This window comes from Zea mays, chromosome 5 (genome assembly GCF_902167145.1).
Source record: "Zea mays cultivar B73 chromosome 5, Zm-B73-REFERENCE-NAM-5.0, whole genome shotgun sequence".
NCBI lineage: Eukaryota > Viridiplantae > Streptophyta > Magnoliopsida > Poales > Poaceae > Zea > Zea mays.
The window spans coordinates 21609290-21681378 of record NC_050100.1 but is presented as its reverse complement, the minus strand read 5'-3'; the positions used below and the strand labels follow the sequence as shown (position 1 = coordinate 21681378).

The following is a 72089-nucleotide window of genomic DNA, read 5'->3' as shown; positions in this document are numbered from 1 at the left end:
CAATTGATGCCGAGGCACCCCAATTGGTCCCGTAGACTTGCGTGCCGTTAGCCTGGTGCGTGGCGACATCTTTCTAAGGGGGAAAATGTTATTAGTATAGTGCTTAGCATGATGCATGTATAATTACAGAATCAACCTTAGTCGATTCAACCTTCTATACATTGCACTCTTCCTATCTGGTCTTTATGATAGACTCTTCAGAATACTTAGGTAAGAAGAGAAAAGAATTTCTAGGTAAGACTTTTGAAAATCCTTTTGAAGATGCCTCATAATATCTGCAAAGAAGGGCTACGCTCCGATACCAGCTGTGACGGAACCTCCCAAGTAATTAGGCCCACCTACAGTTGTCCTTGTCCAACGGACATCAGACACCCTATAGATGTTCCTAAGTCACTTGACAAGTTCGGTATCTTTCCTTACCTTACCAGGAACGTTTCACCCGTCTTGCAGACATTACAGAACATCGGAGATAAAGAAATGCGGAAGCGAATTACATAAACTTACATTTATTTCAAAAGCAAGCTTGAGTTATTTTATTACAGACCAGACTAAAAGTGAGTGCAGAGTAGTAATATTATACAAACCAAGGGAGGCACAGACTTCTCCCGATAAGTTATAAGCAAAAGATCCTAAGTGGAGGACCGAGTCCTCCCGCACTTCAGTCTTGTTTTTCTTCTTTGGGAACCACCTTGGCACAGAAGCAGCAAAAGTCTGCTACTTCCTCACCTAAAAACAACGAAGGGATAAACCCTGAGTATGGAATTACTCAGCAAGTCTTACCCGACTAAAGAAAAGACTCTCAAGGGTATGCTGGTTATATGGGAGTCAAGGTAAGGCTTTTCAATAATCAAAGACTCTGTTTTGCAGAAAGGCTTACTAAAGTGGATCCTTAAAAATCCAGTTTTATTTGTCAAGTAAAATTACCTGCACTAGAGTTCTTTCTACCCTAGTTCAATCACTGGTCCTGTACTAGCCAATTTCTCAACAAAAACCCCTTTATCTTTAGTGGAATGCTACGTGTAAGTCAGTGGCCAAGTCTCCATAACCGCGGAGGTACGGCGATCCGAATCGATTATACTCAGCTGAGGATCTCCAATCACACGACATATATAGCACTTAACCCTTGCATATGTCAACCCGCCACCGGGGTTCTTAAGACCGGATCAGGTTCATGCAAACCGAGAGCACAGATACACCACCGTCCAGCCTCTTGCCATGGAGGGTACACGCTACTCTCGCCACCGCTCCACGCCCATTTCGTGTTATCTTATTCCGGCCTTAGTCTACCCGAGGCAAGGCTTACCCATGACGAGGCATGTGACCAGTTAAAGGGTCCTCGGTCAGCAGGCCTACATCGACAAGGTCCTTAATCGACTCAGACGGAGACACTACACCGAGACTCTCTTCTCGTGCAAGTCACCCGCCCGGTCTCAACTTAATTATTTCAAACCCAAAGTTTGGTACCTGGCAGAGGTACATCTTTTCCGATGTTGAACCCATCAAGGCCTTGATGGATCCACCATCAAATTTTATTTTCAAAAACATCCCACCCACTTTTGCCACATCATATTTTGTAAAAACAAAACCTTTTGTTTTTCTAAAGCAAAGCTAAGCATCAAAAAGCTTTTGTAAAACAGGTGATCAAGGAAGGTAACCAAATTCAAGGAAGGCAATGCAGGAATGGTTTTATCAAGCAACTCCTATCACCTAATGCAGCAATCAAGTGAGAAAGATTTTAAAATAGCAAGGAAGGTGGCAAATGCACCGGGGCTTGCCTTCGTTTACAGGTGATTCGGGTTCGGATCCACAGATATCGAAGTAGAAACTATTCTTGGCCTGAGATTCCGAAGGTGGTGGTGTCCTGTCTTCGGTGACTTCTACCTCTTCTTCACGTTCTAATCATAACCATACATAGGTATAAGAATGGATGCCATGGGATGCTCATGAGGATGCAAAGATAGCATAAACTTATTATTTATGTCTTGAATACAACTTTCCTTCACGGAGTTCCGGGAACTTAGGGTTTCCGGAGTCGGTAAAGGAGTTCATAGGGCAGGGGGGGTGTTTTGGGCTTTGGTGATCAAACAAGGTCCAAATCAATTCAAATCCTACCCAAGGCTTCTAAATATTATGAGGAACTCATATAAAAATTTTGAGCATTTTTGAAATTACCATTTGTTTTCTAAAAATCCATAACCAACTTTTTTAACCACTTTAAATACCCTAAAATTTCTTACTTCCACTAAAAATCACAAAACTATTTTTACTAAATTCTATGGAAAATTTTAGCATTTTTCTACATTTTTCTACATATTTCTAAAGCTCTGCTGGAAAAAGAAAAAGAAAAGGATTAAATAGAACTGGGCCGGTTTCAGCCCAGCGGCCCAGTCCAGAGAGGAAAGGCGCCCGCGCGCGCCCGCGCTGGCGACTTTGCACGAAGGCCCTCACGGTTTTGGCTAACTCAAATCAGGTTCGTTTACTGTTTCACTGGGTCACTGACTGTTTGCACAAGAGTCCTTCCTCTTCTACCTATTCTGCGTTTAAAGTCCCCGACGCCGTTCAAGCGCGGCCGTGCTCCGGCGAGCCAGCAAACCGGCCGAACGGGACCGTGACCGGTGCTTAGCTTTGGCGTAAACTGAATTCACTACCTGAAGAACGTTTCCCCTAAGTTAATTTGAAGAATGGTGCCCTAATTTGCCCTGACCACGGCAACCGTGAGTATTGCGGCTAGGTGGTCGCGTTCCCGGCGACCAGAGGATTTCTAATTCAATTGCATGCGTCGGTGAGTTTGAGGGAAGCTTAAGGATGCTAAAACGAGATTGGGGAGGGCGTGATCGGACCTGAGGAGGGCTGGCCATGGCGAGCTGAAGTTCACGGTGTTCTTCAACTGATTTGGGGAAAGTTTAAAATTGGAGCTTGCTGGTGATTGACTGGGAGCAATACTGGGTGGCTTGGTGCTAGATGACCTAGCGGAGCTGGTGGAGGGCTCAATTTATAGGGAGGGGAAACGGTGGCTCTCAATTTGACCGCGATGTGCTGGCGGCCGGAGACGGGGAAGAAGCCTGGCGCGCGCAGTTACGTGGCCAACGGCGTGGCAAGCTCACCGGCGACGATAGGACAGCCTTAAGGTGTCACGGTGGAAAGGCTAAGCCACGCGGCACACGGCCGGGAGGCGGCGGTCACCGGCGAGGTAATCCGCTTAGCCGCAAAGAGGGAGAGAGAGCCACGGGGATCACCGGAGTGATCGCCAGCGCACGGGCGGTGAAGATCTTTTACCCCGCAAGGTTATCCATTAGCTATGAGCGCGAATCCGGACGGCGGCAGCACGAATCACGGCGGAGGGAGCCGTCGGCGATGAGGACAGCCGCGCTGGCGGTCTGATCCCTATTGAGCACTGTACCATGGCAGTCACCAATTCAGAGCGACTGACAGAGCACATTGGAGCATCATTTTCTCTGATTTTCAGATGGCAACACACCCAGTGATCTATAGCAAAGTTGTAGTGCTATAATCCATCTATATCTTTGCTATAATGTGTACTCACAAAAGGTCACTGGATCCCCTTCAAAATCGAGCTCAAAGTTCATGTCATAACACTGTTAATCTGTATTTCAGACTTCAGGCAGCCTGACAGTCCATCTTTGATTGGGTTTTTCTCCAAATTTCACATAAGACCATGGCTTGAACCCTTAAACAAAGTTGTTCTACTATGATTGGTCTTCAACTTTGATGTGGTGACCTAGGGCAAAAACCCTATGTTTTGCAAGTTACAAAGCCCCCAAAGTGGAGCCTTCAACACTGAATTTCAGACTTAGTATAGAACTCAAATGAGGTCCATTTTGCATTTAAGTCCAAAACTTAGGGTTTGGCTTTCAAGTCCACATATTTGTGAACCAATTGACTTAAAATACTTATTTGGCTTGGTTTTTGCACTTTAGCCCAAAAGTGGACTAGTTTTGCACATAAGCCCCTAGGGTTTGGTTTTAGGGTTTTCCAGGGTTCCAATTAGGGTTTCGAGTATCCCAGGGGTATAAAGGTGATTCAAGTTTATTCTTGGGGTCATTTTATGACTTTTACCCTAAAGCTTTTAGGTTTTCTCAACTTGGGTTAAGTTTTACCCCTTTAACCACTATTTAGGGTTAAGTCCTTTAACCAGGGTTCTATTTGCAAACATTAAAACAATACAACTTGTTTGAAATTTTTGCCTAGTGAATGCACTCTAGGTGTATCAAACATATGCAATGCCAATGCTTATGATGCCATGCTCAAGTTTTAGTTATAGTAACACCAGGGGTGTTACAACAGTGAGTTCACAACTCAAACGGAGCTCAAATCACTATCACAATCGATCAAATGCATGGAGGCGGAGTCTAGGAGTCTTAGAATGCTTAGATAATGTTTGGTGTGCTCCTCCATGCGCCTAGGGGTCCCTTTTATAGCCCCAAGGCAGCTAAGAGCCGTTGGACATCAATTTGGCAGGCAATCCTTGCCTTGTGTCGAGTGGTGCACCGGACAGTCCGGTGCACCACCGGACAGCCACTGTAGCGGTCCGGTGCGCGATCTCCTTCCATATCTGGCGTTGCCGACCGTTGAGCCTTGGGACCGCTTGGCGCACCAGACACTGTCCGGTGCACACCGGACAGTCCGGTGTGCCCAACCGACCGTTGGCGCGACCACGTGTCGCGCGTTGATCGCGCGGCCGACCGTTGGCCACTGGCGCCTTTGGCTCACCGGACAGTCCGGTGCACCACCGAACAATCCGGTGATTTATAGCCACGTCGCCTTCTCTTTTCCCGAGAGCAGCCAGTTGACGCCGAGCCAGCCTGGGGCACCGGACACTGTCCGGTGCACCACCGGACAGTCCGGTGTGCCAGGCCAGAGCTGGTTTTGGCTGAACTTTGCCAACACTTCTCCAATTCAAATCTTCTTTTCTTGGCACTGTTTCTAGCACTTAGATAACCATGTTAGTATACAAAAACAATTCACTAAGTCTAGAAACATACCTTGCTCTTGATTTCACACTCTTTACTCATTTGGCACATACGAACTCACTCAATATGTGTTGGACATCTAATCACCAAAATACTTATAGAAATGGCCCAAGGGCACATTTCCCTTTCAATCTCCCCCTTTTTGGTGATTTATGACAACACATCAAAAAGCAATAAAAGAAGTGTACCATCAACACAAATGAAGACCAATTCCCTTTTTACTTAAGATTTGGCATATTTGGATCACTCTTTGCCACCACTTGATTTGTTTTTGCAAATCAAATTCCTTTTCCTATCTCTAAGTCAAACACACTTGTTTGGGCAAATCGAGAGATATTCCAAGAGAGTAAAATTGATCAAGTGCCAAAACTCCCTCTTTTTCCCATAATCAAAATTCTCCCCCATAAGAGACCAAATTTAGCAATAAGAGTATTTTGACAAAAACAAATTCTAACTCCTCTATTTTTCAAAATTCACAAGTGGTTGGCTGATCCATTTTGCTTTGGCCTTAATTTCTCCCCCTTTGGCATTAAGCACCAAAACGGGATCATTTGTGGCCCTCTAACCCCATTGCCTCACCAAAATGTCAAAAGGAGCAAAAAGGCAATGAGTGCACAAGTATGAACTTGGAATTAAATACACTAATACTGGAGTGCAGTGGAAGTCTTTTAGTCGTCCAAGTTCACTTTCCCTTTCAATGTACCTTTGAGACTACATCAAGTGTACTCAACCAAACACGTTAGTCTCAAAAGGGTCAAGTTGTAGAACATCTCCCCTAAATATGTGCATCATTTGCATACGGACTTGTGAGGTCCGGGGATGACTTGTACAACTTGAGCACCATAAATTTACAACAAATGATGTAAATGCGCAAAGTAATATGATCAAAGGCATAGACTACATGTATGTTATAGATCAATCCAAGTTACGCAACCTGCAAAATGTTTTCTCAACCAACGGCTTGGTGAAGATATCGGCTAGCTGGTTCTCGGTGCTAATATGATAAATATCGATATCTCCCTTTTGCTGGTGGTCCCTCAGGAAGTGATGTCGGATGTCTATGTGCTTAGTGCGGCTGTGTTCAACAGGATTATCCACCAAGCGGATTGCACTCTCATTGTCACATAGAAGTGGGACTTTGCTCAAATTGTAGCCAAAGTCTCGGAGGGTTTGCCTCATCCAAAGTAGTTGCGTGCAACACTGTCCTACGACAACGTACTCGGCCTCAGCGGTGGATAGGGCAACAGATGTCTGTTTCTTGGAACTCCAGGACACCAGGGACCTTCCTAGAAATTGGCACGTCCCTGATGTGCTCTTCCTATCAACCTTGCACCCAGCATAATCGGAGTCTGCGTATCCAATCAAGTCAAAGTTAGACCCCTTTGGATACCAGATCTCGAAGCACGTCGTAGAAACTAAATACCTAAGAATTCGCTTAACGGCCATAAGGTGACATTCCTTGGGGTCGAATTGAAATCTAGCACACATGCATACACTAAGCATAATGTCCGGTCTACTAGCACAATGACAAAGTAATGAACCTATCATGGACCGGTATGCCTTTTGATCAACGGACTTACCTCCTATGTTGAGGTCAAGATGCCCATCAGTTCCCATAGGTGTCTTCGCGGGCTTGGCGTCCTTCATCCCAAACTTCTTGAGAAGATCTTGAGTGTACTTTGTTTGGGAGATGAAAGTGCCATCCTTGAGTTGCTTCTCTTGGAATCCAAGAAAGTAAGTCAACTCGCCCATCATGGACATCTCGAACTTTTGCATCATCACCCTTCAAAACTCCTCACAAGACTTTTGGTTAGTAGAACCAAATATTATGTCATCGACATAAATTTGGCAAACAAAAAGGTCATCATCACAAGTCTTTGTAAAGAGAGTGGGATCAGCTTTCCCAACCTTGAAAGCATTAGCAATTAAGAAATCTCTAAGGCATTCATACCATGCTCTTGGGGCTTGCTTAAGTCCATAGAGTGCCTTAGAGAATTTATATACATGGTCGGGATACCTGTCATCCTCAAAGCCAGGGGGTTGTTCCACGTATACCTCCTCCTTGATTGGCCCATTGAGGAAAGCGCTCTTCACGTCCATTTGAAACAGCCTAAAGAAGTGGTGAGCAGCATAGGCTAATAAAATTTGAATTGACTCTAGCCTAGCCACAGGAGCAAAAGTCTCCTCGAAATCCAAACCTGCGACTTGGGCATAACCTTTTGCCACAAGTCGAGCCATGTTTCTTGTCACCACTCCGTGCTCGTCTTGCTTGTTGCGGAACACCCACTTGGTTCCCACAACGTTTTGCTTTGGACGTGGCACCAGGCTCCAGACTTCATTCCTTCTGAAGTTGTTGAGCTCTTCCTGCATGGCCAACACCCAGTCCGGATCCTGCAAGGCCTCTTCTACCCTGAAAGGCTCAATAGAAGAGACAAACGAGTAATGCTCATAAAAAGTAGCTAATCGTGAGCGAGTGGTTACTCCCTTGCTGATGTCACCCAAAATCTGATCGACGGGGTGATGTCTTTGGATCATCGCTCGGAGTTGAGTTGGAGGGACCCGTGGTGCTTCTTCCTCCATAACCTGTTCTTCCTGTGCTCCCCCTTGATCGCGCTCCTCTTCTTGAGGTACCTGTCCATCATCTTGAGTTGGGGGATGCACTAGTGTCGAGGAAGAAGGCTGATCTTGTTCCTGTAGTTCCTGTGGTCGCACATCACCTATCAACATCGTGCGCATTGCGACCGTTGGAACTTCTTCTTCATCTATGTCATCAAGATCAACTTGCTCTTTTGGAGAGCCATTAGTCTAATCAACTACAACATCGCTAGAGACTTTAACTAATCTCGATGATTTGTTGAAGACCCTATACGCCTTTGTATTTGAGTCATATCCTAGTAAAATCCCTTCTACAGCCTTGGGAGCAAATTTAGAATGTCTACCTTTCTTCACTAGAATGTAGCATTTGCTTCCAAATACACGAAAGTAAGAGACATTGGGTTTGTTACCGGTAAGAAGTTCATAGGAGGTCTTCTTGAGGAGGCGATGCAGATAGAGCCAGTTTATGGCGTGGCAGGCTGTGTTCACAGCTTCCAACCAAAACTGCTCGGGCGTCTTGAACTCTCCAAGCATCGTTCTCTCCACGTCGATTAGCGTCCTGTTCTTTCTCTCTACCACACCGTTTTGCTGTGGTGTGTAGGGAGCGGAGAACTTGTGCTTGATGCCTTCCTCCTCAAGAAATTCTTCAACTTGTAGATTCTTGAACTCGGACCCATTGTCGCTTCTTATTTTCTTCACCTTAAGCTCAAACTCATTTTGAGCTCTCTTCAAGAAGCGCTTTAGGGTCCCTTGGGTTTCTGACTTATCATGTAAAAATAACACCCAAGTGAAGCGGGAAAAATCATCAACAATTACAACACCATACTTACTTCCCCCGATGCTTAGATAGGCAACGGGTCCGAAGAGATCCATGTGAAGGAGCTCCAGTGGTCTTGATGTTGTCATCACATTCTTGCTGTGATGAGTGCTTCCCACCTGTTTCCCTGCCTGACATGCTGCACAAGGTCTGTCTTTCTCAAAACAGACATTGGTTAGTCCTAACACATGATCTCCCTTTAGAATCTTATGAAGGTTCTTCATCCCAACATGTGCTAGACGACGATGCCACAGCCAGCCCATGTTAGTCTTAGCTATTAAGCATGCATCTAGATCAACATTCTCTTTCGAAAAATCAACTAAGTAGAGCTTGCCAACTAGTACACCCTTAAAAGCTAGTGAACCATCACTTCTTCTAAAAACAGATACATCTACATTTGTGAATAAACAATTATAACCCATGTTACATAATTGACTCACAGATAACAAATTATATCCGAGCGATTCAACTAAAAACACATTTGAGATAGAATGCTCGGATGTGATGGCTATCTTTCCCAATCCTTTGACCTTGCCTAAGTTCCCATCTCCAAAGATGATCGAATCCTGGGAATCCTTGTTTTTGACGTAGGAGGTGAACATCTTCTTCTCCCCCGTCATGTGGTTTGTGCATCCGCTGTCGATAATCCAGCTTGAGCCACCGGATGCATAAACCTGCAAGGCAATTTTAAGCTTGGGTTTTAGGTACTCAACTCTTCTTGGGTCCTACAAGGTTAGTCACAATAACTTTTGGAACCCAAATACAAGTCTTGTCTCCCTTGCATTTGGATCCCAATTTTCTAGCAACTACTTTTGCATTCTTACATGAAAGTACAAAGGCAGTATTGCAAGTATGGTAAACAGTAGTAGGACTATTGCAAACTCTCCTAGGCGCATGAGACACATCATGATTCCGCCTAGGCCTATTTCTACCATACTCATAAGTAGAGCTAGAAGCAACCATAGCATGAGAAGTATGATAACCAGGTAAAACAACATGATCATAGCATCTATCATTATGAGCATGCCTAGTAAATTTCCTATCATACATATAAGCATGATTCTTTTGAGAACTACTAACCATAGGGGTCTTCCCTTTTTACTTGTTGAGAACGGGAGCCTTTTGGCTTGTTAAGTTCTTGGTTTCCTTTCGAAAACCAAGTCCATCCTTAATTGAGGGGTGTCTACCAATGGTGTAGGCATCCCTAGCAAATTTTAATTTCTCAAAGTCATCTTTGCAAGTCTTAAGTTGAGCATTAAGACTTGCAACCTCACTGTTCAATTTAGCAATAGTGATAGCATGTTCATCAAAATTAACATCTTTACACCTATTGCAAATAACTACATGTTCTACACATGAACTAGTTGCATTTGCTTTCTCTAGTTTAGCATTTAATTCATCATTTAAGTCCTTTAGACTAGAGACAGATTTATGACAATTAGAAAACTCATAGGATAGCATTTCATTTCTTTTAATTTCTAGAGCAAGAGATTTTTGAACACTAACAAATTTATCATGTTCCTCATACAAGATATCTTGTTGCTTCTCTAGCAGTCTATCCTTTTCATTAAGGGCATCAATTAATTCATTTATTTTGTCTATTTTATTTCTATCTAATCCTTTAAACAAATCAGTATAATCTATTTCATCATCAGATGACTCTTCATCACTAGAAGAAGTATACTTGGGAGAGTCCTGAGTACGTACCTTTATCTCTTTAGCCATAAGGCAAGTATGTCGTTCGTTGGGGAAGAGCGAGGATTTGCTGAAGGCCGAGACAGCTAGTCCTTCATCCTCAGAGTCGGAGGAGGAGCAGTTGGAGTCCCATTCCTTCCCAATATGCGCCTCGCCCTTTGCCTTCGTGTAGTTCTTCTTCTTCTCCCTCTTCCCGTGCTTTTTTTGTCCCAGGTCATTATCATTATCGGGGCACTATGCTATGAAATGACCAGTCTTACCACATTTGAAGCAGGAGCGCTTTCTCCTTGTTTTATTCTTGTTGGGGTATTCCTTGCGTCCTTTCAAGGCGGTTTTGAATCGCTTGATGATGAGCGCCATTTCGTCCTCATTGAGCCCGGCTGCCTCCACTTGTGCTACCTTGCTTGGTAGTGCCTCCCTGCTGCTCGTTGCTTTGAGAGCAACGAGCTGCGGCTCGTAGACGAGTAGTGGACCATTTAGCGCATCATCCATGTATCGCGCCTCCTTCACCATCATGCGCCCGCTCACAAATTTTCCAAGGATCTCCTTGGGCGTCATCTTGGTGTATCTGGGGTTCTCACGAATAAGGTTGACAAGATGGGGGTCAATAACGGTAAATGACCTGAGCATGAGTCGGACGACGTCATGATCCATCCATCTTGTGCTCCCGTAGCTTCGGATCTTGTTGACCAGGGTCTTGAGCCTGTTGTAGGTTTGTGTTGGCTCCTCTCCTCTGATCATCGCGGACCTCCCCAGCTCGCCTTCCACCAGTTCCATTTTGGTAATCATGGTGGCATCATTTCCCACATGAGATATCTTGAGGGTGTCCCATATTTGTTTGGCGTTGTCCAGGCCGCTCACCTTATTGTATTCATCCCTGCAAAGAGATGCTAACAAAACAGTAGTGGCTTGGGCATTTTTATGAATTTGTTCATTGATAAGCACATGATTGTCAGTACTATCAAAATGCATTCCATTTTCCACAATTTCCCAAATACTAGGATGGAGAGAAAATAGGTGACTACGCATTTTATGACTCCAAAATGAGTAATCTTCTCCGTCGAAGTGTGGGGTTTTCCAAGAGGAATAGAAAGTAAATGGGCATTTGAATTGTACGGAATGCGGGAATAATCAAAGGAATAGTTTTGATTAACCGTCTTTCTTTTGGACGAGTCGTCATCGTCATCGTCCTCCCTTGGTGAAGAAGAGGAGGCGTCGCTATCATAGTATATGATCTTCGTGATGCGCCTCTTTTTCTTCCCGTCCCTCTTCTTGTGACTCGAGCCTGAGTCAATGGGCTTGTCGTCTCTTGGCTCGTTAAAGATGGACTCATTTTTCTTGTCATTGACCACCATCCCCTTTCTCTTAGGATCCATCTCTTTGGGCGGTTAGTCCCTTAGATAAAGAGTATAGCTCTGATACCAATTGAGAGCACCTAGAGGGGGGGTGAATAGGTGATCCTGTAAAATCAAACACTAAATAGCCACAAACTTGATTATTAAAGCGTTAGTGTAACCAGCAGCTATGAAGCGAGTTCTTGTGAACAAAACAATCACAGAAAAGCAATACAAGAGACACACGATTTTTATCTCGTGGTTCGGCCAAGTAACACTTGCCTACTTCCACGTTGTGGCACCCCAATGGACGAGGGTTGCACTCAACCCCTTTCAAGTGATCCAATGATTGACTTGAATACCACAATCTTTTATCTTTTGAGTATCCTTCCTGTTTGCAAGGAATCTCCACAAGTTGGAGCCTCTCGCCTTTACAGTATTGATCACAAAGAAAGCACAAGAGTAAGGATGGGAGAACAACACACGCAAGACTCAAATCAGCAGCACACACACGCACACAAGCCAAGACTTGAGCTCGAAACGTAGCACAGTGAGTTCACAACTCAAACGGAGCTCAAATCATTAACACAATCGATCAAATGCGTGGAGACGGAGTCTGGGAGTCATAGAATGCTTAGAGAATGCTTGGTGTTCAATAACGGGTTTTCTGTTTTTATACAAATGGGCTAACAAGTTAACATGTTCAATAACAGGTTCAATCATTTTCAATTTAACAGGCTAAATAGGATTTGATTTAAATAAGTTGTATACCATATTACTCAAGAGAACATGTAGGTTTTATCATATTTTTCCACTTTCTTAGTTTTTTTTATTTGGAACAAAATTTAAAAATAAATTGGTGGGGAACCATTCCGTGGATCGGCGGTTTCGAGAAACCACCCAAAAAACACGGTTTTGAAACTGCTTTGTTAACTCTACTCTCCACGTGAGCTGTAGCTTAACCGGTTAAGCTTGTTAGTCGTAGCTTCTAACTTTCGTCCTCAACCAACTCACATCATATATACGCAACAATTATTAGTTTAAGCTGAGTCGGCATCTAGAGGCAGACCTAGAGGACATTCTAAGTAGACCTTCAAGGCTTCAACTACCCCAAAAATTGATCTAAAAACAAAATATTTATTATCATTTAGGCATAACAAATTTATGTATCTTACAACCTAATTTGATAAATTAAATGTATTATGGAATAATAAAATTATATATGTGTGGTACCAAATTATACACTTTATTATATGCCAAAAAAGTTTATACTCGGCTGCCCTAAGTCTAATCATTTTTTCTATATAAGATTAGTCGTTTATTACATATGCCATTTATTATTTGGCTTGGGGTTTATTTGATTTAATTAAAATAAATCTAAGACAAAACTATTAAATCCAATCGCTATAGACGGTTGTGTAAGAAGTAGCACATCTCAGGCTATCTCCAGTAGCTTTCTCATCTCCATCCCCATATTCAAATTTCATTATGCGAACAACACAGTCTATAATGCAAAACAATGCTTTGGGTGACCATATGAGTGAACTGATGGATGGTCTCACTGCATCCCACAGTCACATTCACTAGTTAACAAAAGGAAGCAAAATTACAGAAAGAAAATGTATAATACCAGTGATCGATAGAATATAATGCAAGTCACCAACAATCATATAGTACATCAGCAAATGCAAAGGGATCGAAGCCCTAGTGCCCCAGTGAACGTATGTGGCACAATCGACCTCCGCATCATTGGCATCCAATTGTCACCTTTGCTTTACCGCAACAACAACCACTTGGGGGACTCATCTCCTCTGTGAAGCTGAAGCTGAAGCTGAAGCTGAAGCTGAAGCCCCCAAACGATGAAGACGCGCGACATAACATAATCCAAAATTTCAAGGCCTATTACAATAAGAAAATAACAATATTCTTCATTGGCTCATAAACTTCAAACATATGCACTTAACACTTGCCTAAAGTTCTAAGTAGTCTTGTGAGTGTTGGAGGACTTTTATTGAGTTGTTATAGGTCCTTTGAACAACTTTTGTGGCATTGTAGTAGAAGGAATATATTTAAGCTAAATATGGCCTCCAACTATTTCACATTGTGGCCTATCAAGTGCTTGTTACCTCTATTTATTGTAAAACCTATTATTGTAATGCTCATGAATGTGTATGTATGACTGTTGACAAACTAATTTAATGTTTCAATGAATGCAAATGTATGATCATCATGTTGATAAATTGTGGCAGTTGCTTCAGTAGGCCTTGTGGAACTGTTTTAACTATGGTGGTTGATTGAGTGAGCTATCATATGACAATTATGAAAGCATTTAGTAGTAGGTTTTGTTGATTACCGATGACATAAGATTATTATGACCTAAGTGTGTTTTGTAGATACATCTGAGTTAGGTCACGATAATTATGATTATTTTAGCAACCAATGGTTTTCATGCCACTAATGATGGAATTCATTTATGTTTTCAAAGGACAGACGACAAGGTTAAGGATGGACTAGTTCTAAGTATCAATTGAAGTTGTGTGATACTTAGAGTAGTTTAATACTTTTTTCTTCTGATTGTACTATAAAAAAGGTATGAACTAGTAGATTGGCCTATGTGACACTAGTACACAGAAGCTCTATAGTGGCGGTTCTAAACCTATTTACACTGGCGTTTTTCAGTACCGCCAGTGCTAGGGGTCAGTGGAAATCAGCATTTCCACTGGCGGTTATTTTGGAACCGCCAGTGAAAAGTGCATTTTCACTGGCGGTTTTCTTAAGGAACCGCCAGTGAAAAGTGCATTTTCACTGGCGGCTGAATAAAGAAAACCACCAGTGAAAATGCATTTCCACTGGCGGTTTTATAAAGCAAACCGCCAGTGGAAATGCACTTTTCACTGGCGGTTTTCTTTATTTAGCCGCCAGTGGAAGTTTTCCCGCCTTTTTTCAAAATTTCAAACAATACTGAATTATATATATTTATTTACACACACACACAAACATATATATATATCTATATTGATATTGAAAGCAACATGAAATTAAATTCTATCATACATTTATATACATCAAAGTATTCTGTTTACAACCATATATCCTTCATGCATTCTATACATCATAAGTTTTCACCTAAGCTCTAATAACTATCTCGGCTAAGAGATAATCTACTAATTTCTGTTAGTATTCTAAACTCTGGCAAAGCTAATGTTCCGGAAGCATCGTGATATTTTCCTTCTGCGGGAATGACCTCTTTCAATATGAATGTGCAGAGGTCCTCGACTATGCCATACAATGCAGCTTCGGTCAAGTTCTCCGGGTTTCCTCGTTGAAATTGCTGTAAAGGAATTTTATAAACATCATCTATTTATACTCAATAATAACACATTTGCATCTTTAATGACATAAATACATACTTGACTATTACTAATAATACCTTGTCAGGGTTCGTGATGTATCGTCCGTTCACTCTCATGAACTCGCACGCATAGAATCCACATAGGACCGATCCTTGTGGTTGCTTGTGGCACTACATAACGGGAGATTGGTTATTTAGTTGCAACATTGTGTATGATATGTATTCATAAAATCACATACTTACCGGCCAGTGATGATGGATGTCTAGTGGCACGAGTTTTTTCGACAGGTCGTACTTTCCACCTCTCATCTTATAGAATCTATAAGCCCTGTGATCTCAAATAGAATCACCATGTTATTCTCAAATTTTAATCGATAAAAGTATGCATGCATAGAAAAGGCTTACAACTCTAAGATGCTGAGGAATGTTGCATATGTCGAAGGGTCGAAGTTCAAGGAGTCGAGCACCAGCACCTTTCCAACCTTAGGATAAATGAGGAAGCATATCCAGTGGTCCCTGTACGAATCAAATTTGTGATGCATGTGTATTGAAATTATTAATTTTATTTATGCAAAATCACACTTACTTAAAGTTGTACGGGGCCATTATGGCTTCCCTGTCTTGAAATTGAAGCATTGCATGTCCTATGTAGGTGGCATATCGAGCTTCAAAATCCTTCTTCATATCCTTTATACGCTTCTCAACTTCTTCGTCCGTCTTTCCCCGTATTTCATCGTTGTCTTTCCCGATTCTAAAAGTGTGGCTTTCCTCGGATATAAGTATTGGGTTGAGATACCCAACCCTTTTACTGGCACTAGCATTGGGCTTGGTACCGTAAAGAATCTCCTGCTGATCATGTTGCATTCTGCAAGTCACACGTGCATGTCAGATATTGAAATTTTATACAGCTCACTAATAATAACACACATATGTGGAAGTATGAGCGACACTTACAATGCAAACATCGTTACAAGTTGCACGTCGAGTCTCTGAAGGTTCATCATTAACCACATGTCCTCGAATGTAACAACGGCCTTTTGGTCCGAACCAATAAAAGCATGGTCTGGTATATGCACACTGATGGTGTCGATGCCAACCGATGATGCCCGCATGTACCAGTCATGCAACCTTTTAACACCAGCCGGGACCTTTCTTAGTTTCTCAAGAGGTAGCAGAGGTCTGCCCGGCACATATTTTTTAGGCACGTTTTTGTAATCTGCCTTAGTTGGCTTCTTTATCTTTGCGGCCATTGCCTCAGCCTTTTTTGCAGACTCCTCGTGCTTGGCCAAATCAACAGTTTGTGACGTGAGGCTCCGTCCAATCCCTTTCAAAAACCGAGCTGTGCCAACAGTAGTAGCTTTACTCTTCTTTTTCTGATACGGGGACACCAATTTTGGTATAGGAAGTTTAGATTTCTTTGATGGCCTTGGATCCTTTGATGGTTGTGGAGAAGGTGGATCCCTTGATGGTGGCGTAGACAGTGGGTCACCAAGAGGATGGGGAGGAGAAGGTGGTGGAGCCCTGAATGGTGATGCTTGTGGCGGAGACGGTGGGTCAGAAAAAGGATGAGGAGCAGCATGTGAAGTTTGAGGAGGTGATGATGGATGTACAATAGGAACAGCAATTTGAGAAGGCGGAGACGGTTGGGCCTGCGACGCCTGCGACGAATTCGACCAATCAAGCAATTCGACATCCCTTCGAGGCCAAAGGATAAAATTCTTGATAGCTTGTCCAAGTTTCTCGATACCTTCGGGCCCAGGGATGTCTAGCATGTCGTCCTCGGATCCTTGGACGACCGTCGTCACTTCTACTTTGCAATAATCATCTGGAATATCGTTTCCATGGAACTTGCGTCCTGGGATCGCAAGGCCTGTGGCTACTTTCTTTGTACGTTTATTGTTAATACCATATCTTATAACCAGTGTGCACGCCACAGGCCTTGTGATGTCATCAACTGGATAACGGTCCTTATTTCCCGTTGAAGCAACAGAGCTTGGTAATGTCGTGGAACCGCCGGTAGAAATGGCTTCTATAGTCTGTGGAAGCCATTTCTACTGGCGGTTCTCTATGACAACCGCCAGTAGAAATTGTTTTTTATTATTATTTAACATAGTTTTTTATATATTGTTTTACTTCACTTTTTATATATTATATTAAGTATACTTTTATATATTGTTTAGTATACTTTTACCTCTCTCCATCCCCTCTCTCTCTCCTCTCTCTCCATCCTCTCTCTCCCTCTACCTCTCCTCTCTTTCCTCTCCACTCTCTCTCCCCTCTCCCTCTCCATCCTCTCTCTCCTCTCCACTCTCTCTCCCCTCTCCCTCTCCATCCTCTCTCTCCTCTCCACTCTCTCTCCCCTCTCCCTCTCCATCCTCTCTCTCCATCCCCTCTCTCTCTCCTCTCTCTCCATCCTCTCCTCTCTTTCCATCCTCTCTCTCCTCTCCACTCTCTCTCCCCTCTCCCTCTCCATCCTCTCTCTCCTCTCCTCTCTCTCCTCTCTCTCTCCCTCTCCTCTCTCTCTATAAAGTCAATAGAAAGTCATGTAAAATTGTAAATGGTAGCCACGAAAATTGAATGAAGACAATTACATGCTTCGGTTTGTCGCTAACAATAATCAATTACATGACAAGTCCTAACAATAATCAATTACATGACAAGTATATAATCTAGGAAGCTATTGTTCTGCCTTGTCCATCGTGGCGTACCCAGGGCAACGAATTGCGTGGGATGCTTCGCTCAACGTTCCTTATCTTGGTTGGATGGTCTATGAAAAGAGACATGTCGTTGAACTGGTTAAAATTCTCTAAATCAGATACACCATCAACTCCTATAGCTTGTTGTTTTCCAGGAAAAACTACATGCTTCGGTTTGTCGGTGCTTTTCTTCTCATTGTTAGAAATGATCTGTTCAGCATAGAAGACCTGTGCAGCACGATTAGCAAGGATCCATGGGTCATCTTTGTAACCTACCTTACTTAGATCAAGAACTCTGACCCCATAGTTGTCTACCGTGACATGTTTGTCTTCAACCCATTGACATCGGAAAACCGAGATCTGAAATGTACCATAGTCTAGTTCCCATATGTCCTCAATAAAGCCAAAATATGTAATAATCTCACCAGTTTCATCATCTATGGCCTCGCATCGAACACCACTGTTTTGTGACATGCTCTTTTTGTCCTTGGACTTGGTACAAAATGTGAATCCACTAATGTCATAGGTTTGCCATGTTGTGACCTGGCGTGATGGTCCAGATGCCAAGCCCTTGATGGTTTGTTCTTCTATTGTTTCTCCACGTGGAATGTCCTTCACCATTAGCCATGTGTTGAACCGCTGCTTATGTTGCTTCATTACCCAATCATCCGTATGCCCAGGATTTTGCTCGTGAAGCTCATTGATGTGTTGTTGGATAAATGGCTCCATTATCGTTAGCTGATGTAGGATGCTCTGATGTGCCTCAAGTACTATATCGTAATCCGGTGGGATGAAAGATTTCCGTCCCATCCTCCCGCTTCCATACAGTCTACCCTCGTGTCGTGACGGAGGCAGACCTATTGCAACCTGGTCTTTTAGGATACTATTGCAGAATGGACCTCCGGACTCAATGGCCTCTTCGGTACAGTACCCCTCTATCATGGATGCCTCGGGACGAGCACGGGTTGATACATAGCCATTCAGTATTGACATGAAACGCTCATACGTCCACATTTCATGCAAGTACATAGGACCCAATGCCTCTATTTGTGGCACCAAGTGCACCACAAGGTGCACCATAATATCAAAGAACGATGGAGGGAAACACATCTCAAACTGTGATATTGTCTCCACTGCGAATTCCTGAAGAGATGCCAACTCATCACGGCCAATTACCTTTTGTGAAATCCTGTTAAAAAAGTAGCACAACCGTGTGATTGCCATCTTTAAAAACAAAGGATTTATAGCCCTGATGGCAATAGGTAGGAATATAGTCAGCATGACATGGCAATCATGTGAGTTGTAGTTGGTGATTGTCAGGTCTTTCATTGACACAATACTCCGTATGCTAGAGCAGAATCCGGATGGGACTTTCAAATTCTTGAGCCAAACACACATCGCATGTTTCTCATCTACATTGAGATTGTAGCTTGCTGCTGGGAGATGGTACTTCCCATTTTCTTGAAGAACGGGATGTAGTTCTTTTTTTATGCCTAAATCTACCAAGTCCATGCGTGAATTGAGCCCTTCTTTTGTTTTGCCCTTTATGTCTAGCAAGGTGCCCATTATGCTTTCAAACACATTCTTCTGAACGTGCATACCATCGATCGCATGCCGCACATCTAACTCTTTCCAGTAAGGCAAGTACTCGAAGAAAATAGACTTCTTCTTGAATATAGCCCCCGAAGCTGGTTTGACATCCTTCCTTGTTTTTCCGTCTTTTGTCTTCTTCCCGAAAACAAACTTGATATTCCTGACTATTTCAAAAACTCTATGACCTCTATTGTTACCCGATGGAGCGGTAGAATGTAGTTCACCATTATTGTCGAAGTACTTATCCATCTTTCGCATGCGGTACCTGTGTCCTTCCAATAAAAAGCGTTTGTGCCTCATGTAAACTATCTTCCTAGATGCAGCAAGGGATACGTAAACAGTTCCATCAATGCATACTGTGCAACCAACCTTTCCCTTAAACTGGCCTGATAATGTGAAGAGAGCAGGGTAATCGTTGATCGTAACAAAAAGAATTGCTCTCAGCGTGAATGAACCTTTACGATACTCATCCAACATTTGAACACCTGTTTCCCACAATATTTTCATATCCTCCATTAAGGGCTCCAAAAATACATCCATGTCAACTCCAGGTTGTGTAGGTCCAGAAATAAGGATGGTTAGCAAAATGTACTTCCGTTTCTGCATCAACCATGGAGGAAGGTTGTATATGGTGAGGATCACCGGCCATGTGCTATGCTTGCTGCTCCTCTCAGCAAATGGGTTCATTCCATCAGTACTCAGTGCGAACCTAACATTTCTCGGTTCATCGGCAAAGTCTCGGTGGTTGTCATTGAAATCTTGCCACTGCTTCCCATCGGCTGGATGTCGAAGCTTCCCATCGTTTTTGTGCTCATCAGAAGCATGCCAGCTCATAAGTCTGGCATCCTCAGGATTAGCGAACAAACACCTCAATCGATCGACGACGGGGAGGTACCACATCACCAAAGCAGGAATCTTTTTAAGCGCATAATAGTCTACTTCTTTTTCTTTGCTCGTGGATTTTGAAGTCTTTTTTTGGGCTTTCTTTCGCTTCTTCCCTTTAGACACGGATGCAACACACTCTTCGTCCTCTCGATAGTCTTTATTCGTCTTGTACCTACTTGCACCGCACTTTGGGCAGCTCTCCAAGTCTTTATAATCATCACCTCGATAAAGGATACAGTGATTTCTACACGCGTGGATCTTCTCCACACCCATAGTGAGCGGACTGATTAGTTTCTTTGCATAGTACGTGTTAGCAGGCACATTGTTCTCCTTTGGAAGCATGTCTGCGATAATACTCAAGAACGCATCGAAGCCAGCATCAGACACACCATATTTAGCTTTTAACATCAACAGCTTTAGCACAGACCGGAGCGTCGTGAACTCTTTGGTACAACCCTTAGACTCGTCGTACAAAGGCTCTTCTGCTGCCTTCTTCAGGGACTCCATACCTTTCATTAAGAACATCGATTGATCTGTATGACGACGCAACATTGCCTCTAGCAACTCTGCATCTTCCTCATCCATAACACTTGGCAGAACATGAGGTCTATCATGTTCATTTCCTCCAGCATAACCATGATCAGTAACATTTTGCACTACATGTTCGCTCTGTGGAAGAGGTTGGTGTGTCTCGTGAACGAACTGAAATCTGTCGTCGATGTTCTCAGGGTTTCCAGTCGTATAAGGCGAAGAGCTACCCTCTCCATGCTTTGTCCAAATTGTGTAATCCTTCATAAATCCTCGGCATACCAGATGAGATATGATTTGTTCTGTGTCATTAAATACAGCAACATTTTTGCAGTCCATGCATGGACAATATATGTGTTTTGTCTTTGTTCTCCAAGCATGGTTCGTAGCGACATCAATAAACCTATGGACCTCGGATATGTATGATGGATCTAGCCTTGATAAGTTATACATCCAGGATGTCCTCTCCATCACCACCTGTAAATAAGTAACATAAACACACAAGAACCAACCTTTCTTAGCAACCTTCTTCCAAAAAATAAAGATAAACCCCCCCCCCCCTTGTATTTTGTGAAATCTGGCCCTCTAATGGAAGTTGGGCTGCGAGCTATAGTTCTTGTCGGGAAGGATGAAGGGGTGAAACCCTATATCCAAAATGTGGCTAAATTTAAGGAAAATGAACAAAAATTGGCAAGAGGAACATAAAACTAAACTTTCCTAGCCATACTCTTCTCTCTAACACATGGTGAAGGCCTAGTTCCAAAATTGAGCAAAGATGAACAATAATTGGCAATTAAAACATAATTAAACCAACTTTCATAGCAACTAATAAAAACAATCTTAATTACCAAACCTATCTTCTTCTCTCTCCACACAACACATGAACCATTCATTAAACAACTTAATATGTCATGGATAAACTGATTTGAGAACTAAACATGAAAAAGGAGAGAGGATAGACAAAATCTAACCATATTAAACAACTTTATTTGAGCGAATAGAGCAAAAATGTGGCTAAAATTGAGAGAGGATACACTCTCTCTCCAATGGTGAAACCCTAGATCCAAAATGTGGCTAAAATTGAGCAAAAATGAATAAAAATTGACATTAGCAACATAAACCAACCTTTCTTAGCAATCTTCTTCCAAAAAATGAAGATCAAAACCTCTCCCCATGTATTTTGTGAATTCTGGACCTCCAAAATCGCCTCCAATGGAAGTTGGCTGCGAGCATACAGTTCACTGTCGGGGGAAGAAGAGGGGTATTTATAACAGACACTTCACTGGCGGTTGTCTTTAAAAACCGCCAGTGAAAATTGATTTCCACTGGCGGTTGTCTTTAAAAACCACCAGTGGAAATAGGATGTTTCCACTGGCGGTTAAGTTAAGATAACCGCCAGTGGAAATCAATTTTCACTGGCGGTTTGTGTTACACAACCGCCAGTGGAAACATCCTATTTCCACTGGCGGTTGTGTTAAGATAACCGCCAGTGGAAATAGGTTTCCACTGGCGGTTTTTAAAGCCGGGCCCACCTGTTTCTTTCACTGACGTTTGATAACGGAAACCGCCAGTGAAAAGTTGAACGTGCCGCAGGCTTTGAGCTTATTTGTACTAGTGTGAGTCTAATGTGTTAGATGTGGCGCACACTCGTCAAACATAGCACTAGGTAGATTAGAATAAGACAAAAAAAACTTTTAGAATAAACCTCATTCAGGAAGATTTTAAATTAGAAGTAAATTGAGGGGTCAAGTGTGACGATCATAGGCAGAGAGAGAGCAATGTTTCTAAAACTTCACTCTAATGAAAAATCCACATGAGTCGGGGCTAATCAGATTTTTAGCAGCAACTAAGAGACTGCTCGTCGAGTTGATCTGCACGAGTAATCCCAACTGTAAGTAACGATGTGTTTTCCACTACATGTACATGATGTTTTTCGCCATGTATGTTCTTGTTGAGCACTGTTTTTGCCAGGTGGACGGTCCGGCCCTGAGCCCGGACAATCCGAGGTCTGGACTGTCATCCGTGGCGGCGCGGACCGTCTGCGTGTGCGCAAAATCAGTTAGAGTTTCGGATTTCTTGCGGGATTTGTTTGCAAAATCTACGGGATAAGCTCGGAAATCGACTTGTAACGGGTCTAGACCTTCCCTTTTATATAGATGAAGGGAGTACGACTGATTGAAGTCCCTCGCAATCGATTCAATCAAATCTACTTATCAAATTTAACTTATTTGCAATGTTACTTCCATTCCATTTCTTACAGAATCTCACACTTGACCTGCAGAGCGACCAACTTATGAAATTGTGCCGAATGAGGTTTTAACCTGTAGTAAAGCCTGTAGTTTCAGAACCTGTTAGTGTTGACAAACAAACTAGAGCAATAGACACTTTCATTCCCAATTTTGAAAGCGGGAATGACATCCATGCTATCACTAGTATCGAATGTGGTTTAGAAATTGGTTATAAATTAAGGGCGGGAGTTATGAACCTGTTTGAGAAGCTAATTTTCTAGTGCACTAGTTAAATACTACTTGGTCGTGGTACACAATTCAGAGACAGAAAGCTTCACCCAAAAAATTAAAGCCACAAGTCTTTTCTTGTTTGAATTTCAGCTTTATCATTTGAATGCCCCATGGAAATGATTAGTTACTTTGTCAAACTTCAATAGCATGTCAATTACTTTGCCTAGCTATTTGCTACAAACTATTGCAATAATGGATGGCAAAAATATCTTTTCGGATTAAAGACAACTATTTAAACTGCTGCAACTGCAATCGATAGAGACAAAGAAACATTGTAGAAGCAGTAGAAGCCGATACGGATTAATCTCATCATTCAAAAAGAGCATATTAATTAGGCCGCTTGTTTTTGTCTTCCCATCTGAAAAGGCGTGCATGTAACTAACTTGTTGATCTTATGTCAAAAGGGGCTTCTTTTTGTCTTCCCATTTATTTAGCCTCATGCGCGCTTGTTCTACCTGTAATACATATATATACAGTTAAACATATATGCAAATTTAAGTTAATAGTAAACTATACTGCCAGTGCACCTGCGTCTGAGTTTATGAAAGTTTAGCGATACCTCTTTATTCCAATCAGCACGAAGTGTGACGCAGGTAAGAATGAGCGTTTGAGCAAATAACCCGCCTATCATTCCACCCCATATCCCCTGCACGTACGTATATAAATAAATAAAAGAGTTTTAGGGACGATATATATGTTATTTTGGGTTCATATAAACTTGTTACTATGAAATATACGCAAGAGAAATAAAATAAGTGAGGTTTTTGTACACTGTAAATAATAAATGGAAGAGATGTACGCGACTTCTTCATTACCATGGCACCAAGATCAAAGTAGAATCCGAGAACGCAGCCCAGGGGGATGCCGACGCCGTAGTAGCACGCGACGTTCACGTACGCCACGAACGATTGCCACCCGCATCCAACCGCGACACCTGCAAAAGCAAGCACGTTGCGAGGCGTGGACACGTCTCTCTCAAAATACATGTCGTCGGTGGCTCGGTGCACGATCTCATGCATGCATGCATGCATGTTTTTTTCACGCACTCCACTCCACTGCACCAGCGCTACCGGAATCCGAGGCTTTGCCGAGTGTTGTATTCTTTGCCGAGTGCCTTTTGTCGGGCACTCGGCAAAGAAGGCTTTGCCGAGTGCCGCACTCGGTAAAGCTAGGCTCTCGGCAAAGAGCCCCTCTACCGAGTGCTAAACACTCGGCACAGGTAGGCACTCGGCAAAGACAAGTTTGCCGAGTGTAACGCACTCGGCAAACGGGGCTCTCGGCAAAGGGCCGTCAGCGGCCGTCCCAGAGCTGACGGCCGTCAGTCTTTGCCGAGAGCCAACGGCTGGCACTCGGCAAAGAGGCTTCTTTGCCGAGTGTCCCACATCTAGCACTCGGCAAAGAACTCTTTGCCGAGTGTCATCTCTAGACACTCGGCAAAGTATATTTTTATTTTTTTGATTTTGTCTCTCCAACTTTTTGTGGTATGTTCCTACACTATGTAGACCTACATGTATCATTTGTGGACAATTATAACAGAGATTCAATCGTTAGTAGATTTAGTTCGTTTATTTGAATTTCTTCGAAAAATTCAAATTTAAACTGCAGGTCACTCGAAACTTGGAAAACCGTACATGAAAAAAATGATATTCATGGTACTTAGCATAAGTTACGACCGATTTCAGAAGCGTACCGAAAACTTCGAGCAACATGCTCACTAAACATGGCCGTGAACTTGGCATCCACATGTTTAAAAATTGTATAAAACACAAACAAAGTCAGAAAATCATGAAACTTGTCCCCGTGTCATGATATCATATGTATAGGCTGTGATAAAAATTTTAGAGTATTTGGAGAAAGTTGTGAGACACTATGTGTAGAAACCTAAGAGATCCACATTGAAACTCTATGATTTCATGTGTAGTCCTCTTAGGTTTCTACACATACTGTCTCACAACTTTCTCCAAATACTCTAAAATTTTTATCATAGCCTATACATATGATATCATGACACGGGGACAAGTTTCATGATTTTCTGACTTTGTTTGTGTTTTATACAATTTTTAAACATGTGGATGCCAAGTTCACGGCCATGTTTAGTGAGCATGTTGCTCGAAGTTTCCGGTACGCTTCTGAAATCGGTCGTAACTTATGCTAAGTACCATGAATATCATTTTTTCATGCACGGTTTTCCAAGTTTCGAGTGACCTGCAGTTCAAATTTGAATTTTCCGAAGAAATTCAAATAAACGAACTAAATCTACTAGATATTGCAAACACTGTTATAATTGTCCCAAAATGATACATGTAGGTCTATATAGTTTAGAAACATACCACAAAAAGTTTGGTGCTGAAAACAAAAAAAATACAAATGTACTTTGCCGAGTGTCGTGTGGTTGACACTCGGCAAAGTAGCCTTTGCCGAGTGTCCCGAGGTGGCACTCGGCAAAGAAGTGAAAAGCAGTCTTTGCCGAGTGCCCTGGATGGCACTCGGCAAAGGCGCCTTTGCCGAGTGCCGCCGATCTGGCACTCGGCAAACCATATTTTAAAAATAAAAAAAAATCTTTGCCGAGTGCCGCATCGCGGGCACTCGGCAAAGAACATAAACTTAGCCAATCCGACGGCTTCTCCTTCTTCTCTCTCTCACTCACGCTCACTCGCTGCACGCCGCCGACGCCCGCGCTCGCTCGCCGCCGACCCCGCGCCCGTGCCCACCCTCGCCGCCGGCCAGGCGCCGCCCCCGGCCGCGCGCCCGCCGCTCGCCGCCCCCGCCCCCACCCTCGCCGCCCGCGCGCCCGCCGCTCGCCGCGCGCCGCCCACGCCGCCCGCGCTCGCCGTGCGCCCGCGCGCCGCCCACGCCGTCGACCCCGCGCCGACGACGACCCCGCGCCGACGACCGCCGACGACCCCCGCGCCGACGACCTCCACGCCGTCGACCGCTCACGACCTCCACGCCGTCACGCCCGTTCGCCGTCGTGCACCGTCCACGCCGAGGAAATAGGTATAAACTAATTTTCACATTTTAGTTGCTAAATATTGTCAAATAAATGTATATGTGTGGTTGTGTATTGTGTATTGTGAAATAGAATTAGGTTTTTTGTGTGTGATTGTGTATTGTGAAATAGAGTTAGGTTTTTAGTCCTCACTTTGCATGCATTAGGTAAGTCTTCTAATTATTTATGTGGTTATTTAGGCATTAATGTATATGTGTGGATATGTATATGTGTGGATGTCAGCCATCGTGCTGCTACTTATATTTACAGGCTTTGAAAACCTCCCCGTGCAGGGGAGGTGCTGTCGGATTTTTTTGTTGATAGGCTTTGGTTAAATATGTTATAGGATGGAGGACCGTGAGTGGATGTACACGGGCCGTAGAGGAAGGAACGATGTCACCACTGAATGGATTAGAAAGACCGATGATTTCGTGGAACGGGCATATGGCGAAGCTGCTAAAGGAGCTAGTCTAGTCCCATGCCCGTGCAGCAAATGTGACAACCGGAAAAGAAAACCAAAGAAGACCATGGTAGAACATATTTGGAAGAATGGATTTACGCCGGGCTATACTCGGTGGATATTTCATGGTGAAGCGCATCGTACGAGAGAGGAGGTGCTGAGACAACGTGTCGAGGATTATGACGCGGATGCGGGGGTAGCGGATATGTTGAACGACTATCAGGAGGCACAGTACAAGGGAGGATGTATGGATGACGAGCCAGAGCCGACTGCAAAAGCGTTCTACGACATGTTCGACGCGGCACAGAAGCCCCTTCACGGCCAGACAAAGGTTTCTCAACTGGATGCCATTGGGCGTGTAATGGCGTTCAAGTCGCAGTACAGCATGAGTAGAGACGCATTCGATGGCTTGTTGACGGTTATTGGGAGTCTGCTTCCGGATGATCACGTTCTGCCAAAGAGCATGTACGAGGCACAGAAACTACTTCGTGCACTCAAGATGACGTATGAGCAGATTCATGCTTGTCCGAAGGGCTGCGTGCTATTTAGGAAAGAATACGTGGAGGCAAAATACTGTCCCAAGTGTAATTCGTCTAGGTTTATGGAGGTAGACTCTGGTGATGGACAAAAGAGGCAGCTCGACATCCCCTTGACAATCCTACGACACCTTCCGTTCGTACCGAGGATCCAGCGTCTGTACATGACAGAGGAATCCGCGAAACAGATGACTTGGCACAAAAATGGAAAACGATACAATCCTGACAAGATGGTGCACGCATCAGATGGTGAAGCATGGAAACACTTTGATGACATTCACCGTGAGAAAGCCGAAGAGGCTCGTAATGTACGTGTTGCGTTGGCCACAGATGGGTTCAATCCCTATGGAATGAGCGCTGCCCCGTACACATGTTGGCCCGTGTTTGTTATCCCAATCAATCTCCCCCCTGGTGTGTGCTTTCAAAGGCAGAATATATTCGTGTCGTTGATAATTCCCGGACACCCGGGGAACAAAATGGGTGTGTACATGGAGCCTTTGATCGATGAATTGGTACGTGCCTGGGAGGAAGGGGTATGGACGTTTGACCGAGCTACCAAGACAAACTTCAGAATGCATGTTTGGTACCAGTACTCCATGCATGACTTACCGGCCTATGGGCTATTTTGTGCCTGGTGTGTTCACGGTAAGTTCCCATGCCCAGTTTGCAAGGAAGCTCTCAGGTTCATTTGGTTGAAAAAGGGTGGCAAATATTCGTCCTTCGATAAACATCGACAATTTCTTCCTGCTGACCATCCATTCCGCCTAGACATCAAGAACTTTACGAAAGGTGTCATTGTTACAGACCGCCCACCTGCAGCGATGACTGGTGCCGAAATTCGTCAACAGATAGATGGGCTCGTGGCCAATAGAGAAGGTGGTTTTGTGGGATATGGTGAGCAGCATATGTGGACACATAAGTCTGGCTTGACTCGGCTCCCCTATTATGACGACCTGCTCCTTCCACACAACATTGACGTGATGCACACTGAAAAGAATGTTGCCGAGGCACTGTGGGCAACAATTATGGACATTCCTGATAAGTCAAAGGATAATGTGAAGGCAAGAGTGGATCTGGCAGCGTTATGTGATAGACCAAAACTAGAGATGAAGCCGCCAAGTGGCGGAAAGACATGGAGAAGGCCTAAGGCCGATTTCGCCCTAAGCAGGGCCCAGAGGAAGGAAGTACTTCAGTGGATCAAGATGTTGATGTTCCCTGATGGTTATGCATCTAACCTGAGTAGGGGGGTGAACTTATCTACTATGCGAGTCTTAGGGATGAAGAGTCATGACTTCCACATATGGATTGAACGGATTCTTCCTGCGATGGTTCGAGGCTATGTCCCTGAGCATGTCTGGCTAGCGCTTTCAGAGTTGAGCTATTTCTTCCGTCAGCTTTGTGCAAAAGAGTTGTCTCGGACCGTTGTTGCAGACTTGGAAAGATTGGCCCCCGTGTTACTGTGTAAGCTTGAGAAGATATTTCCACCCGGCTTTTTCAATCCAATGCAGCATTTGATTCTTCATCTCCCCTATGAGGCACGAATGGGGGGCCCCGTGCAGGGACGTTGGTGCTATCCAATCGAGAGATGTCTAAAGACTATTCGAAAGAAATGTAGAAATAAATGCAAAATCGAGGCTTCCATTGCAGAGGCATACATTCTAGAGGAGGTCTCAAACTTCACAACAACTTATTATGGTGACAAACTGCCGAGCGTGCATAATCCACCCCCTCGTTACAATGATGGCGACAATGAATCGAACCTTAGCATATTTCGAGGCCAACTCGGAAGCGCAAGTGGCTCGACCACCAAGACCCTGAATCATGACGAGTGGCGACATATCATGTTATACGTATTGACCAACCTTGAAGAGGTGACGCCATACATGGAACAATTTCTTCATGAATTCTGGCGTCGATCAAGGGACCCCACTCCACAGGAATATGACGCTCTTCTTAGAAAGGGTGCGCGAAATGGGTTGCCCGATTTCATTTCCTGGTTCAAACGTAAGGTACGTGCTTAGTTTGTAAAAGAGATACGTCTTTGAACTCAATTTAGCATCTTTTAACTTGCGAATACTTGCAGAGCCAAAGAGATCCGTCTATGAGTGCCGAGTTGAGACAAGTAGCCAACGGCTTTGCTTATAGGGTCAAGAAATATTCTGGGTATGACGTCAATGGATACCGTTTTCGCACAACACACTACGACCAAAGTCGGCCCAATCGGAAAACAACGTGTTCTGGAGTCTTTACGCCGGGGCTTGACAATGTCGATTATTTTGGACGAATTGAAGAAATATATGAGCTCAATTTTTATGGTTCCAAACCTCTTACTCCAGTGATATTCAAATGTCATTGGTTTGACCCTCAAGTGACGAGACGGACACATTCTAATCTTGGGATAGTCGAAATTCGACAAGATTCCACCTTAGCAGGAGACGATGTCTATATCGTGGCCCAACAGGCCACACAAGTGTATTATCTCCCATATGCGTGTCAAACGAAAGAACATCTTAAGGGTTGGGATGTTGTGTATAAGGTATCACCGCATGGGAGGTTACCTGTTCCTAACGATGAAGATTACAACTTAGACCCGGACACATATGATGGAGAGTTCTTCCAAGAAGATGGGCTAGAAGGGCGATTTGAGATAGACTTAACAGAAGCTATCGGAATGGACGTAGATATTGAAATGGTTGTTGATGAGGAGGATGATGAGGTGCAAAATGATAATGACTTAGTAATCCTTGAAGGCAATGATGAGGTTGCGTCTTCCGATGGTGTTGAGATTGAAATGCTTGATAGTGATGATGAGAGTTTTGATCCGGCTAACCCCGACACATATGAAGATTATTTTTAATCGATGTAATGCTATATGACTTTTTATTTCGCACCTGTTTTTAAATACATCTTTTTATATGTGCTTATTTGTTTACTCTTAATTGCAGGTTGTTGGACAAATATGGTGGGCGGTTTCCTGAGGAGGAGGAGGGGGAGGAGGAGTAGGACAGCGGACGATGCAGAGCAGGCAGCGCAGCAGCACGAGGCAGAGCAGGCAGCGCAGCAGCAGCCGGCGCCTCAGGACGACGACGACCAGCAGGACGACGACGACCAGCAGCAGGACGCCTCAGGTTCAGGCGGCTCTAGTTCGAGGAGCATCTACCTGCGAGGCCCCGCGAGTCTCCCGCCGCGTCCCATACTTCGGGACAGACGGCCGTTGATTCGGCCGGAAGGGGAGAGGTATGTAACTTTATGTTCTTCATTCTTGTTCATATTATGTGTTCAAAATCATAATATAAACTAATACTTTTTATTTATCACTTGGACAGGTCTTGGACGGTTTTGGATTATGCTGGGGGTCATCGTCGCCCCCCCAACAACATCCTCGGCCTGCTGTGCAGGGAACACTTCCCTGGACTTGTGGAGTACGCCGGAGTGACGGGCCCAGCCTTCACCTTCGACCACTACGCCGTCGCCCCCGATGCAGTAGACCGGGACGACAGGGAATTCAATAACAAGGCGGAGCGGGTGAAGCAAGAGCTGTGGGTAAGTCTTAGTATAATATAAAATATGTCGCATTCGTTGCAAATTCTTGAAATAATGTATGGATACATCGTTTTTGTATGCAGGATTTCTTCAGATGCGATGCTGGATACGAGGCTAGGGCGGATGTGGTGGCCACCACGTGCTGTAAGAAGCTCGTCGTGGACATGCACTATGAGGCCCGCATCCAGGCCATCATCACCTACCACGGCTCCGTCCTTGGGGAGAAGGTGACCAAACCTCAAGCCCGAACCATGTCGTTGACCAGGGAGCAGTACCTGCAGGTAAAGTCATGCATGTTTGGTACCAGTACTCCATGCATGAATTTTATTTTATCTTCTGATATGCACTTTATGTGTTTACTTTGCAGGTGATTCCACATTGGTGCGCCGCACATCCTCTCTGCTGGGAGCAGATGGTGGATAGGTGGTGTTCGGCTGAGTGGGACGAGGTGCACATAGCTAGCCGGGAACGGCGTTTGCAGATGCAAGGGCCCTCGCACCACCAAGGCAGCCGGAGCCTGGGCCAATATGCCGAAGCATGGGTACGCCACCTTTTTATTTCGATATATAGCACTAAGTTAGATATTATTTCTAACTATCTCGTTGGTTTTCGTTGCAGTCGGCGTCACATGGTGGCAGGTCTTGTTCCACCTTCTCGGCCTATGCTATGGCCCATAAGGGTAAGGCGACGTCCGACGTCACCTACAACCCGGATGACGGGCCCGAGGCCTACACCAACCCCGCCGTCTACAGCCGCCTCCATGACTACACCGCCATGGCGCAGGAGGTCCATGGCCCAGACTATGATCCGAGCACCGAGCCTATCGACCCCGATGTGCTCATGAGGGTCGGAGGAGGCAAGAGACATGGGCGGTACTGGATTGCCGACGGGGCAATCGACTCGTCCTCCACTCCCACTCTGTCTCAGGTGAGAGCAAGGAGCACTGGCTCGAGCCCAGCCATTCGACCTCGGCACGACAGCTCACAGCATCGCATTTCACAACTCGAGGTTAGTGCTTCTGTAACTCGTCCTTCCTTTAGTTATATACCTAGTCTTTGAGTTACTATAACGTTGGCTTGTAATATTACAGACCCAACTAGAAGAGATGGAGGCGAGGATAATGGCGGAGCGGGCGGCGGCTGATCAGAGGATGGCGGAGATGTTCCAGTACATGCAGAGCCTTGGCGCCGCACAGGGCATCGCTCCGCCACCTCCATTGTTCCCCCCAGTTGACCCTACTCTCTTCCACACTCCTGTGAGTACCAAAATTGTAGTTAGATGTTTGTAATGCATCTGGTATAACACATGCTATCTCTTCTTTGTGCAGGGCCAATCTGGGGCGGCATCCAACAACCCTCCGGAAGGGTTCAGCCCAACGCAACCCCGGCCAAACCGCCCACCTCCATGAGTCGTTGTTTTAGACTTCACAACTTATGTATAATACTTATGTTTCTGTTTGATACTTATGTGAGAGCTTGCGACGTTTGAGACTTATGTTTGTGTTGAACACTTATGTTTGTGATGGATATTTATGTTTGTGGTCACGGTTTTATGTTTGTGTTGGCTATTTATGTCTGTGATGATATCTGTGATGTATATATGTGATATATATGTGATATTTTCTGTTTGTGTGGATGGAAAACAAAAAACAAATAAAAAAGGTACATACTGGTCACTTTGCCGAGTGTAACACTCGGCAAAGAGGCTCTTTGCCGAGTGTCTGGGTCAAAACACTCGGCAAAGAGCACAGACCTGGGCACCGGCTTAGGTTCTTTGCCGAGTGTTGTGTCGCTGGCACTCGGCAAAGAGGTCGGCTTTGCCGAGTGCCAGTTGAGACACTCGGCAAAGAGCCTGACATGGGGACCCTCCCTGGCGGGCTCTTTGCCGAGTGTCCCAAGTGGCACTCGGCAAAGAAGGCGGCTTTGCCGAGTGCTGCCAGGAGGACACTCGGCAAAGATATCTTCGTTGCCGAGTGTCACCGTTGACACTCGGCAAAGCCGCCGTCTCCGTCAACCGGCGACGTAACGGTCGCTTTTCTTTGCCGAGTGCACCCTGACACTCGGCAAAGATCTTTGCCGAGTGCCCGAAAAAAAGTACTCGGCAAAGAAGTCTTTGCCGATGTACTGTTTGCCGAGCCTTCTTTGCCGAGTGTTACACTCGGCAAAGCCTTTGCCGAGTGTTTTTAAGGCTTCGCCGAGTGCTTGCGGCACTCGGCGAAGAGGTTGATTCCGGTAGTGAGCTAGCTAGCTTCCAGTTGACGATGACCGGTCCGGGACTCCGATCCGGGCTAGACTAGTACTACTATACTATACTGAAAGATCGTGTAGCTGCTAAAGAACACGACGCCACCACATGATTGACATCGAACAAAGCGAGACGTTGATGAGTGGTCGCTATAAAAATATATTCAATTTAAATCTTTACAGTATCACTACAATTATATTGCACGTTTGCCGACGAGCCGAGTGTGCGCCGGTATTGGCCCGGCGGTGAATAAAGAACGAAATTTAGAGAACGCTACTATGTAGAAATGAGATATATAGAGGGAGAAGTAAAATAGGAATACTATAGAGGAAGTAGCTAGCACGTTGCTCGATCGAGACAGATTTGATGAGTAGGAGTGTGTACCAGACAGGACGGGCTGGATTCCGTTGAACACAATGGTGACGGCGAGCAGCGGGGTCATGGCGGACACGGCGCGCGCGACGTCGTCCCCTTTGGTGAAGACGTAGCTGAGGTAGTCGCGGAGGCACATGAGGACGGCGGCTATAGTCGACGCCACCGTGAACGACACAATCGTGACGACCTTGACGGAGAAGGATGCCGCCTTGGGGTGCCCGGCGCCGAGCTCGTTGCTCACCCTCACGCTGCGACGTCGTCGTTCATATTAGACATGCTACACCGCCGTCAAGGTCGTCATTCATATTAGAGTAGTGGAGTATGTACCTAGCAGCCGCGTTGAATCCTACCGACGCCATGAACACCCATCCTGATATGGACATGCTGATCGATCAAGTGAAGAGTGTTAGCGCACGTCGTCTCAAATTAATTAAGGCAACTAATTGATTAAAAGTTACTAACGTTTAAGAAAAAAACTTACCATACTGCAAGCGAATCAAGGGCGATCTCCGGGTCCTTGAGCAAGCCTGCCATGAGCACTGTGACCTGCAGGTACCACGTCTCGAGGCAAAGCATGACCGCGGACGCGGACGAGAGCCTGAAGAACTCCGGCAGGCCGGAGAAGGCCTGGCAGGAGAAGCCCGTCCACGTGCGCCGCCGGCACCTCCGGGACGTGACGATGTACGCGAACTGGGCGGCGACGATGACCCACCAGCTGAGGCTGAGCACCAGCGACGCGCCCAGCAGGCCCAGGCGCAGCCTGTACACGGCGACCCAGCTGAGGGCTACGTGCAGGGCCAGCGTGGCCGCGGAGATGTAGGCGCTGGGCGCCACGATGCTCTGCGCCTGCAGGAACTTCTGCATGGGGAAGTTGAGCGCGTAGGCGAAGATCTGCGGGATGAGGCCGACCACGAACGCCCGGGCGGCCTCCGCGATCCGCTCGGGCTCCCCCAGCAGCAGCAGGATCTGCTTCGAGAACGCGTAGATGGCGGCGAGCGGGACGCCGGCGCCGGCCAGCAGGACGAAGGACCGCTGCATGTAGATGCCCAGCATCTCGTACCTGTGCGCGCCGTACGCCTGCCCGCACAGCGTCTCCACCGCGCTGCCCATGCCCAGCTGTGCATATGTATGCATGCATTATTGGACAGTAACAGTAGTAAACCACTACTCAGATCAGAAGTGCAGCTGAACACACCATGATGCCGTACGCGAAGACCTGGATGCCGACATTGCCGAGCGAGGCGGCGGCGAGCTCGAGCGTGCCGAGCTGCCCGCAGAAGATCCTCGTGGACAGGGACATGGCGTAGTTGATCATGTAGACGGCCACGGCCGGCGCGGCCAGGGCCAGCAGCAGCCGGAGCTCCTCCCGCGCCGCGCGCGCCAGCCGCCGTGCCCGCGGCGCCGACTCGTCGCCGAGGATACGCTCCAGCTGCGCGCTCGCCCCGTGCCCGCCGCCGCCGCCATCCGGCAACGGCAGGAGGAGTGGGGTCTTCTGATCGCTCGCCGTGGCCGCCATAGCTGTTGTGAAATGGCCGCGGCGATGAAATCTATATAATGGACTCGCACTCGCCCTTCCCAAGCAAGTTGTGTTCGATTCCCCGAACACAACTGTGTGGCATGTCGTTCAAGAGCAATCGACTCAGATCTGCCGCCAGTAGCAGCGTCGTAGTCCTCCACAATCTTGGCGCAATCAGCGTGCGGCGTGCGCTAAGTTGACCTAGGTCGTGCCGCTGTCGCGCGGGCCAAGGCGCCGTCTGAGAAATCCTGTCCCCGTCCCCGACCCATCCCATCCGCAACCGGCCGGGCTCCACGCGCCGTCGCCGGCCGTCTGCGGCTGCGGAATCCGATGTCCCCACCTGCAGCCGGATTCTACGGTCCTGTGGCCGATCATGCACGCATACGCCAGGAAGATCACGCGGAACAACGAGGCAGCAACGTGCTCTCACCGGCGCGGCGCGCGCACGTACTACGGCGCGCGGCGGTGCAACCAGCGATCGAGACTACCAGACTACCAGTACATTACTATAGTACTCCACACTTCAATTTCATCCAGCGAGTGTACATGATTTTGCTTCTGCACTGTCGTCTGCACGTGGATCAGGGAAGGTCGTTGACGTTTTGCCTTTCCATGTGATCAACCAAGAGAGGAAGGCAGGTCATTCGCTAGCCGTGGTTTGGTTGCCGGCCGTTAATATGCCACGACTAGCCTTAAGTAAGCGTAGCAATAAAAGCCACACTTCATCACATGCATAAAGAATTTTACTATTTTTATGTACTCACTCCGTCCCAAAATATAGTTCTTTCTAACACTGTTTCTTCTTCTATCCACTTTCGAACAAATGATAATTAACGTATACATACAAACTACATTCGTAGGTTACTTAGGGGTGTGTTTGGTTGAGGACCGCAGGAGAATGGAGTGGCTCCAATCATGTTTTGATGTTGGTTTCCAACGGAACATGAGTGTGGAGCGGCTCCTAGAGTCTATATATATGGCAAATAATTGGGATGCTCCGCTCCACCAAAACGACCGGACGTGAATGCTCTCGTGGACGCGAGAGCTCTCCTCCCTAGTCTCCCCTCCACACACTACCGGAAACGGGCTCTTTGCCAAGAGCGCCTGAAAAACACTCGGCGAAGTTTTTACCGAGTGTAGCACTCGGCAAGAGAGCTCGACGAACTATACATCGGCAACGACTTCTTTGCCGAGTACTTTTTATCGAGCACTCGGCAAAGACTGTGCCGAGTGTCACTCGATACTCGTCAAAGAAAAGTCGCTGTCATGATGGCTGGTGACGGAGACGACGCCTTTGGTGTGTGTTCTAGATGACACTCGGCAAAGAGATCACCTTTGCCGAGTGTATTAGGTGCCACTCGAAAAGAGTTTTTCTGTTTGCCGAGTGTCCGCCAGTCCAGCACTCAGCAACGAGGCTACCGCGCGGGACCCTTTATTAGTTTCTTTGCCGAGTGCATTAGGAGGCACTCGCCAAAGCTTGCTTCTTTGTCGAGTGTCAGTGCCACAACCTTCGGCAAAGAAGCTTTATCGGTGCACATGTGTTCCTTATTTGCTGAGTGCTATGACCCTGACACTCGGTAAAGAACCTCTTTGTCGAGCGTTACACTCGGCAAAGTGACCAGTATACACCTTTTTAATTTATTTTTCCTATTCCCTCAAAACAAAAAAGATATATCACATATACATCACAGATATCACATAATCATCACCGAAATTACATATACATCACATATCTTACAAAGACCATAAATCAAACTAGTTATTACAATATTTTTAACCAAACAAAAAAACGGAGCGATTCAGTTCTGCTTGCCAAACATAGAATGAAATTATTTCCAATCGAGCTGGTTCCCCAACCAAACACACCATTGGCATTAATGAATGCATGTTTAGTATAAAATGAGTTATATTTTGGGACAGAGTAAGTATGTCATTTGTAGCAACCGTTGAGGTGTGACATCACGGTACAAAGATAACGGAGACAATGAGAGAGAGAGTGTGTGACATAGACGATCGGAACATTATGCATACACACAATATTGAGAGGCTTAGACCATCTAAACGTAATACCCGAAGTCTTTTGTGTGGTGGACGTACAAATGCAAGCGTTGTGCAAAACTTACATGCTCAGATGACAAGTGAGCTAGTGAGTATTAAAATACTCTTTATGGGTTTTTGTGTTTTGGATGACAACACAATTGAAGGACTAGTCAGGGTGTTAAGTGTTGATCATGTATGTACTTAGTGAAGAAGGCGCTCTCGGGACTTTTGGCTAAAATTCACCGGACTGTCTACAATACTTACATGCTCAGATGACAAGTGAGCTAGTGAGTATTAAAATACTCTTTATGGGTTTTTGTGTTTTGGATGACAACACAATTGAAGGACTAGTCAGGGTGTTAAGTGTTGATCATGTATGTACTTAGTGAAGAAGGCGCTCTCGGGACTTTTGGCTAAAATTCACCGGACTGTCTACAATACTTACATGCTCAGATGACAAGTGAGCTAGTGAGTATTAAAATACTCTTTATGGGTTTTTGTGTTTTGGATGACAACACAATTGAAGGACTAGTCAGGGTGTTAAGTGTTGATCATGTATGTACTTAGTGAAGAAGGCGCTCTCGGGACTTTTGGCTAAAATTCACCGGACTGTCTACAATACTTACATGCTCAGATGACAAGTGAGCTAGTGAGTATTAAAATACTCTTTATGGGTTTTTGTGTTTTGGATGACAACACAATTGAAGGACTAGTCAGGGTGTTAAGTGTTGATCATGTATGTACTTAGTGAAGAAGGCGCTCTCGGGACTTTTGGCTAAAATTCACCGGACTGTCTACAATACTTACATGCTCAGATGACAAGTGAGCTAGTGAGTATTAAAATACTCTTTATGGGTTTTTGTGTTTTGGATGACAACACAATTGAAGGACTAGTCAGGGTGTTAAGTGTTGATCATGTATGTACTTAGTGAAGAAGGCGCTCTCGGGACTTTTGGCTAAAATTCACCGGACTGTCTACAATACTTACATGCTCAGATGACAAGTGAGCTAGTGAGTATTAAAATACTCTTTATGGGTTTTTGTGTTTTGGATGACAACACAATTGAAGGACTAGTCAGGGTGTTAAGTGTTGATCATGTATGTACTTAGTGAAGAAGGCGCTCTCGGGACTTTTGGCTAAAATTCACCGGACTGTCTACAATACTTACATGCTCAGATGACAAGTGAGCTAGTGAGTATTAAAATACTCTTTATGGGTTTTTGTGTTTTGGATGACAACACAATTGAAGGACTAGTCAGGGTGTTAAGTGTTGATCATGTATGTACTTAGTGAAGAAGGCGCTCTCGGGACTTTTGGCTAAAATTCATCGGACTGTCTACAATACTTACATGCTCAGATGACAAGTGAGCTAGTGAGTATTAAAATACTCTTTATGGGTTTTTGTGTTTTGGATGACAACACAATTGAAGGACTAGTCAGGGTGTTAAGTGTTGATCATGTATGTACTTAGTGAAGAAGGCGCTCTCGGGACTTTTGGCTAAAATTCACCGGACTGTCTACAATACTTACATGCTCAGATGACAAGTGAGCTAGTGAGTATTAAAATACTCTTTATGGGTTTTTGTGTTTTGGATGACAACACAATTGAAGGACTAGTCAGGGTGTTAAGTGTTGATCATGTATGTACTTAGTGAAGAAGGCGCTCTCGGGACTTTTGGCTAAAATTCACCGGACTGTCTATAATACTTTGGTCGAAAGCTCAATAGTGAAGATAACAAGAAGCAGTATAGAAGATGTCATCTCGAAGATACACTTTCACGTGGAAAAAGCCCAAAGGCAATCTATCGAATTACCCGACTAGAAGGTTAGCACTTGTGAGCTGAGGGGCTCCATCGAGGATTAGGAGGAAGCATGGACTTCTAAATACATTGGTAAAAAATACTAGAGATGTTGACGAAAAATTATATCTTTATCTCAATTAAGATTCTATATTTATATTGTGTACTTATGTCGTGTGCTTTACCTTACCGGTTTTGTTGATAAGCTACTTGATAGCATTAGGACCAATGTTGCATAACTCGCTTACGACAGAGATAGCAACATACTTAAACGATATTCTAGTAAAAGTTAATAACAATTATATTTTTTAATGAGATGAGTCGGTCAAACTTAATATAAAAAAGTGAAACGAATTATATATTGGACCGGATGGAATGTACGTAGAATTTCATCAGCCATCTGGTTCTGTCCATTCCAGGCATTTGGCCTGGTTCTGTCCATTTCAGGACATGGTGGAATTGCTACTTGATATCAAACTACGTCGACGTCTCCGCTGAGCCTGCCGAGGGGCGTCCCTAGTTCCGTACAGGTCATATCCACGTCTCGTTGTTCTTTGGTTGGGCACCAGAGAGACGAGTTGTTTCATTCTTGCGCTGACAGCAGAGGAGCCTTGCCGTCGTCCCATTTGTTTAACCTCTTCTGTGCTTCTTCAACCTGCATTGTTGCATTCGGAGAGACAGAGAGAGAGAGAGATTAGGAAATGAATGCATCTCAATACATACATGTAGAGCTGGGTGAATTGCGAAATTTAAATCTCGAAGACTTCAATGTACGCGCGCATACAGAAAACCAGATTAAGTTTATTGCGGTCTGCACCTCTTTGTTCCAGTTGGTCCTGAATGTAACCCATATCAAGATCAAGGTCTGCATCAAGGTGCCGCCGATCATACCGCTCCAAATACCCTGCAACCGTTGTATCCAGCAGCCATCGTATCAAACAAAGTGACGGAGAAGAACGCCACGCGCAGAGAGGTCGTGCGTACCGCTGCTCCTAGGTCAAAGTAGAAGCCTAGGAGGCACCCGAGCGGGATGCCGACGATGTAGTAGCAGCCGACGTTGACGTACGCGACGAACGCCTGCCATCCACACCCCACAGCGACCCCTGTCGTATCGTATTGTATTGTATTGTATTGTATGTATTCAGAGAGAATCGTCAGTGAGTCATCATGCATGGCTATGTACTGTGTGTGTATATATGAGCGATGCAGTACTCTCTCAGTATGCAATGTATATATATGATGTACTGACCAGAGAGGACGGGCTGGAGCTGGATGCCGTTGAGGATGAGCGTGAACGCCAGCAGCGGGGTGAGCCGGGAGACCGCCTGCGACACGTCCTCACCCTCGGTGAAGATGTAGCTGATGTAGTCCCGGCACAGCAGGATGACGGCGGAGACGAGGACCGACAGGACGAAGGAGAGCAGCGTCACTACCACCACGGAGAACGCCGCCGCCCTTGGGTTGCCGGCGCCGAGCTCGTTGCTCACTCTTACGCTGGAAGATAAACAACAGGGTGAAGAATTGAAGATGGACGCGCGAGTTCAGTCTTTCCTTTATTCATCAGAAGTATTTTATACAGTAGTATATTTTTTACCTGGCTGCTGCATTGAACCCAACGGAGATCATGAACACCCACCCTGAAATTGTCATGCTGGAAAGCAAGGCGCAGAGAATTAAAGTAATAATAATTTGAAGTCAGTTCTTGTCAACAATATATATTCTACAGTAATTGCAAGTCAGTTCTCTATGATATAGTTAGTGTAAATTCCCTACCAGACAGAGAGTGAGGCCAAGGCAAGCTCGGGGTCCTTGAGGAGGCCTGCGATGAGCACGAGAATCTGGAAGTACCAGGTCTCGAGGCAGAGCATGACGGCGGATGCGAGGGAGAGCCTGAAGAAGCTGGGCAGGCCGGAGAAGGCCTGCCACGAGAAGCCCCTCCAGGTGAGGCGGCAGCGGCTGCTGGTGACGATGTATGCGAACTGGGCGGCGACGATGGCCCACCAGCTGGCGCTGAGCGTGAGCGAGGCGCCGAGGAGGCCGAGGCCGAGGCGGTAGACGACGAGGTAGCTGAGGGCGAGGTGGGCGGCGAGCGCGGCGGCGGAGATGTAGGCGCTGGGCCCCATGATGCTCTGCGCCTGCATGAACTTCTGGATGGGGAAGTTGGCGGCGTACGCGAAGATCTGCGGGACCAGGCCGTACACGAAGACGGCGGCGGCCGACGCGATCTCGGGGGACTCCCCCAGCAGGACCAGGACGGGGCGGGAGAAGGCGTACAGCGCCGCCAGCGGCACCCCCGTGGCCATCAGCAGGACGGTGGAGCGCTGCAGGTAGATGCCCAGCATGTCGTACTTGTGCGCCCCGTACGCCTGCCCGCACAGCGTCTCCACCGCGCTCCCCATGCCCAGCTGCCCATTGCGATTGCAGTTGAGTCAGTCAGTGCGAACGCGTGGCGTCAGCGAGACGGAGCGGACGTCGTCGTGACGTCTTTTTTTTTCTATTTTAATTCTCCTTTTTTCCCCCGTTATTATTATATATATCATCGAGAGGAAGAGGACGAGCTAAAAGACCATGTTATTATTCGCTCGATCGCCAGCATCTCGCCATCTCCTACGCTGTGGGGACGTGGGGTGGCGTTGGCAGCTGATACCACCATCATTTGGAGCAGAGTGGGCCGGGCCGGGCCTCATGTATCCGATCCTTTTTAGTGAGGGTTCCGCGATCCGCGTAACGAAGCAAGTGTGGGCGTGTGGCTGTGCAACGGGAACATTTCCCAGCTTCACACAGAGCATGTGGCTGTCGGCCATCCGCATCTAGCATATATCTATCTGCTCCCATACCCTGATCCTGGCTGGGGTAGCACGGAACCGTTGCTGGTGCAATAATAGTGTACTGATCAGGTCGCATCAGCACGTGGTGACGCAGTGCCAGCGACGCGTGTACTTAAGAATAGTCCTGTAGAACGAAGCTAGCTAGCTAACTAGCTAGCAGCTTGACGAGTAGTATCTATCTGTATGTGCTAATTAGATTTCCCAACAGAGATCGTACCTTAATTTTTTCTTATGGATTGGTTATGTGTAGAACAAGCATATATGTAGTACTATATTTTGTTGCACTCATTTTAAAGGTAGTACGTAGCTAGGCGATGCGACCTGTAACAATAACTAATGGTACGGCATGCATATATCACATGCATGTGGGCCCGTAACTTTATCGATCATATCTTTGCATAAGATTCAAGCCATAGCTCATTCACGATGGTGATATATAGGGAGGGTGTACGTGCAAACGTTTGAGTTCATTTTTATTGCCCGGATCTAAAGCAAAGATCAATACGACACGACGGAGGACGACAAACCAAAAACCATCACTACGTACGAACTGCGGTAACGAAGAGTCAATTAAAAAGGCGTCGGCGGCGGCGGCGGCGGGCGTACCATGAGGCCGTAGGCGAAGACCTGGATGCCGGTGTTGCCGAGCGAGGCGGCGGCGAGCTCGAGCGTGCCGAGGTGGCCCGAGAAGATCTGCGTGGACATGGACATGAGGTAGTTGATCATGTACACGAGCACGGCGGGCGCGGCCAGGCGCACCAGCAGCCGCATCTCCACCGCGGACGCCGACGCCATCCGCGTCCCCCACGGCACGGACGCGTCGCCCAGGATGCTCTCCAGCTGCCCGCTCACCACCGCCTCGCCGTGGCCCGTCGACGACGCGCCCAGCAGCGGGCTCTCCAGCTTGCTCTCGCCACCGCCGCCGGCGCTGCCCATCGTGCGTGTATATATATTACGTGTATACCAAGATGGATCTGGCCGCCGCCGCGTGTATATATATGTGCCTCGTCGTTGTGGTGTACTCTAGTCTAGATATTATATAGGCTGCAGTCCTCAGCTCGCTCGCTCAGGCCTCGGATCGGAGAGGTAGCTGCTCGATCTCGGCTTCGTGGCGCCTGCGCGTCCGTTCGCGGGCACTATATAACCCCTGCTGCGACGGACGGGGCATGGGTGGAGAGGAGAGAAGAAAGACAAGTTGGATGGAATCAGCCTGAGCATGCAGACAAAAGCGCATTCATATACGGCGTAGTAGTAGTAGTATAGTACCAGCTGCGACAACATTAACAAGAAAAAAATTATTGGCATGCTAGCTAGCTGCTTGGCGACGACTGGGCGTCACTGATGATGAGCGTCCTTTTGTTTTTGGGCATCATCTCAGCTCAAAAGGTCCCTTGTGTAGTAGGAAAATAATAATAATAAAATAAAGAAAAAAGGCTGAAAAAGGTCCCGTAGAGGTACATCGAGCACCGTTTAATTATTTGGGGCGACGTACCGCCCACGGCGAGGCACTGAGTACCCCCAATCCGTTTTAGGCTAGCCGCAGTGGTCAGCTGGAAAAGCTACGCTAAATTTTTACAGTAGACAAGCTCTGCAACGGTGCACTCTATATCTCACTCTACGCTCTCTCTCCGCCTCTTCTACGCCAAATGTAGCGCTCTGCCACTGCTCTCTCCCAGCAGACGAGGTGGGCCTAGAGAACCAGTACAGTAGCAGTAGAAGGAAGCAGTACAGCAGCCGTGTGATGGAGTTGGTATAGAGTATGGTAAAAATATGATATAATAAATGGTAGTTGGTATAGAGTAGATATATAGGGTAATTGTGACCGCGGAGAATTATTGGATAGAGTAGAGAATCTCGCTGATCAGGATAGAATATTCTTTTTAAGGTAGAGAAATAGAGTAGTATGAGTGCGGATAGCCTTAGATCTGTAGATCGTTTTAGCTACTGTATATATGTGACAATAATGGAAATATTTTTAGCATCAATAGGTTTAATTTGTAGTTAAATGCGCAGTGGTATATATATGCAACATTAAATAAGATTTGTATTTTGGTAATGTGTTTGTTTGGTAGTTTATTTTAATAATTTTTTATTAGAGCAACTCCAGTAGTTCTCTAAAAGACTTTCTAAATCAATAATTTAGGTAGTTAACATAAAAACTATTCTCCAACAGTTCTCTAAATGAACTTTCTAAATTTAACAACTTGTCATCTAACCTCATTTTCTCTCTACATTTGGCAACCATTTAACAACTCCCTAAACAAAAATGTTGACTGCATTATATAGTTTTTGTGACTTATTTTTTATGTGGATAAATACAAAACAAAATTACAACATATATTTAGAGAACTATTGGAGAACTCACATTTTTTTACTCCAAAAGTCATTTAGCAACTTCTTAAATCTGTGATTTAGAGAGCTAAAATTTACATAACTATTGGAGTTGCTCTTAGTTAGATGAAATTGATCGAGAGAGAAAACCCCCTCCCTCCATTCTATGAAGAATACCACTTTTATTTTATAATATATGTATTTACAAAAATAATATTGTTGATGTATATATTTTTTTGTAAATTTACTAGCAAACACCTGGTAGCTTCATTCTATTTTATTATTATGGACCGATGAGTATATATATATTTTTAAAAATCAAGCACACGAGAGAGATAGAGCAGTTTTCACCATGCCCTTCGTCGTGACATGCATGTACAGTGTCAAGTCATAGACACTGAATATGAATATATAGGAATAGGAAAAACACAATATTAGGGTTGGCTATGAATTGCAATCCTACATGAATTGAGAACGCAAGAAAATTTCTCACTTTGCCTTTGGATGCTACGCATGACTTTAAGTAAAGAGACAAGAGCCATATGAAATTTTCCAATAGGTTGGACCTCTTATTATTTTCCTCCAAAACCTGTATAGAGGAAACCAGTGGCGGATCCAGAATTGATCCAAGAGGGGGGCTACTAAGTTAAAACTATAAAAAAAAAATTAAACCATACTACCTCGGGGAGCAACAATGGACCTTCGAAGTTGCTGTCAATGTACTTAACCAAATCCAAGCTCTCTCCTTTCACCTGGTTGTCGTGCTCTAGAGAAGGCACCTATGGGGAAACAAAACAAAGGGTGAATCATCCATGCAAAGAAAAATGTAAGACAAAGTATCCATGAACCTTGGAAAATCTGAACAGGAGGGGGGATAGCAGATTAGTCAGACCACTACAGGAAACACCTAAATTTTTGTGGGCCAAAAACTCACGAAAATAAGCCTAAACCGACGAAAATAGCCTATTTTCGTCGGCAGCTAGTCCGACGAAAATAGCCGCCGAAAATAAGTTCGACGAAAATAGGCAAATATTTCCGTCGGTACCGACGAAAACGACTTATTTTCGTCGGCTTTCACAAGGCCGACGAAAATAGTTGGTCGGCTGACTATTTTCGTCGGCCTCGGTGGCCGACGAAAATAGGAACGTGATTTTCGTTGGCCCGGTGGTGTCCGACGAAAATATCTGGGGCACATATTTTCGTCGCCCACCACCCAGGCCGACGAAAATTCATGATACCCTCCCAAAACAGATTTTTCTGCACCTTTTATTAATTCACAGCAAAATAAACATATACACAATCACATATACAGATTTCACAAGCAATACAGTTTTCACAAACAACATTCACAAGCAATTACATAATTGTTTCAAACATATTCCATACATAGTCCATACATAGTTTCAATAGCATAATCACATCCATAATAAAGTCTATACATATCCATACATAGTCCATAAACAAAGTCACTACTCACTCCGGCGGGCTGTGGGAGTTTTGGCCACTCCTTCCTCCGCCACCAGGAAGGTGGCCACTCCCTCCAGAACCATGGACAAGGAAGTCTTGGACGTTGACAGCACCCTCCGATCCATGAGCATGTGACGATGAACCCTGCAATTCATCAATCATTCAAATAAGGCTGTGTTTTGCTATCCCTATACATATAAATTGCTGTGTTTGGTCAATATTTGCATAAAACTAAACATGGAACGTCACCTGTGATCCATGGTGATGAGAAGGTTGTGCATGCATCCACGAGTACTGTTGTGGTGGCCACCCCTGAGGTGGTGGCACCCACCCCGTCGGTGGCGGTGCCATCCACGCTTGAAATGGCTGAGAGCCCGCCGGTCCTTGGGGTGGTGGAGGCGTCCAAGTGCCTGGAGGTGTCTGCGTCCACCCAACACCGGTCCACTATATGGCTGCGACGCTGGAGCTTGTCCTGGCCACTGTCCCCATCCTTGTGCCTGCGAGCCATTTTTGATAATAAAAAAAGAGTTGCTATGGAATTGAAGTGTTCAGATAGTGTTACCTGGGGAGGGCGAAAAGCGGGCAAGTTCATATCAGGGCCGAGTCGAGTAGTCATTTCCTGCAAATGGATGAAACGTTAGAATCGCAACATTATACTTTGAATTCAATGACGACACGCGATGAGATAGACGAAATACCTGAAAATAAGAAGCCATATATTGCGTCAGCTGTCCAACTTGCTCCTGCGTTGCTCGAGCCTGCTCCTGTGCTGCTCGAGCCTGCTCCTGTGCTGCCCGAGTCTCCTCCTCCAGCTGAGCCTCTCGAGCAGACCTGGAGGAGCGAGAACTCCCTCCCGAAGACGATGCCTTCCCTTGACCTATTGTCCTGTTATACTCCACAACGCCGGTGTCAAAGGCAAACCTGCATGATACACATAGTTGAGCCATTAAGTGGACACATTCTTGTTAATGAAATCGTCGAATCAAACACAAACACCTCACCTGTCATGCTTTCTACCCCCACCACTGTGGTACAACGCCGAGACATCTAAGTCTGAATGCATCCAGTCGAAGTCAGGCCCATGGCGTTAAGTCATTTCCTCACCATATGCATTCTGCAAACAAAGTTAGAGTTGGAGTTAGACACAAAACATGCAATTTAATTCGTAAATAACTTGTTTACCATTTTCTCCCTTGCCGCCTCACTGTATAGCACATCAGGGTTCGCCGGATCAGGGCCACGGTGACCACAGACGTAAACCTCCATAAAACTTGGAGCAACTCCACTTTCAGCTTCCTGCATGAAAAAGAAGAGTTAAACCATAGAATTTTCATAGATGTAACATACAAGTTTGATTTATATACTTACCATGCGGCGTGCGGTACCAGGGTGTCCATCGGCGTCGTACCTGTGCCCCGGTCCTTCAGTGCCATGGTTGGTACGGTGCTTCTGGGACTCTGCAATCCACTCAGGCGACGCCCATCTCTTAGCCAACCACCTCCAGGCTTCCATGTCCTTCGCCAGCCAATCCACAACGCTCTCCAGGTACTGCTCCTCTGTGAGGTAGATCTCATTGGCCCCTAATGCTTTGCTCATTTTCTGCCCCTTTATCTTCTTGTAGTAGTAGTTGACGGCCGCGATGCGAGCATTGTACATGTCGACATACCTTGTTTTCTGGATAAACCTTCTCCTTGTACCACGCTGGTCTGTCCTACAGACCCTGGACAGACGGCGACGAACAGAAAAGGTTTCAGTTTTCCTTTCCGCAGCTTCGCTCATCCGGCGACCGGCGGTCCGGCTCAGCCTCGGCGGGCGGCAGCTCCGGCCTCCAGCCGCTCCAAGCGACTAGGCGAGGTGCGGGCGTGTGGCGGCCGACGGCGGTGCTCCGGAGTGGTGGTGGAGTTGCATGTACTGACGACGTGCGTGGTCTGTAAAATGTCTTGGCGTTGGGCAGGGAGCAACGACTACATCAACAACTTCCTGCAACCATGGGACAACGGCGGACGGCTGCGTCGCTGCGGCCTGCGGCAGTGCTCTGGCAGCTCTGCTGCTCTGGACCTCTGGCTCGGCGGGCGGCGGCTCCGGCCTCCAGCCGCTCCAGGCGAGCAGGCAAGCGAGCGGCGGCTCGGGCCGTCGGGGCGTGGCCGCGTGGGGCCGTGGGCGCCTGGGCGGTGGCGCGGACGTGCGGTGGCGTGGTGCCGGCATGCCGCGGTGGCCGGTGGGCAGTGCGCGGGGCTGGGCGGCTGGCGGTTGGTTATTTGGTTAGGGTAGGCGCGGTGTAGGGCTGGCGGCTGGGCATGGGCAGTACGCACGACGGCACGGAAGCTGGAAGCAGGCAGAGGCGCAGAGCTGGGCATGGGCCTATTCGGCTATTCCTCTCTACTAGCGTTGTTGGGCCGTGACCGGGGCTACAGCCCAGGCAGCCCCGGTCGTAAATCCGCCCCTGGAGGAAACCAATCTATAAGAACTTCAAAGGATTTGACGGGATTTAATTAATCTTGTGTTCTAAGGTCTCAGGTAGAAAATTTTTCTGTAGGGAATGAATTCTTCAAAAATCCTTTAGACCCAGTTTGTTTCGTTGGAATTAAATTCCGTTCTAATAGTCATGATTTAGATACAAACTAATTAAGTTAATATATTTGTATATTATCCTAAATCATATGAGAGAGATAGTTATACACTATACTTATACTATAGAGAAACAAGTAGAAAATTGTGTTATAAGTTGTAAATTGGAAAAGTAGCATGCAAATCTATATAATAAATTTCCATCTATTATCCCATTAATTTGAGGTAGATCTATAAATAAACTTTAGAAAGTTGTGGAATGTCACATTCTAGAACAATAATTTGAATTTTTCAAAATGAAGTGGGAAACAAACGAAATACTCTAGTTTCAAGGGGCGCTATGTTGAGCTGCACAAGAGCTCCAGGTCGTGGATGCAGATTCAGGTGTAGTACTCGCGTGCAACGGGTGCATTTTGCGTGGGCGCGCGCGGGGCACGTGTGGGACAAATAAAGATAGCGTGTAACGCGTGCTGCTTCGCTACCTGGCGTCACTGGTGACCCATATCCTTTTGTTTGGCAAAATGTACCGTACTGCGCTGTTTTAACTAATCTTACGTTTTCGCGAAGCAGCACGCATCCAATTTCTGTAACGGCGCGTTTGGATTATTTATTTTGGAGGAATTAAATTCTGCTTAATAAAGTAATCTATTTAGCTTACAATTTAATATTTTACCACTCTCCATGGAGGAGGAGAAATGATTTTATGTATTAGAATTTCTTTTCTACTTTACAACTTATAGGACGCTTTTCGGCTCAATCCTCTATAGTAAAAATGTAGCACATAAATATCTCTAATATCTTTCTAATAATAGTATACAAATATATTTTATATAAAACCGAATTAACTTAATTGACATGTGATTATTAGAATAAAATTCAGTTCTAAGGATCCAAACAGGACGTAACATTAATTCAGCCACCACATAAGTTAAAAGATGATGTTGAAAGCACTTAAATAAACAAACAGTAAGAAACTAGGTCATGTATAAGATTTGGTTTTAACATGATATCCAGACACAATAAGAGAACATGAGTATTAAATTCAGTTAAATAATATTGATATTTGCATAGAGGTAGTGTTTAATATTAGTTTCTAGATTATGTAGAGGCTATAAAAACTATAAGTAATATCTTGGGTTGGGACTACTCTAATACTATCATTTTTACCACAGGTACTTGTTGACAGTTAAGGCCCTGTTTGGGAACAAAGTTTTTGAAAACTACAGTTTTTGAAATACTATACTATACTTTAGTTATGACAATACCGTAGTTTATAATACCGCAGTTTTGAAAACTGAGGTCCAGAGCTAAGTTTAGAATGCCTTAAAACAACTATAGTATTTGCAATACTTCAGTTTTGAAAACAGAGATTTTACCTAGCTTGCCAAACACCATTATGTATATAATACTGCAGTATTTGAGAATACTGCAGTATTCTTCCAAAACTGCAGAAAAACTTTGTTCCCAAACACCCCCTAAGTGAAGAACTCCACGACGACATTACTAGCTAGTGTCGTCAAGACAATCAAAGAAACGTATGTGGTGCATGTCCGCGTACTCGACTTGTACGTACGATAAAATATGTGGTGTCTCGCCGTATCGCAGATCAGGGAAATTTAGCGCTACCTAAATTAGCTTTTTATACAAATGTATTGTACTACTCCAGTGTACACGTGCTCCAGTCCGCTATTGACCTGAGACGAGAGGGCTTGGTTGAATGAATCTTCAAACAAGGGACGGATGAGTACACTGTCGTCGTCGCTAAGATAGATTTGGATCGGATTCACGGTAAGAATTCGGACACTACTGATTTTTCATGTTTTAATTCGAGTTTAAATGCGAATATGAATATTATCAGCTATTAATGTGAAAACTTTCAGATGTCTAATTATTGTCGATGATAGCATTTATCTATTTACTTATCGATGGTTCCATACTATAATAAAATTACTATATTTAGGTGAAAGAGTTTAAAAATATGGTTATATAACACCGTGCATAAAAACAACTACAAAATAAGTATTTTAATCAATGTTTTGGAAGCTAAATATAATAATATTATTGGTAATATATATTTATTAATAAATCTAAATAAGCAAAAAATAAAATTTATAGTACGTAAATAAAATAAAGTACTAATTTAATATTATTAACCATATTAAAAATCATTGAACTTAAGATCTATATATCATTTATAATATTTAAATTACATTAGCTAATGGTGACTTTTAAATATGTACTACTTATTAAGGTTGCTGATAGTCGCCTAGAGGGGGGTGAATAGGGCGAAACTGAAATTTACAAATATAAATACAACTACAAGCCGGGTTAGCGTTAGTAATAAAGAAACGAGTCCGCGAGAGAGAGCGCAAAAACAAATTGCAAGCAAATGAAGAGTGTGACACGCGGATTTGTTTTACCGAGGTTCGGTTCTCGCAAACCTACTCCCCGTTGAGGAGGCCACAAAGGCCGGATCTCTTTCAACCCTTTCCTCTCTCAGACGATCCCACGGATCGAGTGAGCTTTCTCTTCTCAATCACTTGGAACACAAAGTTCCTACAAGGACCACCACAAGTTTGGTGTCTCTTGCCTCAATTACAAGTGAGATTGATCGCAATAAAAGAATCAAGAAAGAAGAAAGCAATCCAAGCGCAAGAGCTCGAAAGAACACAAGCAAATCACTCTCTCTAGTCACTATGGCGTTGTGTGGAATTTGGAGAGGATTTGATCTCTTTGGTGTGTCTAGAATTGAATACTAGAGCTCTTGTAGTAGTTGGGAAGTGGAAAACTTGGATGCAATGAATGGTGGGGTGGTTGGGGTATTTATAGCCCCAACCACCAAAAGTGGCCGTTGGGGGGGCTGTCTGTTCGATGGCACACCGGACAGTCCGGTGCACACCGGACATGTCCGGTGCCCCCGCCACGTCATCACTGCCGTTGGATTCTGACCGTTGGAATTTCTGACTTATGGGCCCGCCTGGGTGTCCGGTGCACACCGGACATCTACTGTTCCTTGTCCGGTGTGCCAGTATGGGCATGCCTGACTTCTGCGCGCGCTGTGCGCGCATTTAATGCACCGCAGAGAGCCGTTGGCGCGGAGATAGCCGTTGCTCCGGAGTTGCACCGGACAGTCCGGTGCACACCGGACATGTCCGGTGAATTATAGCGGACTAGCCGTTGGAGTTTCCCGAAGCTGGCGAGTTCCTGAGGCCGCTCCTCCTTGGCGCACCGGACACTGTCCGGTGAATTATAGCGCGAGTGCCTCCGGAAATTCCCGAAGATGGCGAGTTTGCGTTGGAGTCCTCTGGTGCACCGGACATGTCCGGTGGTGCACCGGACACTGTCCGGTGGCACACCGGACAGTCCGGTGCGCCAGACCAGAGGTGACTTCGGTTGGCCCTTTGCTCCTTTGTTGAATCCAAAACTTGATCTTTTTATTGGCTCAGTGTGAACCTTTTATACCTGTATAATCTATATACTTGGGCAAACTAGTTAGTCCAGTTATTTGTGTTGGGCAATTCAACCACCAAAATTATTTAGGAACTAGGTGTAAGCCTAATTCCCTTTCAATCTCCCCCTTTTTGGTGATTGATGCCAACACAAACCAAAGCAAATATAGAAGTGCATACTTGAACTAGTTTGCATAATGTAAGTATAAAGGTTGCTTGGAATTGAGCCAATATAACTACTTACAAGATATGCATGAATCGTTTCTTTCTTATTTAGCATTTTGGACCACGCTTGCACCACATGTTTTGTTTTTGCAAACTTTTTGTAAATCTTTTCAAAGTTCTTTTGCAAATAGTCAAAGGTAAATGAATAAGATTTTGAGAAGCATTTTCAAGATTTGAAATTTTCTCCCCCTGTTTCAAATGCTTTTCCTTTGACTAAACAAAACACTCCCCCTAAATGAGATCCTCCTCTTAGTGTTCAAGAGGGTTTTGATGTATCATTTTTGAAATACTACTTTCTCCCCCTTTTGAACATAATAGGAAACCAATTGATAATATTCAACACTAAGTTTTTGAAATTGGTGGTGGTGCGGTCCTTTTGCTTTGGGCTCTTACTTTCTCCCCCTTTGGCATGAATCGCCAAAAATGGAATCATTAGAGCCCTTTTAGTGCTTTCTTCCCCTTTGGTCATAAATGAATGAGTTAAGATTATACCAAAGACGAAGTCCGGTCCTTTTGCCTTGGGCTCTTGCTTTTCTCCCCCAAGAGTTGCTTGGAGTGACGACGAAGTATGAGTTACGTAGTGGAAGCCTTTGTCTTCGCCGAAGACTCCAATTCCCTTTCGATATACCTATGACTTGGTTTGAAATAGACTTGAAAACACATTAGTCATAGCACATAAAAGAGACATGATCAAAGGTATATAAAAGAGCTATGTGTGCAATCTAGCAAAAGAAATTGCGTGAATCAAGAATATTGAGCTCATGCCTAAGTTTGGTAAAAGATTGTTCATCAAGAGGCTTGGTAAAGATATCGGCTAATTGATCTTTAGTATTAATGTATGAAATCTCGATATCTCCCTTTTGTTGGTGATCCCTAAGAAAATGATACCGGATGGCTATGTGCTTAGTGCGGCTATGCTCGACGGGATTGTCGGCCATTTTGATTGCACTCTCATTATCACATAGCAAAGGGACTTTGGTCAATTTGTAACCGTAGTCCCGCAGGGTTTGCCTCATCCAAAGCAATTGCGCGCAACAATGGCCTGCGGCAATGTACTCGGCTTCGGCGGTGGAAAGAGCGACCAAATTTTGCTTCTTTGAAGCCCAAGACACCAAGGATCTTCCCAAGAACTGGCAAGTCCCCGATGTGCTCTTCCTATTGATTTTACACCCCGCCCAATCGGCATCCGAATAACCAATTAAATCAAATGTGGATCCCCGAGGGTACCAAAGCCCAAACTTAGGAGTATAAGCCAAATATCTCAAGATTCGTTTTACGGTCGTAAGGTGGGAGTCCTTAGGGTCGGATTGGAATCTTGCACACATGCAAACGGAAAGCATAATGTCCGGTCGAGATGCACATAGATAGAGTAATGAACCAATCATCGACCGGTATACCTTTTGATCCACGGACTTACCTCCCGTGTCGAGGTCGAGATGCCCATTAGTTCCCATGGGTGTCTTGATGGGTTTGGCATCCTTCATTCCAAACTTGCTTAGAATATCTTGAGTGTACTTTGTTTGGCTTAGGAAGGTGCCCTCTTGGAGTTGCTTCACTTGAAATCCCAAGAAATACTTCAGCTCCCCCATCATAGACATCTCGAACTTTTGTGTCATGATCCTACTAAACTCTTCACAAGTAGATTCGTTAGTAGACCCAAATATAATATCATCAACATAGATTTGGCATACAAACAAATCATTCTCAAGAGTTTTAGTAAAGAGCGTAGGATCGGCCTTTCCGACTTTGAAGCCATTAGCAATAAGGAAATCTCTAAGGCATTCATACCATGCTCTTGGGGCTTGCTTGAGCCCATAAAGCGCCTTAGAGAACTTATAGACATGGTTAGGATACTCACTGTCTTCAAAGTCGGGAGGTTGCTCAACATAGACCTCTTCCTTGATTGGTCCATTGAGGAAGGCACTTTTCACGTCCATTTGATAAAGCTTAAAGCCATGGTAAGTAGCATAGGCCAATAATATGCGAATTGACTCAAGCCTAGCTACGGGTGCATAGGTTTCACCGAAATCCAAACCTTCGACTTGGGAGTATCCCTTGGCCACAAGTCGAGCTTTGTTCCTTGTCACCACACCATGCTCATCTTGCTTGTTGCGGAAGACCCATTTGGTTCCTACAACATTTTGATTAGGACGTGGAACTAAATGCCATACCTCATTCCTAGTGAAGTTGTTGAGCTCCTCTTGCATCGCCACCACCCAATCCGAATCTTGGAGTGCTTCCTCTACCCTGTGTGGCTCAATAGAGGAAACAAACGAGTAATGTTCACAAAAATGTGCAACACGAGATCGAGTAGTTACCCCCTTATGAATGTCGCCGAGGATGGTGTCTGTTGGGGCGAAGGCATAGACGCCACCCTTCGCTCGAGGCCTTCGCTGCAGCCGCTGTTCCGACAGAGACAAAGCGGGCAGGGACACCCTTCGCAGGACTCGGCACTTTGACGAAGGCCTGCGGCGACGTCCTCCCACGGCGCGTCCTCGTTCAGTCCCAAGGCCCACGAGTGATCTGGCCCATTGTAACGGGCCCCGCGTGGCCGCCTCTGTAGTACGGGCCTAATTTGTAAAGGAATACTTGTAATTACAGCTTGTAACCCTGCTTTATGGGAATATTCTGGGGATAAAATAGGTGTCTGAGGGCACATGCGTCCTTAACACAGGATGCTGGGCACTCAGATACCTATAAATACCCCCGCACAGTGCCCGTGAGAGGCTAGAAAAACAGAGCTATTGCCCCCGTGCACGTAACCCTGTGGTCACCACTGTTCACCCTTGTTGGCCTACTTGCAGCAGAGAGCAAGTTCCAACATTTGGCGCCCACCGTTCGTGCTACGACAAAACCACCCGCGATGGCACCCAAGAGAGCTAACCCCAAGGCTGACGAGGCTGCGAAGGCAGCACTGCTGGCCGCAAGAAAGGGCAAGGCCCTCGTCCTCACCCAATCCACCCACCAAGAGCCCACTGAAGACAATGTTCCCCACACCGGCGAAGACGACACCTTCCGCACCTGCGGAACCGAAGGACAGTCACAGCCGCCCCCAGGCTTCGCCCCACTGGAAGGCGCGGACCTCACCGAGGACGGTGAGGTCCTCGGCGTCTCAACAGAAGAACAGCTGCAGCTGCGCGCCCTGCGCCTCAGGAACCGCAATCTCTAGAGGCAGAAAGAGATACTGGAGGCCAAGCGCCAGCGTGTGTCCGCATTAGCCAAAGTGCGGCAAATGATACGCGACGAGGAGCAGAAAGCCCAAGACCTCGAGCGCGAGATCGCGCTGATGCAGCGCGAAGGCCACCTCGGTCTACAGCAAGAGCCACCCCTCCAACAGCGCACACAACCGGAGGACACACGCGAAGGCCACCTCGGCCGGCAGCATGGCCCACCCCTGCAGCACCGGGCGCAGCCGGAGAACCCACGCTTCCCTCAGCATGACTACGTCTCCCAGCACGGCGCGCCATTCCAAGGGGTCAACTACCTCGACGAACGAAGTCCCCTGGCGCCACACCTACAAGTGACGCCTTGGCCAGCCAACTTTCGAGCGGGGGCATACCCCAAGTACAACGGCAGCACCGACCCGACGCAGTACATCATGAGTTATCAAGTCGCCGTTGCATCAGCCGGAGGAGACGACGCCACAATGGCGAAGTCTTTCATTATCGCACTAGAGGGCCCAGCGCTCACCTGGTTCACCAGATTGCCTCCGCTGTCCATTGATTCGTGGAGAAGTCTCAGGGACAAGTTCCTCCTCAATTTCCAAGGGTACCGTCCAGACACCGATGCTTTGGCAGAGCTCTCGCTTTGCAAACAGCTGGAAAAGGAGACTCTGCGGGAGTATTACCGCAAGTTCTTAACACTCAAGTCACAGCTGCCCTCTGTCGACGATCAGATCGCTATCCACTACGCCATCAATGGCCTTCGGGCTGGCGTCCTCTACAGCCATTGTATCAGAGATCCACCCAAGAGCTTGCAGGAGCTATATCAGCTCTTCGAAAAATATGCCAAATCCGAAGAGCTCCACCAGCGCAAGGTTGAGTCACAGCGGAAGCCCAAAGATGCCCCGCAGTCCAGCCGCACGTGGACGAGGACTCCGCAGTCAGACTCCGGTCGAGATGGCCGCAGTCAACAGCAAGTGCACAACATCGTCAACCAACAGCCTGCTGCTGATCCCCCTCGCCGCCAGGAATATCCCCCCTAGGGCCGCGGAAATGGAATTCGCGGCAGGGGTCGAGGGCGGGCGCAGCAGCCGCCACGCCGATTCTATTGCCTTTTCCACGGCGAAGACTGCGCCCACCAGACCAAAGACTGCCCCGAGACGAAGGCCACCAGAGACAGAATGGCGCGGGCGCAGCCAGCCGACAATCCCAGAATTGTCGCGCATAATTACCAGCCACCCCCTCCACCATATATCCACGCTCCCGCTCCGCATCCACCGCACCACGCTTACCAACACCATCAGGAAGTACAAATCGTACCTCCTCCACCCCCACCACCACACCAGCAACATCAGAACATCCCCCATGCCCCAAAGCAGGAAGACTTCGCCGATCAACCATATCGCGGAGTCATTCACATGATAACAGGGGGGTCTAGCACTGACTTCGACACCAAGCGGCAGAAGCGGGACCACTACCGCAGCATCAACCATGTCGCCGTCACTGGCCCAGTCGTGCAGACGAAGTGGTCCCACATACCGCTAACCTTCGACGCACGAGACGTCGACCTGCGCAGCGCCCCCCACATCGACGCTATGGTCATCAATTGCAGCGTGGCAGGCTGGGACTTACACAAAGTCCTAGTCGACAACGGCAGTCAGGCGGACATCATCTTCCTCCACGCCTTCGACCGCATGGGTATAAGCCACAGCTTGCTGAAGCCTTCGGACAACCCATTGTATGGCTTCGGCGGCAAGGGCACCTTTCCAGTTGGCAAGATAGAGTTGCCCCTCTCCTTCGGTGTAGCGCCCAATGCCCGAAGTGAGCAAGTAACCTTCGACATTGTCGACATGGTATATCCATACAACGCCATCATGGGCCGGGGCTCCATCAACAAGTTCGAGGCTGCCATCCACGGGTTGTACCTATGTATGAAGATACCAGGCCCGCTAGGCGCCATCACAGTCTACGGCAACCAGCAGACGGCGCGCAACATTGAGCGGGACTTCGTGCCCGGTCAGAGAAACGTACACTGTCTCACGACCCAGCGCGAGGTCCCTGCGCCGGCCAGCCCAACCGACAAGCAGCACGACAAGGCACAGTTGCAGTGCCAAGACGGGACGAAGACTGTCCCCCTCGATCAGGCCACGCCCAAGCAGACAGTAACTATCAGCGAAGACCTCACCTCACTTGAGGAAGAGAGACTTCTCTGCTGCCTGGCCAAGAATAAAGATGTCTTCGCCTGGTCTGCCCTTGATCTGGTCGGAGTCAGCCGAGCCATAATTGAGCACAGCTTGGGGATTGACCCTTCGGTGCGACCCAAAAAGCAGAAGCTTCACAAAATGTCAGACGAAAAGACAGAGGCCGCCAAGGCGGAGGTGCATCGCCTCCTGGAGGCTAAATTCATCGAGCCAGTGGCTTACCCCACGTGGCTCTCCAATGTTGTGATGGTGCAGAAAAAAAGCGGAAAATGGCGCATGTGCATAGACTTCACCAGTCTCAATAAGGCCTGCCCAAAGGACAATTTCCCGTTGCCGCGGATCGACAAAATAGTCGATAGCGCGGCCGGATGCGAGGTCATGTCCCTCCTCGACTGCTTCTCCGGCTATCACCAGATATACATGAAGGAGGAAGACAAGGCCAGCACCAGCTTTATAACACCCTTCGGCACCTATTGCTTTGTCAGAATGCCGGAGGGTCTCAAGAATGCCGGATCCACCTTCTCCAGACTCACCAAAACAGTGCTCGAGGGGCAGGTCGGCAGAAATATATTCACATATGTGGACGACATCGTCGTCGCCAGCAAGAATAAGGAGGACCATCTCGCTGACCTGGCAGAGACATTCGCGAACATGCGAGATGCACGACTCCGCCTAAACCCGGAAAAGTGTGTTTTCGGTGTTCGCCAGGGCAAGATATTGGGCTACCTGGTGTCCCGCCGGGGCATCGAGGCCAACCCAACCAAGATCCAGGCCATCGTCGATATGTCGCCTCCGCAGTCTGCCAGGGACGTCCAGCGCCTGACAGGCAGGATGGCCGCTCTCAACAGATTCATCTCCAGGTCCGCCGAGCGAAGTCTTTCATTCCTCAAAACACTCCGCGGCGCGAAGAACTTCGCCTGGGGACCGGAGCAAGCAGCGGCCTTCGCCTCATTAAAACAGTACCTGGCGGAGCTGGCCATCCTCACAAGCCCAGACTCCTCGCTCCCCTTATTGCTCTATGTCGCGGCTTCGCCGCACGCGGTCAGCGCGGCACTGGTACAGGAGCAGACAGTCGAGGGCGCAGTCAGACAGTGCCCTGTCTATTATGTCTCCGAAGTCCTGACACCGTCCAAATGCAACATGACAGAGCTGGAGAAGATCGCCTACGCAGTTGTTATGTCCTCGCGCAAGTTGCGCCATTATTTTGAAGCATTTAAGGTCCGAGTCACCTCAGACAGGGGGCTCGGCGAATTGTTCAGGAACCCGGAGGCATCAGTGAGGATTGCCAAGTGGGCAGCCGAACTCTCCGGCTACCACATCAGCTTCGAGCCTAGGACAGCTATCAAGTCGCAAGTCCTGGCAGACTTCGTCGTCGACTGGACAGGGCCAATAACACAGCCGGACCCATCCACAGAAAAGGTCTGGACTATCCATTACGACGGTGCATGGTGTCATGCGGGGGCAGGCGTCGCTGCAGTCATCACCTCACCAGCCGGAGTCAAACACAGATACGCAGCACGCCTCAGCTTTGCTCTGGAATCTGACAAATGTACAAACAACATAGCAGAGTATGAAGCAGTCATCCTCGGCCTCCGCAAGCTAAGGGCCCTCGGAGTCACCACATGTATTATCAAAACAGACTCCAAGATAGTTGCCGGTCAGGTCGAGAAAGACTATACAGCAAAAGACCCCGCCCTCATGCAATACCTCGCGGCTATCCGAAGTCTCGAGAGACAATTCAAGGGATTCACCCTGCAGCATGTGGATAGGGCCAAGAACGAGGAGGCCGATGCCTTAGCCAAGGCCGCCGCCAGGGGCGAGCCCCTGCCCTCCGACGTGTTTTTCCACACCATCGGCACTCCAGCTGTCCGGAGCCCCGAAGGGCTCCAGATAACTAACGATAGCGAAGGCCACCGTATAGTCAACCTAATCATGACAGAAGACTGGAGGGCACCAATAACCCTGTTCCTACAGGGGTACTATCATCCAGCCGACGTCAGTGAGGCAAAGCGCCTCAGACATCGAAGCCGAGACTTCGCTCTGATCGAGGGCCAACTGTACAAGAAAGGGGTCAGTCAGCCAATGCTCAAATGCGTCACCGAAACCGAAGGCATGCAGATCCTATGCGAAGTCCACAGTGGCACGTGCGGCTCGCACGCAGGGCCAAGGGCCCTGGCTGCCAAGGTGATCCGACAAGGGTTTTACTGGCCCGCAATGATCTGCGCCGCAAATCGGGTCACGAGGTCCTGCGAAGCCTGCCAGAAGTTCTCCCCTCGGTCAAGCAACCCCTCGCAGTATACAAAGCTGATTGCCCATACATGGCCTCTCCAGCGCTGGGGCCTAGACATCGTCGGGCCCCTGCCCACCGCTCAGGGGAACCTTAAGTTCGCCTTCGTAGCCGTCGAATACTTCACCAAATGGATTGAAGCGAGGGCCGTGTCCACAATCACATCAAAGACTGCCCAAAAATTCTTTTGGCAGAACATTGTTTGCCGCTTCGGAGTACCGTCCGAGCTAACAGTTGACAACGGCAAGCAGTTTGACAGTCAAGATTTCAAGGATTTTTGTTTTTCCATCGGCACCAAGCTTGCCTTCGCATCAGTCTATCATCCGCAATCCAACGGGGTCGTGGAGCGTGCCAATGGGAAAATCTTCACAGCTGTCAAGAAAATGCTCCTCGATGAAAAAAAAGGCAGATGGACCGACTTGTTACTGGAAGCAGTCTGGGCGCTAAACACAACCGAGTGCAGGGCGACCGGGTTCACTCCTTTCCGCCTTCTATACGGATCGGAAGCAATGACCCCGCAAGAAATAAAGCATGGGTCTCCGCGCACAGCTCCGTCAGCCGCCCCTGACGTGGATGAGCCAACCTCCAAAGACCTCATTGACGGAGACCGGGTCTTCGCCCTGCAGGCCTTAAATAAATACCAAGCCCAGACCAAAGCATGGCGCGACCGCGCAGTCATTCCAAGGGAGTTCAGCGCGGGGGACCTCGTACTCATCCGAACAGCTCGGACGGAGTCCAAGGGCAAGTTGGAGCCCAAGTGGGAGGGCCCCTTCATAGTCAAAACAAAAGCTTCCCCCAGCGCTTACAGGCTCACAACGCCAGATGGCGAGGACCTGGAGCACTCCTGGAATATCGACAACCTTCGTAAATTTTTTGTTTAAAACTTAGGGCTGAGTTCGCCCTTGTAATTCACCACAAACAATCTTGTACCGGCCCGCACTCTTTTCCTCCCGGGGGGTGAGGTTTTTAACGAGGCGGAGCCATGTAATATATGTGAGAAAAATCCCCCGCAAAAGCATGTGTCGAAAAAGACCGCGACAACGGTCTTCGGCATTCGACCAATTCGAAGTCACCGCGAGGTTAAGCGCTAGCCACCCTCGCGTGCGACCAATCCGCGCAGAAGTCGCCTAAGGGTGCAGCCGGACTTAGCACAACAAGTGCGCAAAAAACCGAAGTCTATCGCAAAGACTATCCGCGCAGAAGTCGCCTAAGGGTGCAGCCGGACTTAGCACAAGTGCGCAAAAATCCGCAGTCTATCGCGAAGACTATCCGCGCAGAAGTCGCCTAAGGGTGCAGCCGGACTTAGCACAACAAGTGCGCAAAAAACGAAGTCCATCGCGAAGACTATCCGCGCAGAAGTCGCCTAAGGGTGCAGCCGGACTTAGCACAACAAGTGCGCAAAAATCCGCAGTCTATCGCGAAGACTATCCGCGCAGAAGTCGCCTAAGGGTGCAGCCGGACTTGGCACAACAAGTGCGCAAAAATCCGAAGTCTATCGCGAAGACTATCCGCGCAGAAGTCGCCTAAGGGTGCAGCCGGACTTAGCACAACAAGTGCGCAAAAAACGAAGTCCATCGCGAAGACTATCCGCGCAGAAGTCGCCTAAAAGGTGCAGCCGGACCAAGAACAACAAGTGCGCAAAAATCCGAAGCCTATCGCAAAGACTTCGCGCAAGAGCCGCCTAAGGGCGCAGCCGACCCAGTACAACAAAAGCAGAAACGACACCAAGACCAATTATAATCATGCTGGCACAGCATAACCAATCACACCAGACAAAGTACACAGCCCTCGCAGGCACAGGCACGCGAGGGCACACAACCCCATTTTACAAGCCCTTACACATACACAAGCGAGGGCACCGCGCCCTACATCGGCTCAACCTTAGGAATAATCCCCATCTCTCTATAATTAAACAACATTATCCTAAGCTCCTCACCCGCAAAAAGGCTTCGCAGCTCCCCTTCCCCTGCACCAGCGGTGGCCGGCAAAGACAGCAGCTCCTGCCGACCAGCCCTGCTAACGCGAAGCCGGGCCCCTTCATCCGCACTAATCCTACGCTTTGCAACCGCCCTTCGTCGTCGGTGCACGGTGCTAGGACCGGGCATGTCTGGCGCGTCCACAGCGTGTGACGCAGCCTCCGCCGCAGCCACGTCCAAGGCCGCAAAATAATCCAAGTCCCCCTCCGAAGACTCCTCAGTCCACTCAACCGAGCTCCCAGAGTCAGTAAAATCAAAAAACTCAGAAATAGACCCACCATATTCATTTCCATCTTCCGCGGTCGAAGCCGCCAAAAACTCAGTAGTAGCGGTTGCGTGCGCAGGCCCAAAATCTTGAACCTGCGCAGCAACCAAAATTCAGTACAACATCCAAAAATTCCTCAACCCTAAACACCACCTATGCCACCTGCGAAGGCCCTGCCGCTGCGGGAGCCTCCGCCGAGGCCTCCGCCGCTGCCTCCGCCCCCACCTCCGCTGGATCTTCAGCGCTCGGCACAGCAGCTGCGGGGGCATCGGGCGCGCCTTCGACCACCTTTGGGGGAAGGTCTTCGCCGGTCGCAGCAGGTGCAGGGGCGCCTGGTGCATCTTCCGCAGTCTCCGGGGTCGGTCCCGGGGCGACTCCAGTCGCGGCCTCCGCGGGGGTCGTCTCCGGGTCAGGCAGCGCGCTGTTCAGCGCCCCGAAGTCGTCCACCCGCTCGCCGCGCTCCGCCTAAGACAAAACGCACAAAAATTCAGCAAACACACACACAGACCGCATCCAGAAAACGCCGAACAAACGACAACGTTACCTGAGCCCTCGCAGCCTCGGCCCGCGCCCGGACCACCTCACAACCGTATGAACCCCACATCCGGTCATAGAGGGCCCCGCCGGATTCCTTCACCACGGGGTCTTCAACCTCAAAGATATCTCGCCCAAAATCCTCATCCGCCTGGTCGAGGGCCTCAAAGTGCCGGCAGCCTTCGCGAGAGAACGCGTTCATCGCTGCTTCGCAGGTGACCAGGGAGGTGAACGACATCAACCCCGCCAAGACAGTGGGGAGCTCCTGCAGTTCCTCCTGCACCCATTCCAGACAGCGAAGTCCGGCCTCTCGCTCCGGCACCTCGAAGTCACCCGTCCGCACACCCAGCTCGCGATATGCAGTCATGAGCTACGTGCGCGTCCGTTCGGCCTCCGCTCGCATCGCGGCCTCGGCCCCCTCCGCGCGGCTCTCCAGGGCAGTAAGCCGCCGCTGCAGCTCTCCGGCGAGCTCCTTGGCGATATTGCCTTCCGCCCGCGCCAGCCTGGCCTCCGCTTGAGCAGCCTGCTCTTTGGCGATGGCTTCGTTGGCCTCCCTCCTCTCCCCCGCCAGCTGGCGCCGGAAGTCAGCCTTCTCCTTCTCCAGGGCGGCCACCTTCTCTGCCAATTTGCGGCACTTGCTGTCGGAGGCCGACTTCTCACGGACAGCGTCCGCATGTTGTGTCCGAAGTCTCTCGACCTCGGCAGACAACGCTGCCGTAAGGGCCCCCGACGCAGTGCGGCTGGTGAAGTCAGCCACCTGCAGAACACACGTAAGGTCGTTGTGCAAAAAAAAAAATATGTATAGCTCGGCGGACCTGACTCAGCGCCTCCGTCGCTCGACTCAGCGCCTCCGTCGCTCCCTTCAGCCGACGGGTCGCCACGCCCGCCTCGTCTCTGACCAGCGCGAGGGCAGACACCTCGCCTCCGGCGCCAAGGGTCTCTCCCCCCGCCTTCGGCGCTGGCGCAGCCGTCGCGATCGCCGCGCCAGGCACAACTAGAGCAAGCGGGCCCTCGTCCGACCCTGCAACGCGTCAACAAATTAAAAAAAAAGTATATATATATTCATATAGACTTACCCCCAAGATAATCCTCCACATCAATCTCGGTGCCGAAGTCGGCAACGCGTTTGCCAGGCGGCGGTAGCGATCGGGCCGCCTTCGCAGCCTCCGCCACCCCGCTGACAGACGGCACCACCTTCGACAGCTTGGGGCCTCCGGCGCCCACCGTCGTCTCCGGCGCCTTGCCAGGCGCGGAGGCGCCCACCTTCGTCGGCAGCGGCGGCTTGCCTCCGCCAGAGGCCTCAGCCTTCGCCGTCTGCTGACACGAAAATCTTGGAGTGCTTCCTCTACCCTGTGTGGCTCAATAGAGGAAACAAACGAGTAATGTTCACAAAAATGTGCAACACGAGATCGAGTAGTTACCCCCTTATGAATGTCGCCGAGGATGGTGTCGACGGGGTGATCTCGTTGGATTGCTTGGTGGACTCTTGGGTGTGGCGGCCTTTGCTCTTCATCCTCCTTGTCTTGATCATTTGCATCTCCCCCTTGATCATTGCCGTCTTCTTGAGGTGGCTCATTTGATTGATCTTCTTCTTCATCAACTTGAGCCTCTTACTCATTTTGAGTTGGTGGGGATGCTTGCGTGGAGGAGGACGGTTGATCTTGTGCATTTGGAGGCTCTTCGGATTCCTTAGGACATACATCCCCAATGGACATGTTCCTTAGCGCGATGCACGGAGCCTCTTCATCACCTATCTCATCAAGATCAACTTGCTCTACTTGAGAGCCGTTAGTTTCATCAAACACAACGTCACATGAGACTTCAACTAGTCCAGTGGACTTGTTAAAGACCCTATATGCCCTTGTGTTTGAGTCATAACCAAGTAAAAAGCCTTCTACAGTTTTAGGAGCAAATTTAGATTTTCTACCTCTTTTAACAAGAATAAAGCATTTGCTACCAAAAACTCTAAAATATGAAATATTGGGCTTTTTACCGGTAAGGAGTTCGTATGATGTCTTCTTGAGGATTCGGTGTAGATACAACCGGTTGATGGCGTAGCAAGCGGTGTTAACCGCCTCCGCCCAAAATCGATCCGAAGTCTTATACTCATCAAGCATGGTCCTTGCCATGTCCAATAGAGTTCTATTCTTCCTCTCCACCACACCATTTTGTTAAGGGGTGTAGGGAGAAGAGAACTCATGCTTGATGCCCTCCTCCTCAAGAAAGCCTTCAATTTGAGAGTTCTTGAACTCCGTTCCGTTATCGCTTCTTATTTTCTTGATCCTTAAGCCGAACTCATTTTGAGCTCGTCTCAAGAATCCCTTTAAGGTCTCTTGGGTTTGAGATTTTTCCTGCAAAAAGAACACCCAAGTGAAGCGAGAATAATCATCCACTATTACAAGACAATACTTACTCCCGCCGATGCTTATGTAAGCAATCGGGCCGAATAGATCCATGTGGAGTAGCTTAAGCGGCCTGTCGGTCGTCATGATGTTCTTGTGTGGATGATGGGCTCCAACTTGCTTTCCTGCCTGGCATGCGCTACAAATCCTGTCTTTCTCAAAATGAACATTTGTTAATCCTAAAATGTGTTCTCCCTTTAGAAGTTTGTGAAGATTCTTCATCCCAACAAGGGCCAGTCGGCGGTGCCAGAGCCAACCCATGTTAGTCTTAGCGATTAAGCATGTGTCGAGTTCAGCTCTTTTAAAATCTACTAAGTATAGCTGACCCTCTAACACTCCCTTAAATGCTATTGAATCATCACTTCTTCTAAAGACAGTGACACCAATATCAGTAAAAAGACAGTTGTAGCCCATTTGACATAATTGAGATACAGAGAGCAAGTTGTAATCTAAAGAATCTACAAGAAAAACATTGGAAATAGAATGGTCAGGAGATATAGCTATTTTACCAAGACCTTTGACCAAACCTTGATTTCCATCCCCGAATGTGATAGCTCGTTGGAGATCTTGGTTTTTCTCATATGAGGAGAACATCTTTTTCTCCCCTGTCATGTGGTTTGTGCACCCGCTGTCGAGTATCCAACTTGAGCCCCCGGATGCATAAACCTACAAAACAATTTTAGTTCTTGACTTTAGGTACCCAAATGGTTTTGGGTCCTTTGGCATTAGACACAAGAACTTTGGGTACCCAAACACAAGTCTTTGACCCCTTGTGCTTGCCCCCAATATACTTGACAACTACTTTGCCTGATTTGTTAGTTAAAACATAAGATGCATCAAAAGTCTTAAATGAAATGTCATGCTCATTTGATGCACTAGGAATTTTCTTTCTAGGCAACTTAACATGGGTTGGTTGCCTAGAGCTAGATGTCTCACCCTTATACATAAAAGCATAATTAGGGCCAGAGTGAGACTTCCTAGAATGAATTCTCCTAATTTTGTCCTCGGGATAACCGGCAGGGTATAAAATGTAACCCTTGTTATCCTGAGGCATGGGAGCCTTGCCCTCAACAAAGTTAGACAATCTTTTAGGAGGGGCATTAAGTTTAACATTGTCTCCCCTTTGGAAGCCAATGCCATCCTTGATGCCAGGGCGTCTCCCATTATAAAGCATGCTACGAGCAAATTTAAATTTTTCATTTTCTAGGTTATGCTCGGCAATTTTAGCATCTAATTTAGCTATATGATCATTTTGTTGTTTAATTAAAGCCATGTGATCATGTATAGCATCAATGTTAACATCTCTACATCTAGTGCAAATAGAAGTGTGCTCAATGGTAGATGTAGAGGGTTTGCAAGATTTTAGTTCTACAACCTTAGCATTCAATATTTCATTGTTACTTCTAAGGTCGGAAATGGTAGCATTGCAAACATCAAAATCTTTAGCCTTAGCAAGCAATTTTTCATTCTCAATTCTAAGGCTAGCAAGAGAAATGTTCAATTCTTCAATCCTAGCAAGCAAATCATCGTTATTATCTCTAGGGTTGGGAATTGAAATATTGCAAACATGAGAATCAACCTTAGCTAACAAATTAGCATTTTCATTTCTAAGGTTGTCTATTGTTTCATGGCAAGTGCTTAGCTCACTAGATAATTTTTGACATTTCTCAATTTCTAGAGCATAAGCATTTTTAACCTTAACATGCTTCTTATTTTCTTTAATAAGGAAGTCCTCTTGAGTGTCCAAAAGTTCATCCTTTTCATGAATAGCACTAATCAATTCATTAAGTTTCTCCTTTTGTTGCATGTTGAGGTTGGCAAAAAGGGTACGCAAATTATCCTCCTCATCACTAGCATTATCATCACTAGAAGACTCATATTTAGTGGAGGAGTTAGATTTAACCTTCTTCCGTTTGCCGTCCTTTGCCATGAGGCACTTGTGGCCGACGTTTGGGAAGAGAAGCCCTTTGGTGACGGCGATGTTGGCGGCGTCCTCGTCGGAGGAGGAGTCGCTTGAGCTTTCGTCGGAGTCCCACTCCCGACAAACATGGGCATCGCCGCCCTTCTTCTTGTAGTACCTCTTCTTCTCCTTTCTTCTCCCCTTCTTGTCGTTATCCCTGTCACTTGATAATGGACATTTAGCAATGAAGTGACCGGGCTTACCACACTTGTAGCAAACTTTCTTGGAGCGGGACTTGTAGTCTTTCCCCCTCCTTTGTTTGAGGATTTGGCGGAAGCTCTTGATGACGAGCGCCATTTCCTCATTGTCGAGCTTGGAGGCGTCGATTGGTTGTCTACTTGGTGTTGACTCCTCCTTCTTTTCTTCCGTCGCCTTGAATGCGACGGGTTGAGCTTCGGACGTGGTGGGTTCGTCAAGCTCGTTGATCTTCCTCGAGCCTTCGATCATGCACTCAAAACTTACAAAATGCCCGATTACTTCCTCGGGGGTCATTTTAGTATATCTAGGATTACCACGAATTAATTGAACTTGAGTAGGGTTAAGGAAAATAAGAGATCTTAGAATAACCTTAACCACTTCATGGTCATCCCACTTTACGCTCCCGAGGTTGCGCACTTGGTTCACCAAGGTCTTGAGCCGGTTGTACATGTGTTGTGGCTCCTCCCCTTTGCGAAGCCGGAACCGACCGAGCTCCCCCTCGATCGTTTCCCGCTTGGTGATCTTGGTGAGCTCGTCTCCCTCGTGCGCGGTTTTGAGCACATCCCAAACCTCCTTGGCACTCTTCAACCCTTGTACTTTGTTATACTCCTCTCTACTTAGTGAGGCGAGGAGTATTGTTGTCGCTTGAGAGTTGAAGTGCTCGATTTGGGCCACCTCATCCTCATCATAGTCTTTATCCCCTACGGATGGTACCTGTGCACCAAACTCAACAACATCCCATATACTTTTGTGGAGTGAGGTTAGATGAAATCGCATTAAATCACTCCACCTAGCATAATCTTCACCATCAAAAGTTGGTGGTTTGCCTAATGGAACGGAAAGTAGAGGTGCATGTTTAGAAATGCGAGAGTAGTGTAGGGGGATCTTACTAAACTTCTTACGCTCTTGGCGTTTAGAAGTTACGAAGGGCGCATCGGAGCCGGAGGTTGATGTTGATGAAGTGTCGGTCTCGTAGTAGACCACTTTCCTCATCCTCTTTTGTTTGTCCCCACTCCGATGCGGCTTGTGGGAAGAAGATTTTTCCTTCTTCTCTTTGTGGTGAGAAGAAGATTTCTTCTCCTTCCCTTTGTTGGAGGAGATCTTCTTCTTCTCCTTCCTCTTGGTGCGGGACTCTTCCGATGAAGTGCTCCCGTGGCTTGTAGTGGGCTTTTCGCCGGTCTCCATCTCCTTCTTGGCGTGATCTCCCGACATCACTTCGAGCGGTTAGGCTCTAATGAAGCACCGGCCTCTGATACCAATTGATAGTCGCCTAGAGGGGGGGTGAATAGGGCGAAACTGAAATTTACAAATATAAATACAACTACAAGCCGGGTTAGCGTTAGTAATAAAGAAACGAGTCCACGAGAGAGAGCGCAAAAACAAATTGCAAGCAAATGAAGAGTGTGACACGCGGATTTGTTTTACCGAGGTTCGGTTCTCGCAAACCTACTCCCCGTTGAGGAGGCCACAAAGGCCGGGTCTCTTTCAACCCTTCCCTCTCTCAGACGATCCCACGGATCGAGTGAGCTTTCTCTTCTCAATCACTTGGAACACAAAGTTCCTACAAGGACCACCACAAGTTTGGTGTCTCTTGCCTCAATTACAAGTGAGATTGATCGCAATGAAAGAATCAAGAAAGAAGAAAGCAATCCAAGCGCAAGAGCTCGAAAGAACACAAGCAAATCACTCTCTCTAGTCACTATGGCGTTGTGTGGAATTTGGAGAGGATTTGATCTCTTTGGTGTGTCTAGAATTGAATACTAGAGCTCTTGTAGTAGTTGGGAAGTGGAAAACTTGGATGCAATGAATGGTGGGGTGGTTGGGGTATTTATAGCCCCAACCACCAAAAGTGGCCGTTGGGGGGCTGTCTGTTCGATGGCACACCGGACAGTCCGGTGCACACCGGACATGTCCGGTGCCCCCGCCACGTCATCACTGCCGTTGGATTCTGACCGTTGGAATTTCTGACTTGTGGGCCCGCCTGGGTGTCCGGTGCACACCGGACATCTACTATTCCTTGTCCGGTGTGCCAGTATGGGCATGTCTGACTTCTGCGCGCGCTGCGCGCGCATTTAATGCACCGCAGAGAGCCGTTGGCGCGGAGATAGCCGTTGCTCCGGAGTTGCACCGGACAGTCCGGTGCACACCGGACATGTCCGGTGAATTATAGCGGACTAGCCGTTGGAGTTTCCCGAAGCTGGCGAGTTCCTGAGGCCGCTCCTCCTTGGCGCACCGGACACTGTCCGGTGTTCACCGGACAGTCCGGTGAATTATAGCGCGAGTGCCTCCGGAAATTCCCGAAGGTGGCGAGTTTGCGTTGGAGTCCTCTGGTGCACCGGACATGTCCGGTGGTGCACCGGACACTGTCCGGTGGCACACCGGACAGTCCGGTGCGCCAGACCAGAGGTGCCTTCGGTTGGCCCTTTGCTCCTTTGTTGAATCCAAAACTTGATCTTTTTATTGGCTGAGTGTGAACCTTTTATACCTGTATAATCTATATACTTGGGCAAACTAGTTAGTCCAGTTATTTGTGTTGGGCAATTCAACCACCAAAATTATTTAGGAACTAGGTGTAAGCCTAATTCCCTTTCAGCTGCAATAGTAGTATGTCATTCCGCGTTCTGTCATTCCCTATTATGCCCATTCCGCGTTTTGCCTTTCCGATTGCCGCCTCCTCCCCGCGCACAGTCCATTCCCATGTTCTGTTATCATTCTATCTATCATTATCATTCCCCCTCCCCGCAAAGCCCATTCCCCATTCACATTCCCCTGTACAGCCAACGCCTAGCTAAAATTAAAAAAATTCACATGGCCCCATGGGGATTCGAACCCACAACTTCTCAAGCAAATGCTAGCAGTAGCTACCACTACACCACATGTGTGTTTATTTCTACATCTATAACAGAAAACACATCTACTACATCTCTCCCCAAGCCCACCTGCTACCCTTGTACAATGCGTAGTAATAGATAAGTATCACCGAGATTCTTGAATTATATTTTTGATGGAGGGAGTAGTATTTAAAGAAGAGTCTTGCATGCAATTTCTTTTGTTTGAATAATGTTTTCAACTTAAATTTCTTTTTTGCATGCGTGACATTTATTCTTCGTAATATTTTTTCCATGGATTTGACTTGTGAGTTATTTTTATAAACCAATGCCAAACATGAATCCATGTTTCTTACTTGAAAACCCCGAACAAATACCATTAGCAGGAGGCACTCGCGTTGGGGTCGCTCATCGACGACAAGAAGAAACTTGGCGACTGCCAGTTCGACCTCTAAAAACAGTCCTACGTGGCCGCATGTGCCGCTATGTACGACAAGCTCCGGCGCTGAAAGGGAAATGTGCCCTTGGGCCATTTCTAAGTATTTTGGTGATTGAATGCAAACACAAGTGCTTAAATGTGAATCTATGCCCATGGATGAACAAAGTGCAAATCACAAGTAAAGGTATGTTTCTAAGCCTTAGTACATTGGTTTTGTGTACTAATATACTTGTCTAAGTGTTAGAAACAGAGAGAAGAAGAAAAGAAAAGAGATGGAAAAAGACTTGGCTATGTACAACCAAGACTCAGCTCGGTCTGGCACACCGGACTGTCCGGTGGTGCACCGGACAGTGTCCGGTGCGCCAGGCTGACTCGGGTTGAAGAAGCCGCTCTCGGGAAATAACCGGCGACGTACGGCTATAATTCACCGGACTGTCCGGTGTGCACCGGACTGTCCGGTGAGCCAACGGTCGGCCGAGCCAACGGTCGGCCGCGGAATCTGCGCGCGACACGTGGCCAGGCCAACGGTCGGAAGGGGGCACCGGACTGTCCGGTGTGCACCAGACATGTCCGGTGCGCCAACGACTCCCAGATCTGCAACGGTCGGCTGCGCTGTTTAAGGAAGGAAATTGGGCACCGGACAGTGTCCGGTGTGCAACGGACTGTCCGGTGCACCCGACGACAGAAGGCAAGGATGGCCTTCCAGATTTGCTCTCAACGGCTCCTAGCTGCCTTGGGGCTATAAAAGGGACCCCTAGGCGCATGGAGAAGATAACCAAGCAACCTCAGAGCATTCTTGATCATCCACACTCAGTCTTTGCGCATTCGTTTGTCATTCTCAGTGATTCGAGCTCCGTTCTTGTGAGAACTTTGAGATAGTCCTTTGAGCTCGATTCTTGGCCGTGTGTGTGCGCATTTTGCTGTGGATTTGTGTGTGTTGCTTCTCTCCCTTACTCCGTGCTTCTTTGTGAACTTCAAGTGTAAGGGTGAGAGACTCCAAGTTGTGGAGATTCCTCGCGAACGCGATAAGAAAAGAAAAGCATAACACTGTGGTATTCAAGTTGATCATTGGATCACTTGAGAGGAGTTGAGTGCAACTCTCGTCCGTTGGGACGCCACAACGTGGAGTAGGCAAGTTTTGTACTTGGCCGAACCACGGGATAAATCACTGTGTCTTCTCTGTGTTGAATTATTTGTGGTTATCGTATTGTGCAAGATCTTCGCTCTAGCCACTTGGCATTAACTGTGCTAACGCTTAATCAAAGTTTTGTGGTTTAAGTTTAAGTTTTACAGGATCACCTATTCACCCCCCTCTAGGTGCTCTCAATTGGTATCAGAGCCGTTCTCTTCAAAAAAGGGACTAACCGCCCGAAGAGATGGATCCTAAGGGGAAGGGAATCGTGATCAATGATAAGGAGAAGGAGTCCTTCGTCAACGAGCCCAAAGATGACAAGCCTACCGACTCCGGCTCGGGCCATAGACGGAAGGAAGGGAAGAAGAAGAAGACAAGGCGCATCAAGGAGATCGTCTACTACGACGACAGCGACGAATCTTCCTCTTCCCAAAAGGACAACGACGACAACGACTATGACAAACAAAAGACGGTTAACTCAAACTTTTCTTTTGATTATTCGCGCATTCCGCATAGCTCAAATGCTCATTTGCTCCCCATTCCACTTGGCAAGCCTCCTCACTTTGATGGAGAGGACTATGGATTTTGGAGTCACAAAATGCGTACTCACCTATTTTCTCTCCATCCAAGCATTTGGGAGATTGTGGAAAGTGGAATGAAATTTGATAGCTCGGATAGCCCTTCGTTTATTAATGAACAGATCCATAAAAATGCACAGGCTACTACTGTATTGCTAGCCTCTTTGTGCAGGGACGAGTATCACAAGGTGAGCGGCTTGGACAATGCCAAGCAGATTTGGGACACCCTCAAGATCTCTCATGAGGGGAATGATGTCACCTTACTCACCAAGATGGAGTTGGTGGAGGGCGAGCTCGGACGATTCGCGATGATAAGGGGCGAGGAGCCGACACAAACATACAACCGGCTCAAGATCCTTATCAACAAAATAAGGAGCTACGGAAGCACGCGATGGACGGATCACGACGTCGTCCGCCTAATGCTAAGGTCATTTACCGTTCTTGATCCTCACTTGGTGAACAATATTCGTGAAAATCCTAGGTACATCAAGATGTCGCCCGAAGAAATTCTTGGAAAATTTGTAAGCGGGCGAATGATGATCAAGGAGGCGAGGTACGTGGACGACGCGTTGAATGGCCCAATCCATGAGCCTCAACCCATTGCTCTCAAGGCAACAAGGAGCAAGGAGGCGCTACCCAGCAAGGTGGCGCAAATTGAGGCGGCCGGTCTTAATGATGAAGAGATGGCCCTCATCATCAAAAGATTCAAGACGGCACTAAAGGGTCGCAAGGGACAGCCAAGCAAGACTAAG

At 47.0% G+C, this 72089-nt stretch overlaps 2 protein-coding genes across 2 annotated transcripts; both read right to left on the bottom strand.

Annotated features, from left to right (window-relative positions):
* Nucleotides 1-23041: 23041 nt before the first annotated feature.
* LOC103628057 (protein DETOXIFICATION 40) lies at nt 23042-34881 on the bottom strand. Its single transcript, XM_008648339.3, has 7 exons — nt 34348-34881; nt 33634-34268; nt 33480-33536; nt 33162-33400; nt 23821-23939; nt 23565-23651; nt 23042-23460 (listed from the first exon to the last, which is right to left on the bottom strand). Exons 1-7 carry the CDS (start codon nt 34666-34668, stop codon nt 23398-23400), a joined length of 1521 nt encoding a protein of 506 aa, XP_008646561.2. The 5' UTR covers nt 34669-34881; the 3' UTR covers nt 23042-23397.
* A 3907-nt stretch (nt 34882-38788) lies between these two features.
* Nucleotides 38789-42433, bottom strand: LOC100281692 (transparent testa 12 protein). The gene is made up of 7 exons (NM_001371790.1): nt 41943-42433; nt 40282-40913; nt 40103-40159; nt 39758-40002; nt 39493-39611; nt 39326-39412; nt 38789-39163 (listed from the first exon to the last, which is right to left on the bottom strand). Exons 1-7 carry the CDS (start codon nt 42270-42272, stop codon nt 39092-39094), a joined length of 1542 nt encoding a protein of 513 aa, NP_001358719.1. The 5' UTR covers nt 42273-42433; the 3' UTR covers nt 38789-39091.
* Between the last annotated feature and the right edge of the window lie 29656 nt (nt 42434-72089).

Excerpts from the sequence above, each read along its gene's own strand:
- LOC103628057 (XM_008648339.3), bottom strand. The coding sequence starts at position 34,668 with ATGGCGGCCACGGCGAGCGATCAGAAGACCCCACTCCTCCTGCCGTTG. Across the intron at positions 33,401-33,479 it reads GGATTCAACGCGGCTGCTAG|CGTGAGGGTGAGCAACGAGC; the intron begins GTACATACTCCA and ends ACGACGTCGCAG. Across the intron at positions 23,652-23,820 it reads ACTTTGATCTTGGTGCCATG|GGGATATGGGGTGGAATGAT; the intron begins GTAATGAAGAAG and ends ACGTACGTGCAG.
- LOC100281692 (NM_001371790.1), bottom strand. The coding sequence starts at position 42,272 with ATGGGCAGCGCCGGCGGCGGTGGCGAGAGCAAGCTGGAGAGCCCGCTG. Across the intron at positions 40,914-41,942 it reads TCTTCGCCTACGGCCTCATG|CTGGGCATGGGGAGCGCGGT; the intron begins GTACGCCCGCCG and ends CGCAATGGGCAG. Across the intron at positions 39,612-39,757 it reads GCTCCAGCCCGTCCTCTCTG|GGGTCGCTGTGGGGTGTGGA; the intron begins GTCAGTACATCA and ends ACGATACGACAG.